Source organism: Silene latifolia, chromosome 9 (genome assembly GCF_048544455.1).
Source record: "Silene latifolia isolate original U9 population chromosome 9, ASM4854445v1, whole genome shotgun sequence".
Taxonomy (NCBI): domain Eukaryota; kingdom Viridiplantae; phylum Streptophyta; class Magnoliopsida; order Caryophyllales; family Caryophyllaceae; genus Silene; species Silene latifolia.
In genome coordinates, this window is record NC_133534.1 from 152,901,470 (window position 1) to 152,973,558 (window position 72,089).

The following is a 72,089-nucleotide window of genomic DNA, read 5'->3' on the forward strand; positions in this document are numbered from 1 at the left end:
GCTCCTATTTATACTAATCACGTGAAGGAATATGGTTTTCGGAGAGACTTTGGAAGTGAATCTCGGAAAGATATGAAAAAGATACGAGAAATACGCGAGAAAGGACTGGGAAGAGGCGCGGCGATCATCTGCGTCTCTTGGAAGAGGCGCAGCACCTGCTGCGTCTGTTCCCAAGTGGTTTCCTCCTGCGGAAGAAAGATTTCCGTGTTTAAGTTATGGAATGACGGAATAATTTGGTTTTCCTTAATATTTTGTATGAATATTACGGGAAATTGTTTACCAAAGATTAAAAGATTGTGAAATATTTATAAAATATGGAATAGAAATATCCGGAACATTCCAGAACATTCTGACTCGGGATTTAACGGTTATCAGAAAATGAAGACGGTTTTAGGTCCGGACTCCAAATGCACTCTAATTACTGCCAAAACGACCGTATCGGCGCGTAGATGACAACTAAGAGGTAGACAATAGTGTTTGAGCAATCACTTGACGATAAACTTACGAACTGTCACAAATCGTTCCGCGTACCAAACATGCGGCCCAATCATCACCGGGTGGTTTGCGAGAGGTGCAGAAATGAAGTACTATGGCGACGCGAGGCGGCTCAAGAGGTCTGAGCCAAGGACCTGTCGTCGGGAACATTTTAGAGTCTGTCGACTATCGGGGAGGGTCGTTTAAAGTCCATTAGACTACGTAAGGAGGCACGCCAGCCATAAGAAAAGACCATACCTGAGACTTCTGGACGAAACGGGACTGAAGACGCTTCGGCGAAACTCTTTGGTCTGAAGATAACTTGGTGTCTGAAGGTATGAAGGAAACAATGATTTTGAGGAAAGACAGCAGGACACAGTCTGGAACTGCTGGGAGAAATCTGTTTGTGTTCAGCTTCAAACAAACTTCGGAAGAATTCGGGGTCGATGTTGATCTCCACGTCTCGAGAGGAAGTGACTGTCGGTCGTGAACTCTCGTTGGGGAACATAATCGGGATCTTATCTCCATCTCTCGAGTGGGATAGTCCATCCGCTTACTCTCGCTGGGGAATATAATAAAGGTGTGTCGAAACACCTGTGAAGAAATACCTGCTTGTTGTGACAAGCAAAGTCTTGGAAGCGATGTATAATGTATAACAGTCTGCTGTTGGCTTAAAAATACGGGTCTGAACGGAAGATAATCGTCAAACGGACCAAAAAGATAAAAAAAAATGGCATCGAGGAAGAGGCGCTGTAACACCCCCATATTCAGAGGAGCCTCAACTAGGCCTTCCTTAGCATATAAGGGGGTTACCATCTCGGTTGCCCGAGGATAGTAATTATCAAATGTCGATAAGAGAACTATTACGTTATATTACAAGTGATTTAAACCAACAAACGATATAAAAGATACAACTCAAAGACTACTCGCTATGACTATCGTATCTCGTGAAGACTCATCCCTGCCCGGACTCCAGCTATCAACAACATCAACACCTGCTAAGACCGACTGCTCACCATAAGGGATCACGACAGACACATAACAAACAAACAACCACACAAGGTCAGCACTGAGATAAGATACGACAACAGCAACTTCAATTAACAACACAATATACGTTGTCATTCTCATACACAATCACAACAATCCAACCAACCTCCGTCACTGACTGTCCACCGGACCAGCCCAGCCAGTGGGGGACCGCAGCCGTTCCCACCTAAGCCCCGCTCATCATATCGAGCGATAACCCTGTCCATTAATGTGTACATCCCCTCCCGTGGCGGGTTCCACGGAGGGCGAAACTAGGGCGTGAAGCCACTCCCGCAAGTGACCCCACTCAGCCGAGAACGCATCTCGAGAACCAGAGACAACAACTACAATCACAATCACAACCGTCACAATACAATTACGATACTAAGCAATCACAATACAACCACAACGACCGACACACTAAACCATCTACAGAAACTGAGTAGGCGAACCTACCTTTAAGCAAATGCAACCAATCCATGCCGACAAACAACCTATCCAGCGACCAAGCAAAGCCTATAACCACAATACAATTATCTATTACTAACAAGCAAACCCTAACTATAAAAAACAAGGACACGGACGATGATTATGACATACCTATGAGGAGAAACTCGGCAAAAGACCGCTACCCGACTCAAGTGACGCTCTCCTAAGGCACAAGGAACTTAAAAAGGCTTCCATGGAGGTTTTGTGGTGAAGGGAAGGGAAAGAGGCGACTGAAGGATAGGAGGAAAGTGGCGAAAATGAATTGCGGATTTAACAAAACGCGATATAAAACCCTCGCTGAAAACTCGGTACTCGATCGAGTACCCAACATACTCGATCGAGTGGCCCCCTACTCGATCGAGTAACCTAGCTACTCGATCGAGTAGCCTCTACTCTATCGAGTACCACTCTTAACACGGAACCCAAGATGGTTTTGGCACTCACTTCTAAGACTATTCCCGCTCCCAAGGTCAGTCAACGCTGGTCAAAGGGTCTCTAAAAGGGCGGGTATTACAGTCTTCCCCCCTTAAAAGAACTTCGTCCCCGAAGTTCAACTCACCTATCTCACGCACACGACACGAAAAACACGACATCACCAAACTTCCTACTCAAACCATTACTCCCTGAAATACCATCCCCCATGTCATCATCATCACCGTCTAACGCTCTATTCATATATATATATATATATATATATATATATATATATATATATATATATATATATATATATATATCGACTCTTGCAACTATCATACAAACATTATCATCATCAACTGTCACTCTATATGTATGCATCAACTCTTACAAACTATTATATATCAAGCATCGACCTCGCAATACGAACCAACACAAACGACCATCACTCATCATATGATAACAACTATCAACCCGAAACGTATCTCGTATCAACTTCATGCTGCACAACTAACACCACGTGTTACTCACTAATTCGTTCTATTACGACACATCGCACCACAACTAGCTCTTTATGACGGTCCTTTAAAACATACTATCACATTCATTTCAACGAACTAAAGTAACCACCTAGACTTCATATAAGCAATGTGACCAACGTACTAGAAACATTAGTAATTAAACAACAAAACCTTGTAAACGAATAACAACATAACTTCAAAATCAGCCTTTTTATTTTGCGACATTACTCTTCCCCTCTAAAGAGGAACTTCGTCCCCGAAGTTCACCACCGAAATTACAACGCATATTACTTATTACTTGATTCATAACATGAATATAACATGAATTAGAAACATATAATTTATTGTGGACATTACTCGCTAAGCATAAACTCGTTAAATTATAAATCATACACAACCCACCGGGATAGCTAGCCGCCATCGATAAAGCACGTTAATATCGTACGCACAAACGTATGAAGAGATGTAACTTTAATGGATGAATCGTAATATGGCATATGTAATATTAAAACAATCAAGAAACCGTCACCACTTCACTAACTGTTACAAATATGCATATAAAACCAAAACTTGACTTCCAACATATGAAATTAACGATTCAAAGGTGTTACTACGCACTAATAACCACATTAAACATCAAACTGGCAATAATAAAACAACTGAACATTTTTAATTTTCGAAAACCTCCTGTAACAGTGCTACTCGATCGAGTATGTAGCGGTACTCGATCGAGTGCCATGCTACTCGATCGAGTGTCTTGGCTACTCGATCGAGTAGCCCAAAGATCAGAATGCTTTTTATCCCACTTTCCTGCAGCTACTCGATAGAGTACAGGGTACTCTGTCGAGTACCTACAGGCCACAGTGCCGTATAAAACTTGTCGTAACCCAACATACATAAACATAGTTATCATATATTTCGAGTCGGGATGACTCCCCGACCCCCAACATCCTGCAATAAGCTCAAAATATCAAATTCGGCCTTATGGCCAACAATACAAGTTCATAAACCAAGTCTCAACGAAAACAACTACTAACGTCTAACAACACTACCAACATCAACTACTATAAACAAAGATAAAAACAAGGAGTATCACTCCTCCTGCTACTGCTGCTGCTCAACCATCACCTCATCATCACCACCACCGCCAGAAGTAACCGCTCCTGATGACCCAATCCCCGCATCCACTCCTGCTCCGACTCCCGGGCTCACGTACCATGGGGTCAAGCCACCGTAGGCAAAGGACTGAGGTGTCCCCCACGTCGACTGATCCACCCCGTAGGAGTGGAAAACCCCTGTGTAGTCCCCCACTCCACTCCACCAAATCGGATGCGGTCCCTCGGTCCCTATCCCCTAAGCGTACGCCATCTCGTGCATGTTCCTGAGTGTCAAAGTAGATGACACTCTCTCCGCCAAGTAGCTGGATCGCGTCTCCGGGGTGTCGAGGTAAGGGCAGCACGGAAAAGGATGTTGTTCTTTGTTGTCTTGTCTTTGCTACCGGCCGTGGCCTAGTCTCCGAGGTCCTCTCCTTCACTCGACGGGGTCCTCTCCCCAACCTAGGTCTCTCCACTACCACAACCGACGCATTCTCACCCTTCTTCGGCTCTGGCATCACCTCGCGAATCGTGTCGTCGATGAGGTAGGTCTGCAGATGGCAGGGTCTATCAACATCCTCCTCCTCATCATCGGAGTCCACCGTCACCACCGCCGGCTCTAAGGACTGCGTCGGTGGAAGGTGCTCAAGAGCTAGAATTTTCATCCAACTCATGCCCCACACCCTCCAAGCTAGGCTACCGTCAGCCAAGGTCCTCAACCATTTCAGGTCGAGATAGTAGTCACGATCCATAGTGGGCACTGGGTAGCTAGAGGCACGTACTCCGAAGAAGCCTCAAAGGAGGTTAGCTTTTCAGCTAACCGAGTGGCGATAGCGCCACAACTCGGAGTGCCGGGAAGAGGCGGTAGCCATCAAGGCAAGGACAAAGACAAACCATGGAAGGAGCATTAAAGACCACTTTCCTGTCCGCTCCGGTTCAAGTAAGACATCGAAGTAACACCTCATGGTTGTTCGACTTCGATATCCGGTCGATCATAAAGGAGGTTCGAGAGGGAACGAAGAAAGATCCTCAATGTGACATGCTTTGAACATCGTTAATCGGCATGTTACTTGAGGTGGGAGCTGGTTTCCCGGTCGACAAGGCATTAGGCGGCGGACACCGCACTCAGCGGGGATATCGGTGATGGAGTCCTTGGGAGGCTTGGCCAACCCAAGGTGAGAAGCAAATTGGTCCATAGAAAGCAAGAAACTAGTGTTCATCAACCGAAACTCAACGGTCCGGCAAGCGGGGTCATAGATAAAGGAGCTCGAAACTCCAAGGTAAGAAAAGGATAAGAGTGTTTCTCGGCCTATACAAACCCATAAGGCCCAAAGTCTCAAATATGTGACGGACATCCGTCTCTATCTCCAATTCCTCCAACAAAGTAGTATCTATACACCTCGTTGGTCTCATCTTACGTTTTTGTAAAACTACAAAACACTCTCACTTTGTTTGAAATCAACAAAAACAACGAAGGGTACTCCGGAGCTGCGGGTACCACAGTCCACTCCTTCCCCAATCTCGGGCGGTTTACCCCTCCCCGTTTACTTTGACGAGTTCCTATGTTCGGTCTCGGCATCTGTTTGAAAGATATGACTTAAACAACTTGCCTAAACACGTAAAGCATATACTTCATGTAATTTGGACTTTACATACTCGATTAGGCACTCAAATTCACCAACAAATTCGACATGTGATGCACATAATTCATGCCATTAACTTTGAATACTCACTAGGTACACACATTCACCAAAATATCTCCCAAACTTGATATATAAACTCGGTTCTGACTACTCATAAGCCACGATTGTGAAAAATTTATCATGGTGATTGCACATGCTCGATAAATTCGAATATCCTAGCATGATTCTAAGGTTGTTCCATACACACTCTTAATCACATGTGAGGCATTCTTACTAGTTCATGAAAAAGAATAACTTAGAACATATCATCATCACCTTCCATATTAGAAACAAATAACTCAATTAAACTTTTCAGACGGTCTCTACAGCTGTAACAATTTTGGCATATTTTTCATCAATTATCATCACTACTATCATATTGAAGTTCAATCTTCACTTAAACAGTTATATGCCACACCAAATTCCAATTATAGGTCACGAATTTCCACTTGAGGCACTTTTAAGACGGAGTTTTAAGGCAACTTTCTAAGGTGAAAATCATCAAAATCCATCCTTCAACATGATATAAACAATGTAGAATACTCAACTCCATCATCTAATCAAAGTAAAACAATCAAAAATCAATTTCAATTTTGTAAACCCTAGAAATTTCGGTTTCAATTTTGCAATTTCTAGTCTAATTTACAGCAATTAATCACCAACAAACATGGAATGAAGGCATGTGAATCATATTGCAACTATTAAAAGCAACAATCTATCCATATGAATCGAAAATTTCGGATTGCATCATTATTTTAACACATTCAAATCAATAAATCATGTAAATTAGGAAGAAAAGCATACCTTGATTGAGTAGCAAAGTAAAGAAACGAAATTAAACAAAGAAATCAACCCCAAGAATCACCACTAACCCAAGAGTATGAGAGATTTTGAGAGGAAACAAGGCTTAGGGTTCGAAATTATAGAAGAAGAATGAGAAGGATAGAAAGAATAGGGGTTTTATGAAACCCGTAAGATTCTCTGTACAGTAACCTACTCGATCGAGTACCACCCTACTCGATCGAGTAGGAGCTATTTCGTCGAGTATCCGTAGGAAATCTTTCCACATCCCGACGTCATAGCTTCCTAACTAGATCGAGTGAGGTCTACTCGGTCTAGTAAGCACTCGGACTCGGTCAAGTATAGTTAAGTACTCGGTCAGAAGTACAAAGTAAATCGAAGATACCTGCAAAACAACACCGCGTGTCGATTCCAAACTAAGTTCGAAATTCGGCACTAATTATCACATTCGATCACGTATTACTATCATTACTCACGCATAACGCATCGCCTCACTAATAAGGTGTATGCCACATTACGCTACACAACTACCCAACTCGGTTTACCTGCTACCGAGTTACTCAGAAGCTTAGTCACGTCATCCTATCATACTCAAAACTTGTCTTAACATATCGCTACCAAACTCGCTTTCACAATAACATGAAACATAAAATTAACACTAATCCATTCTTTCTTATAACATATAATTGTATATCCTCATAACCAATTACTCTATCATGTTCTACATTCAATCATAAGCAAATCATTTTATACAAATCAATTATTACGCAGCGGAAAATTTTTACTTATAAACAAGGCATAAACGCATTACTATATGCTATGTTTCAAATTATAACTCAACAATTCTATAACTATCATCATCTTACTCACGGTAGGGTTTATAAACTCGTACATGACTACCGTCACCATCAACTTACAGCAAACACCAACATGTTAATCCTTCCATTATAGCACACCTATTCACCTTCTACGCATTTCTATCGAATAGACTTTTGTCACGTATCTTAAAATCATCATACAAGCTCACTAATCATGCCAAAACTTCACTAAACACGGCCCAAATACAACTATCATATCCTTATTAACTCTAACCAAGGCTCAACTACAAGTAACTCCGACACAATTAGCATACACGTCACACATATACACACGGACTCCACATTCCCGTACCATGTGACTGGCTTAAGTATCATGGGGCCAAGATTTTAAAATGAGGGCGCTTTTATGAGCTCCTATTTCTACTACATTTTGGCATCATTTTGAGCTCATTTGGTAGCATTTCGTAGCGGTTTGTGATGTTTTTGGCGTTATTTAGCCAATTCCATATGTTTCACCATTTAGCCTAAGTTCAAGTGAAGATTAGGAAGCCGAAAGATCAAGAGAAATGTCCAAGGAAGAGCCAAGAACAAGCTTGAAGAAATGCACCAAGAAAGCCTTCCAAAGGATCAAAGGAAGAACGAAAGGAAGACGCATTCCAGCAGAGAAACCGCACGGTGCGAGTTTCCAGACACCAGAACTCGCACCGTGCGAGTTTTCTGGGTTTGATGGCGTTTGTTAGCGTTTTTGTTACGGGCCTTCCCTTTTATTAAGCCCACTAATTACTAGGTTACGGGGGATTATAAATACAATGTTTGCAGTTAGGTTAAGGATCTTTTTGTTCACTTTAATTAATCAAGGTTGTAATTTGGGAATATTTTCATCTTTTGAATTGGGTTTTAGATCTAATTATGGAGAACTAATCTCCTCTCTTAATCCGACTCAAGGCTTAAACTTTGGTTGTAAGATCCTTTAATCCTTCTTTAATTTTAATTATCATTGTTAATCCTTTAGTGTTTATTGTTTGAATTTTGGAATCCTTGTTTATATTGAGTAATTAAGTGTGATTTCCATGTTGCTTAATTAATCAAGTTCCTTAATTTATTGTTGTTGAGATTATTAAGTGTGATTTCCTTGTAATCTCATCTTTGCAACACCTTGTTATTATGCTAATGAATGTGATTTCTTCTTGGCTTAATTAGCAAGTAAAGGATTAACTTGTAATTGGGCATTAATTGTGATTTCATTGTGTCTAATTACCCCTATTGAATCTCTTGTGCTCATATCTTCTTATTAATTTGTCCAATGTATGTGATTTCTACTTGGTAGAATTGATAAGTTGGGTTATTTGATTAAGTGTGATTTCCTTGTCATTTGGCCATTATTAAGGAGATTTAGAAGATTTATCTTCACAATAGGGTGATAATATATAATTGAAGGATTGATTGAAGGGTTTTGTCAACTAATGTGCCAAACTTTGAGTCGGGTTAAGTCTCTCTTAATATTGATTAATTTCCATCTTAAACTCTTGATTGTTTACTTGCTTTACACTCTTGTTTGAATTTGTCTTGCTTTTGTTACAACTAAAACCAAACCAAAACCCCCCCTTTTTACTTAATTGTTGTTACTTCTTTGCAATTGTTCTAATTACCCTTTTAATTTCACTTTCGCAAAACCCATCTTCTCTTGGGTTCGATCCCTTGCTTGCTATTTTACTAGTTTATAATTAGTGCTAATTACTGTGTTTAGTGGTATATAAATTGTTAATTTGGCCGTCTTTTAGTGCGACATTTTAGGCGTGTAAAATTTTGGCGCCGTTGCCGGGGAAGGTAACGGTTTTGCTAGTGTTTGTTATTTGTGTTTTTAGGATAGTTGTGTTAGTTAGTCTTTGTTTCTTGTTGTTAGTGTCTTTTTCATCACTTGTGTGAACTTTTTGATTGTGTGCTCTTGTGTAGTATTGTTTATGGTCAATACTAGGAATTCAAGAGAACCACTTTTTCCTTTCGATCCGGAGATTCAAAGATCACTTGCTTGGATAGGAGGAGGTATTAGAAGAAACAACCCGGTTATTGAAGAAATTGATCCCGGTTTTCAACAAGACCAAAGAGAAGATAACAACATCCCTTTTGAACAACCCATACCCATTCAAATCATCATGGGTGATCGTGAGGACGAACAACCACTTGGGCATGGTGAAAGAGAGAACCCACGACGTGGTAGAACTATTAAGGAACTTACCGCCCCGGATCTCACACAAGTACCCTTGTGTATCTCCTTTTCGGCCTTGGCGGAAAATGCCACCTTTGAGTTGAAGTTCGGGCTCATTCACCAATTGCCCCAATTTCATGGACTTAGCACGGAAGATCCTAACAAGCATCTCAACAAATTTCATGTTGTTTGCTCAAGCATGAAGCCAAATGGGGTTACCGATGAGAAACTTCAACTAAGGGCCTTTCCTTTCTCACTCAAGGACGCGGCCAATGATTGGCTTTATTATCTCCCTACCGGGAGCATCACCACTTGGAATCAAATGAAGAGGGCTTTCTTAGAAAAGTATTTTCCCGCTAGTCTCTTATCTCAATTGAAGAAAGAAATAAGTAATGTTGAATAATTGGATGGGGAGAACTTGTATGAGTATTGGGAGAGGTTTAAACAACTTCTTGCTAGTTGCCCATACCATGGGTATACCGACCACGACCTTCTCTTGAACTTTTGTGGTGGTTTACTTGAGGATGATCCTAGGACGATTAAAGCCGCCACCCAAGGTGGAATTGAATACATGTCGGTCCAAGAAGCAAATGAGTTGATTGAAAGGTTGGTAGGAAGCTCTAGGAATTTTGGGAGGAAAATTAAGAAATCAAGTGGAACATTCTCTTCAAGGCAAGGTTCCAACCATATGGAGGAGAAAGTTGACTTTCTCACTAATTTGGTGAAAGAACTCACAAAAGGTGGTGGGAGTACTTCTCATGTGAAATTTTGTGGTCTTTGTAATGACCCAACTCATCCCACCGATGGATGTCCATCTTTGCAAACGGAGGAAGCAATTGAAGCGGTGAAGGCTATTGGTTTTAGGAAGTTTGACCCCTATTCTAACACTTACAATGAAGGTTGGAAATCTCATCCATATATGGGGTGGGGTGGAAACCAAAATCAAAACCAAAATCTAAATAAAAAAGGGGCTTCAAACTCTTCATTTCAAAAGCCAAATCAAAGCCAAAACCAATCACAAAATTCCTTGGAATAAATGATGAAAACACTTGCTATGAGTCAAATGACAATGCAAAAATAAAGCCAAGCCTTGTTACAAAACACCAAGGAATTTCAAAATGCCGTGCTTCAACAAAACCGACTCACCGACTCTAGGTTTGTTAACCTTGAGACCCAAGTTGGTCAAATCCTCACTACACTCAATTCTCAACCCAATCAAGGAGGGAGTCTCCCTTCTCACACCATTCCTCCACCCAACAAGGAATAAGCAAAAGCGGTCTCTTTGAGGATTGGTAGAGAGTTGGAAGAGGCACCCAAAGCTCCTAAGAAGACAAGACCACTTCCTATTGTTCATGAAGTGGAGGATGTGATTGAAGATGAAATTGAGGTAGTAGTGGAACAAGGGGAAGCATCTACACCTCAACACGTGAGGGTGAATGAACCGCTTCCGGAATATGAGCCACAAGCTCCATTTCCAAGTGCTTTGAATGATACAAGGATAGTTGACAAGAAGACTTCAAGCCTTTATGATATCTTTCGTAAAGTGGAGGTAAACATTCCTCTCCTTGATCTTCTTAGTAGTGTACCCAAGCATGCAAAATTTTTGAAAGAGTTGTGCACTACTAAGAGGACCAACAAGGCTAAGAGCATGAAAAAGGTAAGGGCTAGTGAACATGTGTCGGCAATGTTTCAAAAACGGTTGCCACAAAAATGTAGTGACCCGGGCATGTTCACCATCCCTTGTAAAATTGGTGATTTGGATTGTCAACATGCTATGCTTGATTTAGGTGCATCCATTAATGTCTTGCCCAATTACCTTTATGAGTCACTTAAGTTAGGACCTTTGAAACCGACTCGTACGGTCATTTCTTTGGCCGATAGGTCCAATATCTATCCTAAAGGGGTTGTGGAGGATGTCTTGGTGAAGGTGGGGGGGAATGCTTTTCCCCGCCGACTTCTATGTGATTGAAATGGAACCCGAGAAAGGCTCCACTCCCATTTTGTTGGGAAGGCCTTTCATGAGAACTTCTAACACCAAGATTGATGTATCTAGTGGATGCCTCACAATGGAATTTGAGGGGGAAAAGATTGAGTATAGCATACATGAGGCTATGAAATACCCATCCGAGACTTCATCTTTGTGTTTTCTTGAAATTTTTGAGCCAATTGTGCAAACCGTGTATGAATTGTGCAAAGTTGATCCATTAAATGTTGTTTTGACTAATGGATTGGTAGGAGAGGATACGGGGTATGCTTTGTCTTGTGATTTGCAGGAAACAATCAAGGACCTAGAGGAAAATCCCCCAATGGAAGAATGGGAAGAAAAGGAAGAAATCTGGAAGGCAGCAGAGAACTCGCACCGTGCGAGTTTCTCAGTCCCAAAACTCGCACCGTGCGAGTTTCCCTCTGTCCAGGAACTTTTCTTCCTTTCTTCCAAATTGTTAGAAGAGCTACCAAAGGAGAAACCTGTTCCCTCTATTGTCAAGCCTCCTACTGTTGAATTGAAGCCCTTACCAAGCCACTTGAAGTATGCATTTCTAGGAAGTGAAGAAACTCTACCGGTAATTATTTCAAGCAAGCTTACTAGGGAGCAAGAAGAAGCTCTCATCCGGGTTATTAAGCAACACAAGGAAGCAATTGGGTGGACAATGACCGACATCAAAGGCATTAGTCCCACCTTATGCATGCACCGAAATCTTCTTGAAGATGAAGCAAAGCCCGTCCGACAACCACAAAGGCGTTTGAATCCTCCAATGATGGATGTTGTGAAGAAAGAGGTACTCAAACTCCTTCATGTAGGTATGATCTATCCTATCTCCGATAGTCAATGGGTTAGTCTAACCCAAGTTGTCCCAAAGAAATCCGGGCTAACGGAAGTCGAGAATCATGAAGGTGTTTTGACCCCCACTCGAGTTCAAAATGGGTGGAGGGTATGTATCGACTACCGTAGGCTCAATGCCGTGACCCGAAAAGATCATTTCCCGCTTCCCTTCATGGATCAAATGTTGGAGAGGTTAGCGGGAAAGGCTTTTTATTGCTTTTTGGATGGCTACTCGGGGTATTTTCAAATCCCAATCGCACCCGAGGACCAAACAAAAACAACCTTCACATGTCCCTTTGGAACGTTTGCCTATAGAAAGATGCCTTTTGGTCTTTGTAATGCTCCGGGAACGTTCCAAAGGTGCATGATGAGTATCTTTTCGGATCATGTTGAGGACTTTATTGAGGTATTCATGGACGATTTTACCGTTCATGGCCAATCTTTTGAGGATTGTTTGAGTCATCTCACTTGGGTCTTGCAAAGATGTATTGAAACCAACCTTGTACTCAACCATGAAAAGTGTCATTTTATGGTTGAGGAAGGAATAGTGTTGGGACATGTTGTTTCCTCTAGGGGAATTGAGGTTGATAAGGCAAAGGTCGATACCATTCGCACCTTGCCTTATCCTACTAATGTGCGTGAAGTGAGGTCTTTCCTAGGTCATGCCGGGTTCTACCGGCGTTTCATTAAGGATTTCTCCAAGATCGCCGCTCCTCTATGCAAGCTACTTCAAAAGGATTGTGAATTTGTCATGAGTGAAGATTGCAAGGGAGCTTTTGATATGCTCAAGGAGAAGCTCATTTCGGCACCTATAATTCAACCTCCCAATTGGAATGAGCCGTTTGAGATCATGTCGGATGCAAGCAATTACGCCCTTGGTGCGGTACTTGGCCAAAGGGTAGGAAGAGCACCTCATGTTATTCAATATGCATCGACAATGATGAATGAAGCTCAAAGGAATTATACAACTACCGAGAAAGAATTTCTTGCGGTGGTGTTTGCCTTAGAGAAATTCTGATCTTATATTCTTGGAGCCAAGGTCATCATCTTCACGGTTCCAAGCCCCGTTTGATGAGATGGGTACTACTTTTGAGTGAGTTTGACGTGGAACTCAAAGACAAGAAAGGCTCTACCAACACGGTGGCGGACCATATTAGTAGAATCATCTAAGAAGACTCCTTAGTACCACAAAGTTCAATAAAGGAGACCTTCCCGGATGAAGCCCTTCTTGCCTTGAAGACTACCGAACCTTGGTATGCACATATCGTGAATTACTTGGTCTTGGACAAATTTCCACCCGGTTTGACTCGACATCAAAGAGACAAAATCAAGAGTGATTCCAAGTACTATGTGTGGGATGATCCTTATTTGTGGAAATTTTGTGCCGATCAAGTGATAAGGAGGTGTGTGTTAGACACCGAAATCATGTCAATTCTTCGGTTTAGTCACTAGTATGCTTGTGGCGGGCATTTTGGAGCCAAGAAAACGGCTAGAAAGGTGTTGGAAAGCGGTTTCTTTTGGCCCACGTTATTCCGAGATGCTCATGCCATGGTGAAGACATGCGATAGATGCCAAAGAGTTGGTAATATTTCAAAAAGAGGATAAATGCCCCAAACACCCATGATCTATTGTGAAATATTTGATGTGTGGGGTATTGACTTCATGGGACCATTTCCCACCTCTTGTGGCAATGTTTATATACTTTTGGCGGTGGACTATGTCTCCAAGTGGGTGGAGGCTAAGGCCACCAAGACCGATGATGCAAAGGTGGTTGGAGAATTCATCAAAACCAACATCTTTTCTCGATTTGGTTTCCCAAAAGCTTTGATAAGCGACCGGGGCACTCACTTTTGCAACAAAGCCATTGGAGCTCTTCTCAAAAAGTATGGGGTACTTCATAAAGTCTCAACCGCCTATCACCCTCAAACCAACGGTCAAGCCGAGGTTTCTAATAGGGAGATTAAGGCTATCCTTGAGAAGACGGTGAATCCCGACCGCAAGGATTGGAGCTTGAGGTTAGATGATGCCTTGTGGGCCTATCGCACGGCTTACAAAACGCCAATTGGGATGTCACCTTACCGCTTACTTTTTGGGAAATCATGTCATCTACCCGTGGAGGTTGAGCATCGAGCTTATTGGGCGGTCAAGTCATTTAATTTGCAATTGGATGAAGCGGGTCTTCATAGGAAACTTCAACTACAAGAGTTGGAAGAAATCCGGAATGATGCTTATGAGAATGCTTCCATTTACAAGGCAAGAACAAGAGCATGGCATGACAATATGATTTCAAGAAGAGTGTTCCAAGTGGGAGAGAAAGTCTTACTTTTTCAAAATCGACTTAGACTTTTCTCCGGGAAATTGAGGTCTAGGTGGATGGGACCATATGAAGTGGTTCGTGTCTTCCCATATGGAGCGATTGAAATCAAATGCTTGAAATCCGGGAAAGTTTTGAAAGTGAATGGGCAAAGGCTAAAGCATTATCATGAAGGAATTGAAGTGGGTGAAGTGGAAACACTCCATCTTGTTGATCCAATCTACTCAAATTGATGAAAGTGCAACTTTGTCGAGCCATCGACGTTAAATAAACGGCAAAAGTTTGTAAATATTTCTTTCCCTTGCATATTTAAATTCCGCATTGCATTGTTTATATTGCATTTTGCATGTTTAAATTCCTTACATCCTTTACTTCTTGCATAATAAATTAAATCATTTGCATTTTCACTAATGTTTTTGGCATATTAGAATGGTTTAATGTGTGTTTTAGTGTTAGTATATCAACTCAAGGGCATATGTGAAGAAAGGAAGGAAGAATGATGGGTAAAAGAATTAGCTAAAGTGAAGAATTAAGCAACAAAAAATCAACATCCAGCAGCAAAGTCGCACGGTGCGACTTTTCTGAGGCCATAACTCGCACCGTGTGAGTTTCTGAGAATATGCGAATTTCAGCTCAAATTTCGCACGATACTCTTCACTTATTCTTCCCCAATTCTCCTAATTCTACCTCTCTCTTCCTCACTAACCCTAAACCCCTAAATTCCACCATCAAAATCCATCTCAAATCACCCAAATCAAGCATTCATCTTCAAGTTTAATCAACTTTTATCTCCCAACATCAATTTGGGTAAGGTGAATTGCAGAAAACCCAAATAAACCATCACCAACTCGACCTAGGGTTTGAACGAATTGATGAAATTGAAGATTTTGGGTTGCAAGTTGGATTAAAGGGACGAATTTGAGCAGTTTTGGGTAACATTCTTCACCAAACGACACAAACAAGGATCAAAGGGAGGTATAACACCTTATTCTTCTCCTTGTCATTCATTTCTTGCTAGATTTCGAATTTGAGTGCCTCAAATTCGACATTTAGTTGTTTTATTGTGTTGAAATCGCTCTTAAACAACCCTTTAACTAGTGAGGTGTTTCTACTCTAGCAAATAGCTAATTAGCACAACAAATTTTGTAGTGCATATTAGGTGTTTGATCATTTGCCTCACCCAAAGCTTTCTTCAAAATTTGTGTTTTTCTGAAATTCTAAGTGTTCTACAATGGGAAAGGGCAAAGAAACTGTGGCTTCCTCCTCAAAAGGATCCAAGGGAGCCGCGGAGCATGTTGAAAAGGAGTATTCGGGTAAGGAGGGCCTCCGAGACACGGCCCTCTCAAATTGGAGAAAATTTGCTTCGGTGTCAACCATTGAGCAAACCAAATTCTTGGACCAAAACATTCTCTCTAAATTGGGAATGCTTGACTTGACCCGAATGTTATTAGAAAAGATTGGCCTTGAGGCCTACACTCACATGGCCGCATACACCCGGAGGGGTGTTACTCTTGAATTTCTTTCGTCGTTGGAAAAAGTGAAAGTGGGTAGGGACAAGGTCCCGGGGATCAAATTCCGGGCTTGTCGCCTTGTCCATACCATGACTTATGATGAGGTTCGAGAAGCGCTCCATATCACCAAAGCCCCCGTCAAAGAAAAACTTGATAAACCTTTGATGAGTGCTTTTTGGAACGATATTACGGGTGATGTACGTCACGGGAACTCAAAGAATACCACCATCCCCGACCCGGTCTTACGCCTCCTAAGCCGTCATATAAATACAAATTTCTTGGTCATGACCGAACCCACCAAAATGCAATACCAACAAATTCAATGTCTTTGGTCAATGACCCCGGAAGGGAGGGGAGTGCCGGATTGGGTGGACTTATTTGTGAGTGGGTGCCTTGAATTACAAAAGAACCCCAAAGGAACCATTTTTATTGGGGGCATGATCGAATTAATTGTGCAAAAGACGGGTGTACCATTTCCACCCAATGCTTTCGAACTTGAAGGTAACGGTCGCATAGACCTCCATTACTTGAAGAACTCAAAAATGCTTGAGGTGGTTGACAAGACCGCCCCCTTGGTCATTTGGTGCATGTGTGGGCTAAACTCCAAGAATTATATGTATTTACCCCGTCCCTCCGACTCACCCTTGGGTTGGGGGAGTGCAAAGGATTTCTACATGCCCCCCGATGATGATTTTGTGTACCTTTGGGTTGATAGAGCCCAAGTAGTTGAGCCGGAAGAGGATGAGGGAGGAGAGCAACCGCAAGTGGGGGGGGGGGGGGCTTTGACTTTTGGTGACATTCCTCATGATGCACCATTTGATGAACCCATGCCTAATGCCCCCTTTGATGAGCCACATTTCACTCTTCCCCAAATGCCACAACAACAACCACAATATCCTTTTTCGGACCCTCAATTCAACTACCCGGCCTTCCAATCATGGCAAACCAACATTACCAACCGTGTCTCAAACATTGAATCTACCCTCTCCCAAATGCAACTAACAGAGAATGCTCAGTGGGGAATCACCGAAAACCGCTACCACCATTATCAAGAAGACTTGGAAGAGATGCATTATACTTCAAACGCAATTTTTGATATGGTGGCCGCGATGAATGCTCAATTCATGCAACAATTCCCCACCCAATACGAAGGGTACAATGAGGCTAAGGTTGAGGAAACAAGAGCCGAAAGGGCTAGGATGAGAAGAAGAAGAGAAGCAAGAAGAAGAGGAGGACCTCCGGACTTTGGAGGTGCCTCAAGCTCACACTCTTAAGTGAGTTTAGGGTGTTCACCTCACACTTTGGGGACAAAGTGAAGATTTAAGTGTGGGGTGGGCATGAGTTGTTATCATGTATATATTGTTATATATTCATTTCCATGCTTTGTACTTCATTTCAAAAAAAAAAAAAAAAAAAAAAAAAAAAAAGTGGCCGAAAGAAGAAAAAGAAAAGAAAAAGAAAAACCCGGCTAGGATGAAAACCCGAATGGGCATCCTAGGCAAAAATGGGAAAGTGGCCGAGGACGGAGTGAAAACCCGAAAGGGCACTCCGGGCAAAATGAAAAAATGAGTGCGAGCCACGAGAGTAGAAGTGAGGAAAATGCTAAACCGAAAACCCGCAAGGGCGGGCGGTTTAGGCAAAATGAGAGATTTAGGCAAAATGAAAAATGATTGAAACTCTCAAGTTTTGTCACATATTTTTACTACTTCCTACATGGTGTTGGTGACATAAGTGGAGGTGTCAAAGAAGGCCGGAAGGGTAGGATAGTGACATGCCAAGACTAGGAGGGGGATTTGGAAGCTTACTTTGTTACTAGTGCTTGGCATACTTGAAGCATGGGATTGTGTTGACTTGTATTATCTTTGTTGGAAAGTTGTGTTTTGATTGATGAGTTGTTGAGTTGTTGTGAATTGTTGAAGAATGGAGGTGTTTGAGGTTGCCAAATTGGTTGAAAGGAGAGGCTTTAGTGACCATGGTAGCCTTGTATTACCAAGTGGAGTGATAAGGGGAAGTAATAAAGAGGAAGTGTTGAGTTTTGGGAAGGATGTATGGATGAATTGGTGGACTTAGGACCATCTTAGTTGAGGGATGACATAAGGAAGGGGCGTGAGAGAAGAGAGGTTCATATTGGTGGTTTTTGGGTCACTTACTCACTTGTTGAAGCTATGAAAGAAGAGTGATCATGTGCTTAGAAGAAGGATGATATAAGAAGGAAGAAGTGAGATGAAGAGTGGTAAATTAGGAGTGCCCATACTTCTTGGCCTAGGTGGTGATTAGTTTTATTCTAGTTTGCTCGGGACGAGCAAAGGGCTAAGTGTGGGGTGTTTGATGAGCTCCTATTTCTACTACATTTTGGCATCATTTTGAGCTCATTTGGTAGCATTTGGTAGCGGTTTGTGACGTTTTTGGCGTTATTTAGCCAATTCCATATGTTTCACCATTTAGCCTAAGTTCAAGTGAAGATTAGGAAGCCGAAAGATCAAGAGAAATGTCCAAGGAAGAGCCAAGAACAAGCTTGAAGAAATGCACCAAGAAAGCCTTCCAAAGGATCAAAGGAAAAACGAAAGGAAGACGCATTCCAGCAGAGAAACCGCACGGTGCGAGTTTCCAGACACCAGAACTCGCACCGTGCGAGTTTTCTGGGTTTGATGGCGTTTGTTAGCGTTTTTGTTACGGGCCTTCCCTTTTATTAAGCCCACTAATTACTAGGTTACGGGGGATTATAAATACAATGTTTGCAGTTAGGTTAAGGATCTTTTTGTTCACTTTAATTAATCAAGGTTGTAATTTGGGAATATTTTCATCTTTTGAATTGGGTTTTAGATCTAATTATGGAGAACTAATCTCCTCTCTTAATCCGACTCAAGGCTTAAACTTTGGTTGTAAGATCCTTTAATCCTTCTTTAATTTTAATTATCATTGTTAATCCTTTAGTGTTTATTGTTTGAATTTTGGAATCCTTGTTTATATTGAGTAATTAAGTGTGATTTCCATGTTGCTTAATTAATCAAGTTCCTTAATTTATTGTTGTTGAGATTATTAAGTGTGATTTCCTTGTAATCTCATCTTTGCAACACCTTGTTATTATGCTAATGAATGTGATTTCTTCTTGGCTTAATTAGCAAGTAAAGGATTAACTTGTAATTGGGCATTAATTGTGATTTCATTGTGTCTAATTACCCCTATTGAATCTCTTGTGCTCATATCTTCTTATTAATTTGTCCAATGTATGTGATTTCTACTTGGTAGAATTGATAAGTTGGGTTATTTGATTAAGTGTGATTTCCTTGTCATTTGGCCATTATTAAGGAGATTTAGAAGATTTATCTTCACAATAGGGTGATAATATATAATTGAAGGATTGATTGAAGAGTTTTGTCAACTAAAGTGCCAAACTTTGAGTCGGGTTAAGTCTCTCTTAATATTGATTAATTTCCATCTTAAACTCTTGATTGTTTACTTGCTTTACACTCTTGTTTGAATTTGTCTTGCTTTTGTTACAACTAAAACCAAACCCCCCCCCCCCCCCCTTTTACTTAATTGTTGTTACTTCTTTGCAATTGTTCTAATTACCCTTTTAATTTCACTTTCGCAAAACCCATCTTCTCTTGGGTTTGATCCCTTGCTTGCTATTTTACTAGTTTATAATTAGTGCTAATTAGTGTGTTTAGTGGTATATAAATTGTTAATTTGTCCGTCTTTTAGTGCGACATTTTAGGCGTGTCACGCCTACTCACCCAAAATCTAGCATCAGCTGGGGCTCCCATTACACATACACCAGGTTCATTTTATTAGACTCACTACGTTCATTATTTTCATTTGTTACAGGTTCCAAAATCGTCTCTCTGATACCACTTTGTAACACCCCCATATTCAGAGGAGCCTCAACTAGGCCTTCCTTAGCATATAAGGGCGTTACCATCTCGGTTGCCCGAGGATAGTAATTATCAAATGTCGATAAGAGAACTATTACGTTATATTACAAGTGATTTAAACTAATAAACGATATAAAAGATACAACTCAAAGACTACTCGCTATGACTATCGTATCTCGTGAAGACTCATCCCTGCACGGACTCCAGCTATCAACAACATCAACACCTGCTAAGGCCGACTGCTCACCATAAGGGATCACGGCAGACACATAACAAACAAACAACCACACAAGGTCAGTACTGAGATAAGATACGACAACAGCAACTTCAATTAACAACACAATATACGTTGCCATTCTCATACACAATCACAACAATCCAACCAACCTCCGTCACTGACTGTCCACCGGACCAGCCCTGCCAGTGGGGGACCGCAGCCGTTCCCACCTAAGCCCAGCTCATCATATCGAGCGATAACCCTGTCCATTAATGTGCACATCCCCTCCCGTGGCGGGTTCCACGGAGGGCGAAACTAGGGCGTGAAGCCACTCCCGCAAGTGACCCCACTCAGCCGAGAACGCATCTCGAGAACCAGAGACAACAACCACAATCACAATCACAACCGTCACAATACAATTACGATACTAAGCAATCACAATACAACCACAACGACCGACACACTAAACCATCTACAGAAACTGAGTAGGCGAACCTACCTTTAAGCAACTACAACCAATCCATGCCGACAAACAACCTATCCAGCGACCAAGCAAAGCCTATAACCATAATACAATTATCTATTACTAACAAGCAAACCCTAACTATAAAGAACAAGGACACGGACGATGATTATGACATACCTATGAGGAGAAACTCGGCAAAAGACCGCTACCCGACTCAAGTGACGCTCTCCTAAGGCACAAGAAACTTCAAAAGGCTTCCATGGAGGTTTTGTGGTGAAGGGAAGGGAAAGAGGCGACTGAAGGATAGGAGAAAAGTGGCGAAAATGAATTGCGGATTTAACAAAACGCGATATAAAACCCTCGCTGAAAACTCGGTACTCGATCGAGTACCCAACATACTTGATCGAGTGGCCCCCTACTCGATCGAGTAACCTAGCTACTCGATCGAGTAGCCTCTACTCTATCGAGTACCACTCTTAACACGAAACCCAAGATGGTTTTGGCACTCACTTATAAGACTATTCCCGCTCCCAAGGTCAGTCAACGCTGGTCAAAGGGTCTCTAAAAGGGCGGGTATTACAGGCGCACCAAAGATGGGCCCACAAATAACGAACTCATAACAAATTTTTGAAAACTCGTATGGAGGGAACATCAGGAAGAGGCGCAGCAAGAGCTGCGGCTCTTGGAATAGGCGTAGCGCCTGCTGCGTCTGTTTCTGAGGGTGTCTCTTCTGCATAAAAACGCGATAAACAGAGGGATTTACTTCATTTGTTCGAAACACAAATTCCTCAATTTCTCTCTCAAATCTTAACCAATTCCGCCAAAATTTGATTCAAAAGCTTGCATTCATCATGAATAATCGAGGTATGTATATCATCCTTGCATCAATTCTCTATATCTTTCTTAATTTGGATCGAAAAAATTAAGGTTTTCAACCCAATTGATTCGAAAATTTGGGGCTTTACCCCCAAATGGATTTGCCTTGTAAAATTGATACTAGAAACGGATAATTGGTAATATAAGGATCATAACCATGTATTTGTTTCGAATTTTCGTTAAGTTTTGAGCATTTGAGTGAAATTGAGACAGTTTCACAGCTAAACCGTAAATTGCTTTGAAAATAGCCTTAGGATTGCCCATTTGCGATGAAACTTGATATTTGGGATCCTTGGATGATGGATAAAATTCCTACCATCTCGGAATTTTGGTTTATGACGGCTTTTTCAGGACACTTTTCTAGGGCATAATCGCCGTTATAACGAAATGTTGCCGGAATTTCGACTTGAACCCATGACTGGGCTTCAACTTAGGCTTGACCTGACCCTAACTACCACATGAGTGATCGGATTTGTGAGAATACGGCCAAAGATGGCGAGAAAAGAGCGATTTCAGGGCTTCCGAAGGCTCGAAAATCCCTTAACTAAGGCTCGTAGTCACGTGACGCGGCCTAAAATTACTTTAATGTTGCAAGTGATGAGGCTTCTACTTCTGGGAGAGCTCCCATGGAGATAGACGCTATTGTAAACCCTTCTCGTGCCATCGAGGAGGCTTTGGAGGAGGCTTTTACCGCCGCGGCGATGGCTGCTGGGGACGAGGTCCGCGAGGAGGAGGCTGTTAAGGAGGAGGAGGCCCCGAGGCGGGGCAACATTGGGCGAGGAGGTCGTTAGCTAAGGGGAGCACCCGCGTGGGCTGAGACCTGGGACAGCCGGCACTTGCTTTGGGTTGTAGAGGGTCACCTGTCCTACAGGATGGTGAAGAGCTTGGTAATCTTGAATTCATTACTCATCACTCATCTTCTTTCATTTCACTCACTCATATCTTTTCCAACTTTCATTCAAAACTAAAGATAGCTTTTGTTTCAAATCAGAGTAGGAGGTCGGGATCATCAGGTCGTTCTCGGGTTACACGACGGTGATGGAGTGCTACGAGCGGCTGTCGGCGGAGGAGCGCGCCATGATCAAGCGTGGAGCGTTTGGTGCCTTGGTGCAGGCTTGGAGACATATCGCGAAGAGGAAGTTGCGGGCTAACCTTAGCCTGGTTCGCGCTTTCTTAGACCGATTCTGGGACACGACTTCCACTTTTCACATGCCTTTCGGTGAGGTGGGAGTCACTCTGGAGGACTACGGTATGATTTCTGGTCCCCGTGTGGGGATCGAGGCGTGGAGTGGCCGGAGACCGCCATGAGGGTGGACTCGGCCGAGGCTAGGAGGTTGATCGGCTGGAACTTGTCGCCGAAGGTCATTCTGATGCCTGTTTCTTCATCCGGTTCCTATGTCCGAGACTACTTTGCGGGGAAGACCCGGCGACGTGACGATTGACGGGAGAGAGAGACGGCTCCTCCTTCTGTCTGGTGAGCGAGAGGGCCCGTTTGTGGCTTTGGTGGTTTCTGTCTTCAATCTACCTCAAAGACAAGGGAGAGAGGTCATCGACGAAGCTTCTTCCCTTCCTTTCGACCCGAGCTCCCTAGGGCGTTGGGGCCGGGTCACTTCTGGTTTTGCGGTCCTCATCCGCTTCATGAGGGCCATGGTTCGTCCGGAGTTGATGGAGAAGGGGACTTCTCCTGGTGCTGTCGGCCCTGGACTACTGTTGGAGGTATGAACCTTCATCTAGACTAAAATCAATTCTTTTCCTTATCAAATTACAGAAGATCGTTATTGACTACCTTGCTTCACAGGCGTGGGTGTACTCCTACTTTCCGAGCCTCTCACCCAAGAGGACGGAGCCGCTGGAGAAGGCCTATCCCGTCGTGAGGGATTGGGTGACGTGCAGGACGAGGAGCAAGCGTTCCTCTCACGGTGTTTACCGGCGGGACGTGAACGCTCTTCAGCTGGACAGCGTGAGCATCTCACTTATATTCATTTTGCTTCTATATTGCCTTTAATCGATCATAAGAATGATTCCTTGTTTGTCTTTGTCCCAGTGGGTGCCCAGGCCTTGGGCGGAGTACGCGGGAGCGCCTCCTTTTGTGGTTGAGGTCCTTCGTCCTAGGAGCTCGAGCCGGCTGTTGTTGATGACGTCGATGGGCCCTGTGTGGTACTTGGGCGAGCGCTTGGCTCGTCAGTGCTCCCGGGATGTATTGACGGTTCCCATCGATCCTCCTAGGACGATCTTCAGGGAGCCTTCTGAGGCTGAGAGGGAGGCTGACTTGGCTGGCGTTGGTGGTGACGCCCTCCTTCTTCCTGGTGAGGACTACTCGGCGTTCCTCTACGGGAGGTTGGCATACTGGCCGGTTGTGGTAAGTGCTTTTATTCTTCTTTATTTTGATTTTGAGAATACGATGAAAGATCATCGATTAATGAGAAACATCTGACTTTACAGGAGGTTGAGTGATGCGATCCCGCTAAGTGTTCACAAATTAAGATGTGGTCGTTGGGTCACGGTCGAATCAAAACACAATTTATAGCTCCACAAACAACTCTGCAATTAGTAAAGAGGCAAGTAAAGGTCGGATTGCAAGGGACGGGTATTGAAATGAGATTTCTATTGCAACTAGTGGTGTCTAAGGGGTGTCACAAATTGGGTTGATGTAGAAGGTCACTAAACTAAAATAGCAATGAAAATAAACAAGTAAGATGAATTAAAGGGATGTAAACAATTGATTAAAGGCACTAGGGTGTCATGGGATCATAGGGGAATCATGGGATATGATCATACAAACATGTTCTCAAATTATAAGCAAGCAATTATTGTTGTGATGGATTGAGTTGGGTTATATCTTACAATCCTAGGAAAGTTTGGGTCCCGGAGCCGAATCGATTAGATTGTACAACACCTACAAGTCGACTTAATCTTCCCTACTCAACAACATGCATGGTCTAATGAGACTCGAGTTGGGTTATGTCTTACAAGTCTCATTGAAAAGATAGGAGATGATAGTAAATGCAAGGATTCATAGGCTTAGCATTTCATCAAATATAACATGTGCATGAGTTGAGATCAAAACAAGCAAGCAAATAAAACATGAAAGCATATTAATTTAAGCATGAATCACTCCCCATGTTGGTTTCCCCTAATCACCCATTAACCCTAGCTAAGAGACTACTCACTCATTATCATGTTGATCATGCTAGCAAGGTTGTCAATCATACCAACAATATGAAACATGATGAATAAATGAAAGTAATTAAAAATAATTAAAAAGGGATTAAGAGATTATACCTACTAATGATTCCAATAATAAAGCAAAGATAAAAGAAGTACTTGAATGCTTGATTGAGAGGTTGTCAATCTCCCAACAATAACCCAAATAATCTTCAATTACCCAAAATAAAGGATGAACAAAAGAGAGATTAAAGAACTAAAACTTGGATTAAAACTTGATTAATACTTGATTACAATATTAAAGAGAGATTTGATTGATATTAACTACACTAATTATTGATAAGAAGAACATGCTCTCCTAATTAGACTAATGGGGTATTTATAGTGGAAATTAGGGAGGATGCATTAGGGTTAACTAAAGGCTAAACTAGTAATTACACTTTTTAGATTGAGCAAGGAGGAGCCGGTATTTTTCGAGAGAAGGGCTTCTTTCTTCGTAGCTTGGAGAAGACAATCCGTCTTTGTCTTTGGAATCCGGGCGGAATAGGGTCGGGACGGGCGGATTCGGCGTTGGAATCGAACGGATTCGGGGAATCCGGTCGGATTGTGGAGGTGGAATCCGAGCGGATTAAGGCAAAGCCGCTCGGATTGTCTTTGCCGCGACGGACGGATTGGTGACAATCCGCTCGAATTGTCAGTCAGCAACAAATCTTCTTCTTTTCTTCCCTTTTCTTCATAAATTCCTTGGGGATTTCCTTGGGGACTCAAGGATCCTTTCTCAACTTTGCTCTTCTACTATAATATGTAGAAAGACCTTCTAATCTTGTCTCTCCTTGATGCTTGGTCATTGAATTCGATCAATTTAGTCTCGTTTTGCCATGAAAATGCAAGATTCTTACTCCTTTCCTACCAAGGAATCAAAATCTCAAAGAATATGCAAAACAAAGAACTAAAGATAAGAAATGACCCAAATAAGCACTAAAAAGCATGGGAACAAGGCTAATTCCGGGGCTAAATATGCGCCAATTATGGTCACATCAAATATCCCCAAACCGAACCTTTGCTCGTCCCGAGTAAAGAGGTGACAAAGACTAGGACCAATACTAACCTATCCTAATAATATAGCCGATATGAGACAATTAGCGGGTCTCACTCCGCCCCTTCAACTCACAACAAGACAACCATGAGGTAGGATGCCTTCTTGCAAGGCAAGGTGGGTCTTGCCAAAATGGCGACACATCCAAACATTAAGCACACAAAAATCACATAATGGATGCATCTACAAAAAGAATAGCCACTCCCTCATCAAGTGGCGGAGGCACTAAAGAGGAACAAATTTAAGAGCATGTAATCCTTCACAAATACTAGTTCAACAAATTACTAAGTCTAAGAGGATGGCACTAAATCACCTCCAAATGGTGTTAAACTAGACTACTTTCGTCCTTAATTTCCAAATGCTTTCGTCAAGAGCGATCGGATGGTGGTGGAATGATGATCCCTATGATGCTAGTAGCATATGACATGACAAGTCTCGAGTTCTCTACAAAAGTAAAGGTCATGGATCGTCCCAAACTCGACCAAGTGGCTTGACAAAAGGCTTTTTGGGAATGAAATGCTCAAATCTTTATTCACAACGGGTGGATATGACTAGTATTCAAAATTGTCCTCATTTCACTTTCACATTTCAAAAATTTAAGATGGGGTTTGTCCCTTCCGGGCTAGTGTCCTTTGCTTTCGCCAATCGCTTATTAGGCAACCGGTTAACCTCTAGACAATAGCTTTTCGGGGTGATAGTCACTCTGTCTCTGGGCGGCCGAATTCACAACCGTATGGGGGCCCAATTCAATGGATCCCGCACCAAAGCACATCGAAGTGGTACGCCTCCATCAAAACAACTTAAATTTCTCAACAATTCATAACATTTGAGGTTTCCGTGGCATTACATTACTTCCACATGACAAAATTTCTTAGAAATGAGCACTTCAAGCTTATTGATAGAAAATATTTTTGGGTTGCCTTACCACAAGGTCAAACAAGGTCACCTAGACAAGTTAACAAAGTCCACATCGCATCACGGGGTTGGATAGGTGACTCACATGCAAACCCTTGACTAGGCCTTGGGTCATGGGTCAAAAGACACTAGTATGACACTATCTAGGGTGTTTTACAACCATTCTAGTAGGCAAAGTCTTAAGTTGAACAAGTATTTATAATGGCTTAGTTGCTCTTGTCAAAGTTCCTAAATAGGCATTTTTCAAAACATTTCTAACATGCAACTACATGCCATGATGCACCTAATATAAACATCCTAATGCAAGTGATTCTATCAACTAATATGACATATAAACTAAATGCAAGTCCTAAATTCACATTGTTATACCGCATCAATCAAAATACAGCCACATAGTCATTAACATAAAGAGGAAAAAGGAGATTGGAAAGATCATACCATGCGGTCTTCAATATCCTCATGTCTCGGATGTGGCGTAGTCAATCAATGTGAACAAGGATAGAACAAACACAATATATACAAGACAATATATACAAGACTACAAAAGGAAATAAACATGTTTTTGGGTTTTCAATTTTCAAATTTTTATGATTTTTGAGATTTTTCTATTTTTTGGTTTTTTGAATAAGAGTTAAATGTTAGAATTCCCATCCCCACACTAATATGGGCATTGTCCTCAATGGCCAAAATGATGGAAATTATGCAAAGATGATGCATGATTTCTATACTAAATGCAATCTACACTAAGCTATACTACATGATGCATGGTTTTTGTTATGACGGAGAGGATAATTTAGATTACCTCCCGTTGTGTATGCATTAAATTCCCCAAACCGAGTGAGACACTATTGCTAATGTCCAAGGATGGGTGTAGTTCATGCACACACTATGCTATGCATGAAACTAATTTGTCATTTTGGATTTTTAAAAATGGGAACAATAAAATGAGAACACCTCAATGGTACCGAGGTGTGAGTCCTCTAATGGGGCTAGGACTACTCCAACAATGATCAAAATTTTATAGAATACAAAGAGAGAAATAGACAAACCATGAGAGGGTAGGAGTCTCCAAGGCTTGCTAATCTTCCATCATGCTATCACCATCACTTCCCTCATTAGAAGTGGTCACATTGCCACTTTCCTTGTCATTTGCTTCTTCACTTTCTTCCTCATCTTCCTCATCATCATCTTCACCATCCTTTTCTTCTTCACTTGCTTCTTCTTCAATATTATCATCAACTTCTTCATCATTTCCAACAACCTCATTGTCACCCAAAACGACCCTAGATGCACCCGGAAATAGGACTTCTCTATCCGCCCAACTAGGCAAAGGACAAGATGGATCAAGTAGTCCTTGCCTAGCTAAATGTAGGAGGGGTGGATATTGATCCAAGTAGGCATTTTTCCGATCTTCATAGGCTTGCTTGTGCATTGCTTGCATGAGAAGAGTCACATAGTCTTTCCCAACTTCAACTCCTTCCGGCTTGAACTCTTCATACTTAAAGGGGTAAGGTGGTATGACAATGGAAGAGGAGGGCATTTCAAGATCACCCTTTTGTTGTTGAATGATATACTCGGCCTCTTTGGAAAGGGGAAGTAGATAATTGGTCCGGTGGACGCTTAGGCGACAAATCTTCGAAGGCAACGTGAACGATCTAGCTTCACTAGTGAGCCATCCATACTTAGTGTCAAGGGGGTTATGGGCAACCCACTTGAACTTGTGAATCATAGTATGCATATCAACAAGATGTCCACCCTCCTTTGCTTTGTACTTGTTATCCTTATTGAAGTTAGGATCAAAGTGCTTGGCTAGGATAGTGACTAGGCCGCCATTGACAATAACGGTCGTGCCCTTCTTCCCACAATCAATGTTGAGCCATCTATCTACCAAGAGCCTCAAAGAATTGTAAGTCTTGGTGTGTACTCTTCCGATATTCAAAGCCGATTCAAGGAGAATAAAATCAAGTCTTGTGAAATGGTTGGTATCTTTCCTAGCAATTATGGTGTTACCCACGACCTTGTGCCATACTCTTATGCCCGGATGGTGGACCAAAAGAGCACGACTAGCATGAAAATCCTCAAATTTCTTCCCGGAGATTGCCTCCCAAAGAGGTTCGGGGTCATACTTTCCATAACTCTTAAAATAACTCGGTTCATCACTAAGACCCAAAATTTCACCCAATTCCCTAAAGGTAATGCGTCTACTAACATTAGCTAGACGAAACTCGAGATTCTCCCTATTCTCAAATTTGGTGACTTTCAAGGAACTTAAAAATTCCAAGGTAAGGGAGGGGTATGTCAATTCCCTTGTTTCAAACAATTTCTTCAACCCCATGGCATTGAAAAAGGCTTTTGTTTGCTCAAGAACACCCAATTTTTCTAAGGTATCTTCACATATGAATTTGGTGGATTGTAATGACTTCATAGCAAACTTGACAAAGGTATTTCTATGGGTATCGGAAATAAAAGTTACCTCCGGATAATGCAAAAGTTGATCAATTACCGGAGTAGAAGGTGTTGTTGCTCCCATAGAAGGTTGTTGTTGTTGTTGCACTTCCAAATTTGGTGTTGCTACCACCATAGCCAATGCTTTCTTTGTTTGAAGAGCCTTTTGCCTTTGTGAAAGTGCCTTGGCCTTTGGTGCCTTTGTTGCCTTTGTTGCCCCCTTAGTCCTTGACATTGATGAACTAACCAAGAAAAGAATGAAAAATCTTCAATTTGTAGTATGCCCAAATCGATTTGAAGGTGAAAGGCTTTGCCTTTATGAAATCAAAAATCGACTCAAAGGTTGAAGATTTTGTGCTTGGTTTTGATTTTTGTTGAAGAAGGAGTGATTGATTTGTTGTTGGAAGGATGGTTTGATTTGTATTTGGTGAATGTTGTTGAGGGTTTTTGTTTTTGTGATGGAGAGGATGAGGGTTTTGATGTTGTGGGTAGTGTTTATGAATGAATGAATGAATGAATGAAGGTGGGAGGGGTTTTAAAGAAACCGAAATTTTCGAATCTGCAGGGGCAATCCGTGCGGATTCTGCCCAATCCGTGCGGATTCTGCTCTTTCTGGACTTTGCAAAACTCGCCTAAAGACGGGCGGATTCAGTAGAAGACGCTCGGATTTGCTGAACACGGGACGGGCGGATTTGCTTAAAGACGGACGGATTTCAGTCCAGAAAATTTTGCTTGTTTTCCTCAGCTGCAAAGACGGACGTCTTTCTTTCAAGACGGACGGATTCTTCAAGACGGGCGGATTCTTCACAGGACGCCTGGATTCAGTCACAGTCAAGAAATTTTCAAAATTCAGCTCAGTTCAGGACGGGCGTCTTTTCTGCAATAGGATCGGATTACTGATGACGGGCGGACTCAGAATCCGCTCGGATTCTTTCCCTGTGTACACGGATTCAGTTCCATCCGTGCACAATGCATTTCCCATACCATTCTTCCATTGTTTCTTCAAGTCTTGTGTTTGTCATTGTGGGGGCACTACTAAGGCATGGATAGCCTAGGCAATTGCCATCCCCACACTAATATAAAAGCACTACACATCAATTGAAATTGTTAGTCCCTCCCTTACTTCTCTCAAACATGACAATTATTTTGATCAAAGTAAATAAAGATCCAAAGATGACAAAAAAGCAATACAAGAATTGAAATGTAAGTTAGGGAGTTAGAAATATTTACAAGTGGTGGTTTAGGGAGGACTCCACCAAACTCTCATTCTTGATGAGATGTCAAGGGGGCCTGTCCAAGGTGTTGTTGATGTTGCTCAACACCTTGAAAAAGTAATCGAAGGCTTGTTCATTATCATGGTAGAGGTTCTCAATAGACCGTGGTCCTTGTTGTTGGTCTTGATCGATGGCATTACCAATGTAGGGATTAAAAATCCCTTCAAATTCGTCGTCCCAAAGACCACAAACTTCATTAAGTTGATCATTGAAAATCTCTTGCTTAGATGGAGACAACTCTCCCAATTTCTTCTCTTGGCCAATGAGGCCATCCTCTTCTTCCTTGGTTGATTTTGATGAGCTTTGCAAGCTCTCCTTGTCACAATTCACTTGCTCTTTGAATGGAGCATCTTCAATTTTCTTCTTCCATTGGAGTTCCGATTTCTTCCTCTCATCCTTTCGGCTATAATGATCAATCATGAAACATGGTTCATGCAAACGAGGAGCTCTCATAGTCTTGTCAAGATTAAAATTTATGCTTTCATCTCCCACTTCTAGAGTGAGCTCACCATGTTTCACATCAATCACCGCACCGGCGGTGTGTAGGAAAGGTCTTCCTAGGATGATTGGAATGTTGGAATCATCCTCCATATCAACAATGACAAAGTCCACCGGGATGAAAAACATCCCAATGCGCACGGGGACATCTTCCCATATCCCTAATGGTGTCTTCGTCGATCTATCGGCCATTTGGAGTGTGATGTTGGTGCATTTAAGCTCTCCCATCCCCAACCTTTTACTCACCGAGTACGGCATGACACTCACACTAGCCCCTAGATAACATAAGGCTTTGTTGATCGTCGTGTCGCCAATGGTACACGGTATTGAGAAGCTTCCCGGATCCTTTAACTTTGGAGGTGAACTCCCTTGAAGTATTGCACTACTCACCTTAGTGAAGGCGATAGTCTCAAGCTTCCGGATCGACTTCTTCTTTGTGAGGATATCTTTCATGTATTTCGCATAGGCCGGCACGTGATTGATTAATTCCGTGAAAGGAATTGAGACTTCCAAATTCTTCACAATTTCCATGAATTTTCCAAGTTGATCATCAAATTTGGGCTTGGCTTGACGACTTGGAAAAGGGAGTCTAATCATAATGGGCTCCTTCTCCTTGGCCTTGTCTTCATTTTTCTTTGAACTTTCTTCTTTTGATGATTCTCCATCTTTGGAGTTTTGCACAATTTCTTCCTTTTCACTAGCTTCCACAACTTCATCCTCAACTTGCTTCTTTGGTGCTTCATACCTTGTACCACTTCTCAAGTGAATGGCACTAACCGTTTCATGTCTAGGGGGATTACTTTGAGGTGGTAATTGCCCCTTTTGTCTTTGTGAGCATGAAGATGCTAGTTGAGTCAATTGTGTTTCCAACATCTTGGGGTGAGCTAGAATGTTGTTGATGGTGGTTTCCTTTGCTTGGCTATCTTTTTGCATTTGAGTGAAAAATTCTTGTTGATTCTTTTGCATTTGGAGGACCGCTTTTTGGACATCAAAGCCTTGGTCATTTTGGTGATTGTATGGATTTTGATTTTGGTAACCTTGGTTTTGATTGTAAAAGGGTCTTTGATTTTGGTTTCTCATGGGTGGTGGAGTGTATGTTGTTTGAGGGTTTTGAACATTTTGGCTTTTGTATGAGAGATTTGGATGGAATTTGGTGTTTTCATTGTAAAAGTTTGAATAAGGGGTACCACTCTTGTATGCTTGGAAAGCATTCACTTGTTCATTTGTTCCCCTACTTTCACCTTGGTCATGTCCCAAAGTTCCACAATTCTCACATATCCCACTTGGGATTGATGAGGATGCCGTCATGGCATTAACATGATGCTTTGATGATTTTGAGTTTTCCTCAAGTCTAGCCATAGCTTGTTCAAACTTCAAGTTGATTGTGTCAATGTGAGCACTAAGTTGAGCACCCAATTGAGTAACGGAGTCCACTTCATGCTTTCCTCCTCTAGTAGCCTTGCGAGGTCTACTATATTGTGAGTTATGGACCGCCATTTCCTCAATCTTGTTCCATGTTTGATTGTCATCAACTTCGGTGAACATTCCATTTGATCCCATATTGAGAATGTTCCTAGAATCTTCATATAAACCATTCCAAAATTGTTGCACCAAAAACCATTCGCTAAGTCCATGGTGAGGACATGAGCGACAAATTCCCTTGAACCGCTCCCAAGCTTCATACAAAGACTCTTCATGCCTTTGCTTGAAACCCGTAATTTGAGCTCTTAGCATGTTAGTCTTTTCCGGTGGGTAGAATTTTTTGTAGAAAGCTAGAGCCAACTTCTTCCAAGAATCTATTCCAAGGGTGGCCTTATCAAGGCCCTTCAACCATTGCTTTGCGGTGCCGATTAAGGAAAAAGGAAATAAGACCCATCTAATTTGGTCTTGAGTCACGCCCGTTTGAGAGATAGCATCACAATAGTCGCAAAAGGTTTCCATATGAGAATGAGGGTCCTCACTAGGCATCCCCCCAAATTGGCTCCTCTCAACTAATTGGATGAAGGCGGACTTGGCAATAAAATTTCCGGTTAGATGTTGCGGTGTAGGAGTACCTGTAACACCCCCATACTCCAAGTGCCTTACCAGGACCACTCAGGTATGAAGATATCACCATCTCGGTCGCCCGAGGTATGATAATCAAATAGACAAAACAGAAACAACGTTTATTATAAATAGTTTAATGAATAAATACAATCCTCAAAACCAAACCAAAGTACGATACAATGTTCTCAAATGACTGTTCTAACTGAAACGTAAATAAACTAAGGCTACAGCGGAAGACTCCTATCATCTGTCGTGGCATCCCAGCTATCCCAGTACTCATCTCAATACCTGCTCAATATCTACTCACCATCCCCGAATGGATCACCGCAGGTTTACAAAACAACACCGGGGTCAGTACTAATCACACAATCAATATAGATAACAATAATAAGATAAACAGACAGCTGAACTGTCACACACACACACACACACACCACCAACTCCCATCATCTCAATCTTGACCGTCCACCGGACCCGCCACGCCGATGGGGGACCGCAGCCGTTCCCACCTAAGCCCCGCTCATCGTACGAGCGATAACCCTGTCCCATTAATGTGCACATCCCCTTCCGTGGCGGGTTCCACGAAGGGCGAAACTAGGGCGTGAAGTCACTCCCGCAAGTGACCCCACTCAGCCGAGAACGCATCTCGAGGACCATAGACAACCAATCACAATCACAATCACAATCACAATCATCATATCAAACAACTAACTACAGCACATCACCAATATCCCATCATGGGACTAATACTGAGTAGGAGATCCTACCTGGAAAGCACAACAAGCAGACGGTATCTACAGCTGTATCAAAACGCCTCTTCTACGAATCCTCCTCCTAACACATCACACATAAAGACTACACATCACATACTACTCATAAAAACCCCAAAACCCTAAATTAGGATTTAACCAAACTTAGCAAAACATTATAAAAATTACGTTAAAAGCTTACCCTCGACGCAAGGAACTCAACGATACGAACTATGACACGAACTGACCGTCTGAACTCCGGAAATTGCTAAGAATGCGATTAGGAAGATGAAGTGGCTGCTTTCTCTCTTAAACAGGGTTTTAGGTTTTGTAAAAGTGATTTAAAACAATGACGATTATGTTTAAATACCTTAATCGCATAATTAACAAAACCGAGAAAAACTCCCCGTAAACCTGGACACTCGATCGAGTACCCAAGGTACTCTATCGAGTACCCCTTACTCGATCGAGTACCCCACTACTCGATCGAGTACCCAACAGTCGAAACTATTTTATTTCGCAACTTACCCTTACTCGACAGAGTAAGGGCTACTCGATAGAGTACCCCAAGACTTATAAATACGGAGTATTACAGTCTTCCCTCCTTAAAAGGAACTTCGTCCCCGAAGTTCAAACCACTACCAAACAAAGGTACTCCCACAACATTCCCGACTCACAAGCCAAACAAAATTTTAACATAACATAAAACATGACACTAACCCAACTCATCCCGACAAACATACCGACACTACATATGAAAGGTGTACAAAACTCTTAAAAACTGCTCGCGATCATCTCCTACCCCCCTAAAAGAAACAATGTTACGTCCCCGTAACCATACATACCTGATCAAAAAGGAAAGGGTAACGCTCTTTCATGATATCCTCTGCCTCCCATGTAGCTTCCTCGGTCTCGTGGTTAGACCAAAGGATCTTAAGCAAAACTGTCTCACCACTCCTGGTCTTTCTAACGTTTCGGTCTAGAATCTGTTTAGGCACCTCCAGATATGATAAAGACTCATCTAGCTCTAAGCTCTCTGCCTCCAACACATGTGACGGGTCACTCACATACTTCCGCAGCAGCGATACATGAAACACATTATGCACTCTCTCCAACGCAGCTGGCAAAGCCAAACGATAAGCAACTTCCCCAACTCGCTCTAAGATCTCATAAGGCCCTATAAACTTCTGACTTAGCTTGCCTTTCTTCCCAAATCTCATAACTCCACGCATCGGAGACACTTTCAAAAGAACCTTGTCCCCAACTTGAAACTCTATGTCCCGACGATATAGATCTGCATAACTCTTTTGTCGGTCCTGGGCTGCTCTCATCCGTTCCCTGATCATCTTAATCTGTTCCACCATCTCATGCACCATCTCATGCACCATCTCTGGTCCTAAAACCACTGCCTCAGCACTATCGTCCCAACAGATTGGACTCCTACACCTCCTCCCATACAAAGCCTCAAACGGTGCCATACCTATACTGGTGTGATAGCTGTTGTTGTAAGAAAATTCTATCAGGTCCAACCTCTGCTCCCAGCTACCACCAAAATCCATTACACAAGCTCGCAACATATCCTCAAGAGTCTTGATTGTTCTCTCAGTCTGCCCATCTCGCGAGGATGAAATGTCATACTCATCTTCAAAGTCGTTCCCAACGATTCCTGCAACTCCTTCCAAAACCTCGATATAAACCTCGCATCTCTGTCAGACACTATGTCCTTAGGGACTCCATGTAACTTAAGCACGTTCTTTCGATAGGCCATAGCCAGTTGTGCCTTAGTCCATGTATCTTTCATTGGAACAAAGTGAGCTGACTTGGTCAGACGATCCACTGTCACCCAAATCATGTTGTTACCTTGTTGACTCTTAGGCAAACCCACAATGAAATCCATGGAAATGGATTCCCACTTCCACTCAGGCACCTCTAAAGACTGAATCTTACCTTGTGGTCTTCTCTGTTCCCCTTTAACTCTTTGGCATGTCAAACAACGGGACACAAACTCAGCTGTCTCTTTCTTCATCCCAGGCCACCAAAACGTTTTCTTCAAGTCCTTGTATAGCTTGTCTCCACCTGGATGAACTGAATATGGTGTGCAATGCGCTTCTGTCATGATCGTCTTTTTCAACTCCTCATCATTAGGAACACACCACCGACCATCAAACCACAAACTACCATCTGTATGAATAGAAAACCGGGACACTGTCCCTTTCTCTACTCCAGCTCTCCACTCAACTATCTTAGGATCCAAAGCCTGCTTATCCCGAATGTCATCATAAAACTCCAGATGTACTGTCATATCACCCATGGCATCTCCTTTCTGCATCATATGTATTCCAAAGCTCGTTACCTCATCCCTCAGCCTCATCAAAGATAGAGTTGTACACAAGGAATGTACACTCTTTCTACTCAAAGCATCAGCAACAACATTGGCCTTCCCTTCATGGTAGATAATTTCCATGTCGTAGTCGCCAATCAACTCCATCCACCTCCTCTGTCTCATGTTCAACTCCTTCTGCGTGAAGATGTACTTAAGACTCTTGTGATCAGAAATACCTTAAAGATTGCTCCATAAAGGTAATGTCTCCAAATCTTGAGAGCAAACACCACTGCACCCAACTCCAGATCATGAGTAGGGTAGTTCTCCTCATAAGGCTTCAACTGCCTAGAAGCATAGGCAATCACTTTACCATTCTGCATCAACACACATCCCAGCCCATTCTTCGAGGCATCTGTATAAACCTCGAAATTCTCGCTCCCTTTAGGCAATGCGAGGACAGGAGCTGTGGTCAAACGCTCCTTTAATGTTTGGAACGCCGTCTCACAACTCTCATCCCAACGAAACCTGTTCTCTTTCCTCATCAACGCTGTCATCGGTCTAGCTATCTTGGAGAAATCCTTCACGAACCGTCCGTAGTATCCAGGCTAAACCCAAGAAACTACTAACCTCAAAGAACATTCTTCTGTGCTTCCCACTTTGTCACTGCCTCAATCTTCGCCGGATCCACAGCTACCCCATCTTTAGAGATTACATGCCCCAGAAAAGCAACTTTCTCTAACCAGAACTCACACTTGGACAGCTTAGCATACAACTCATGATCCCTCAAAGTCTGCAACACGATCCTCAGATGCTCCTCATGCTCCTCCTTAGTCTTAGAGTAGACTAAGATGTCATCGATAAACACCACCACAAACTGGTCCAAGAACTGTCTGAAGATTCTATTCATCAAATCCATAAACACCGCCGGCGCATTAGACAACCCAAACGGCATCACCACATACTCATAATGGCCATACCTTGACGTGAAAGCTGTCTTTGGTATGTCCACCTCTCTAATCTTCACCTGATGGTACCCCGACCTCAAATCAATCTTAGAAAAGACTGTTGCACCGCTCAGCTGATCAAACAGGTCATCTATCCTTGGCAAGGGATAGTTGTTCTTTATCGTCACACGGTTCAGCTCCCTGTAATCTATGCATAGCCTCAAACTCCCATCTTTCTTCTTCACGAAAAGAACTGGTGCTCCCCAAGGCGATACACTTGGTCTAATGTATCCCTTCTCTATCAAATCATCCAACTGCTTCCTAAGTTCCTCCATCTCCTTAGGACCCATACGGTACGGTGCCTTAGAGATTGGCCCCGTCCCTGGCTCCAACTCTACGGTGAAATCTATCTCCCTCTTCGGTGGCAACCCCGGAATCTCCTCTGGAAAAACATCTGCAAACTCTCCCACCACTGGTATCTCCTCAACTGTCGGACTCTCTATCCGGTCATCTCTCACATGACACAAGATCAATGGACATCCCTTCCTCAGATAAGACTTCAAGGTCACAGCTGCAATCAACTTAACTTTGGGTTTGACTAGAAACCCACGATAAGACACACTAACACCCTTTGGACCTCTTAAGGACACTTTCTTTTGATGACAGTCTATCTTAGCTTTATACTTTCCTAACCAATCCATCCCAACTATCATCTCAAAACCATTAAAAGGAAACTCTAGCAAGTCTACAGGGAAATCAACTTGCCCAACTATCAAAGATACATCTCTAAACAACCTCCCACACGATACAGACTCACCCGAAGGTATGAAAACTTGCTCACTAACAGACTCATATACTCTCAAACCCAACTGTTTTACATGACTCGAAGACACAAACGACTGAGAAGCCCCCGAATCAAACAAAACAAACGTAGGAATACCATTAACAAGGAATGTACCGGTGATAATGTGCGCATCTTCCTCAGCTGCCTTCTTCTCCATCATGAACAACTTGCCATCGGTCTTCGCCCACCTCCCTGGACAAGATCTTGGTGCGACGCGGTCGGCTTAGCACCCGACCCTTGATTGTTGTTGTTGTTCGTCGGTGTCTTCGATAAGAATTACCGCCGTTGCGGTTGCCTCCACTCACTGTAGCTCGACTTCCCGGTTTGGCCATGTTCCAGCCGGTCTGTTGCTCGCGAAGCTCTGTGCAGGTCTCTGAAAAGATCCCGGTGCGCTCGTGCACTCATGTCTCTTGTGGCCCACACCACCACAACCAAAGCAGGTCACTCCCCAACTATTACTCACACTCCCACGGCCACGCCCAAAGGAAGCCCCAGCACTAAACCCAGACCCAGCAGAAAATCCCTTAGACTGATTGTGGTTGCCTTTCTTGTGATTCGATTGGCCACCACCCTCGCTCTCAGACTTCCTCTTCTCACCACCTGACCTCTCCTGAGCCATCTCCACCAACCTCTCAGCTCTCCCAGCCCTCTCATAAGCTTCCTTAACATCGGTAAGGATCCCCACGGGTAACTTATCCATAATCGTGGTAGTCAACCCTCTCTCAAACCTCAATGCCAGGTTCTCCTCACTCAAACCCATATCCTCAGCATACCTGGACTTCTCATTGAACTGTCTGTAGTACTCGGCTCACGGACATCTCAAATGATCATCTTAAACTTATCAAACTCTTCCCTCAACTTACTCCTCACATGCTCCGGTACGAACTCCTTCCTCACAGCCCTACGAAACTCCTCCCAAGGTATAGCAGGTAAGCCTTGGTTGGTGTATATCTCCTTAGCACTCACCTTCACTGAATCCCACCACTTGCCTGCTGCCTCCCTCAGATAGAACGCAGCCTGTTCCACTCTCATCTCATCAGGGCAATGAACCAAGTCTAAGATGTTCTCCATCTCTCTCAGCCAACTATCAAGCAGATTGGGTTCCCAACCCCCTTGTATTCTTTCGGGTTAAACCTCGCAATGTAGAGGCTGATTTTAGAATGATCAACCTCCTTCTCCTTACTCTTATCCTTGTCCTCATTCACTCTCTTCAGGGTCTCAGTAAGAGCATCCTGGTGCTCTAACATCTTAACGATGTCATCCGTGGTCATAAGCTCAGCTCTTGCGTACAAAGAAGTTCTCTTGGGCGGCATCTTGAAGCTATATAAGAAAGGGGTAAACGTAAACACACGTACTAAACCTCAAAACACGAACACACGATGCCCAGAACCCACTCGATCGAGTTCCCAAACACACTCGATCGAGTAACGGGCTACTCGATCGAGTGCCCCCCGTACTCGATCGAGTACCCAAACTCCAGAACCAAACAGACCTTCTGATCTCTTACCTACTCGATCGAGTATCTAGGCTACTCGATCGAGTGACCCCCTACTCGATCGAGTACCCCTAGTTACTCGATCGAGTGCCCCAAAACTGGATTCTGGACTCAAAATCGCCAAAAACCCACCCGATCGAGTCAGTCTCACTCGATCGAGTACCACTAATACGTAAGAGCTACCCGCATATTACGTCATATACTAACATGCTAAACTTTATAAAACCACATGATATCATAATAAATATGTTACGCATCTATTCTACTATCAACAAGATCAATTCATCATGCTATTAAAGCCACATTGTAAACATCCAACATGTTATTCCAACATCAAGTCTACACATATATTACTTTTCTTTCACATTCTCAACTTCTCCTTCAACATCCAACAATCACACACTTCATCACATTGTTAACAAGTTAACCAAGCACACATATGACTCGACAAACACTTTCCCATGTGACCGGTTCAAAGTTGTAGGGCGACCCCCGCGACTTTAGGACGTCTCCCAAGCCTTTTCACTAGCTCCTACAACTTTTACCCTGGGTTCATTTTAATTGACTCCCTATGTTCATTAAGTTCATTGGTTACAGGTTTCAGGATCGTCGCTCTGATACCATTTGTAACACCCCCATACTCCAAGTGCCTTACCAGGACCACTCAGGTATGAAGATATCACCATCTCGGTCGCCCGAGGTATGATAATCAAATAGACAAAACAGAAACAACGTTTATTATAAATAGTTTAATGAATAAATACAATCCTCAAAACCAAACCAAAGTACGATACAATGTTCTCAAATGACTTTCTAATCAAACGTAAATAAACTAAGGCTACAATGAAGACTCCTATCATCCGTCGTGGCATCCCGGCTATCCCAAGTACTCATCTCAATACCTGCTCAATATCTGCTCACCATCCCCGAATGGATCACCGCAGTTTACAAAACAACACCGGGTCGATACTAATCACACAATCAATATAGATAACAATAATAAGATAAACAGACAGCTGAAATGTCACACACACACACACACACCACCAACTCCCATCATCTCAATACTGACTGTCCACTGGACCAGCCCTGCCAGTGGGGGACCGCAGCCGTTCCCACCTAAGCCCCGCTCATCGTACGAGCGATAACCCTTTCCCATTAATGTGCACATCCCCTTCCGTGGCGGGTTCCACGAAGGGCGAAACTAGGGCGTGAAGTCACTCCCGCAAGTGACCCCACTCAGCCGAGAACGCATCTCGAGGACCATAGACAACCAATCACAATCACAATCACAATCACAATCATCATATCAAACAACTAACTACAGCACATCACCAATATCCCATCATGGGACTAATACTGAGTAGGAGATCCTACCTGGAAAGCATAACAAGCAGACGGTATCTACAGCTGTATCAAAACGCCTCTTCTACGAATCCTCCTCCTAACACATCACACATAAAGACTACACATCACATACTACTCATAAAAACCCCCAAACCCTAAATTAGGGTTTAACCAAACTTAGCAAAACATTATAAAAATTACGTTAAAAGCTTACCCTCGACGCAAGGAACTCAACGATACGAACTATGACACGAACTGACCGTCTGAACTCCGGGAATTGCTAAGAATGCGATTAGGAAGATGAAGTGGCTGCTTTCTCTCTTAAACAGGGTTTTAGGTTTTGTAAAAGTGATTTAAAATAATGACGATTATGTTTAAATACCTTAATCGCATAATTAACAAAACCCGAGAAAAACTCCCCGTAAACCGGACACTCGATCGAGTACCCAAGGTACTCGATCGAGTACCCCCTTACTCGATCGAGTACCCCAGCTACTCGATCGAGTACCCAACAGGTCAGAAACTATTTTATTTCGCAACTTACCCTTACTCGACAGAGTAAGGGCTACTCGATAGAGTACCCCAAGACTTATAAATACGGAGTATTACAGTACCATTTGGTAGATTCTCCTCGGTGCGTACGGAGTGTGACGAGAATTTTGGCATTGTAGGTGGATTTTGTGGGGTATTGTGTAATGGGTTCTCTTCTCCTTCTATTGCGAAAGGATTGACAAACTCACTAGTGGGTTGAACAACTTCACTAATACCTCTTAAATTCCTCCTAACAAGTCTCCTATTGTTCGTCAAGGTTCTTTCGATTTCACGGTCAAAAGGTAACAAATCACCTTGTAACCTTCTAGACATGCAAAATATCAAACAACTCGAAAACAATTAGAACAAACCTTGAGGAGTTTTACTTCCTCAAGGCGAAGAAAGACACAACTAATAACAATAAAAAGAAATCTAAATCAAACAAACACCGTCCCCGGCAACGGCGCCATTTTTGATGCGATCCCGCTAAGTGTTCACAAATTAAGATGTGGTCGTTGGGTCACGGTCGAATCAAAACACAATTTATAGCTCCACAAACAACTCTACAATTAGTAAAGAGGCAAGTAAAGGTCGGATCCCAAGGGAGGGTATTGAAATGAGATTTCTATTGCAACTAGTGGTGTCTAAGGGGTGTCACAAATTGGGTTGATGTAGAAGGTCACTAAACTAAAATAGCAATGAAAATAAACAAGCTAAGTAAGATGAATTAAAGGGGTGTAAACAATTGATTAAAGGCACTAGGGTGTCATGGGATAATAGGGGAATCATGGGATATGATCATACAAACATGTTCTCAAATTATAAGCAAGCAATTATTGTTGTGATGGATTGAGTTGGGTTATATCTTACAATCCTAGGAAAGTTTGGGTCCCGGAGCCGAATCGATTAGATTGTACAACACCTACAAGTCGACTTAATCTTCCCTACTCAACAACATGCATGGTCTAATGAGACTCGAGTTGGGTTATGTCTTACAAGTCTCATTGAAAAGATAGGAGATGATAGTAAATGCAAGGATTCATAGGCATAGCATTTCATCAAATATAACATGTGCATGAGTTGAGATCAAAACAAGCAAGCAAATAAAACATGAAAGCATATTAATTTAAGCATGAATCACTCCCCATGTTGGTTTCCCCTAATCACCCATTAACCCTAGCTAAGAGACTACTCACTCATTATCATGTTGATCATGCTAGCAAGGTTGTCAATCATACCAACAATATGAAACATGATGAATAAAGGAAAGTAATTAACAATAATTAAAAAGGGATTAAGAGATTATACCTACTAATGATTCCAATAATAAAGCAAAGATAAAAGAAGTACTTGAATGCTTGATTGAGAGGTTGTCAATCTCCCAACAATAACCCAAATAATCTTCAATTACCCAAAATAAAGGATGAACAAAAGAGAGATTAAAGAACTAAAACTTGGATTAAAACTTGATTAATACTTGATTACAATATTAAAGAGAGTTTTGATTGATATTAACTACACTAATTATTGATAAGAAGAACATGCTCTCCTAATTAGACTAATGGGGTATTTATAGTGGAAATTAGGGAGGATGCATTAGGGTTAACTAAGGGCTAAACTAGTAATTACACTTTTTATATTGAGCAAGGAGGAGCCGGTATTTTTCGAGAGAAGGGCTTCTTTCTTCGTAGCTTGGAGAAGACAATCCGTCTTTGTCTTTGGAATCCGGGGGAATAGGGTCGGGACGGGCGGATTCTGGCGTTGGAATCCGAGCGGATTCAGGGGAATCCGGTCGGATTGTGGAGGTGGAATCCGAGCGGATTAAGGCAAAGCCGCTCGGATTGTGCTGCTGCGGGACGGACGGATTGGTGACAATCCGCTCGGATTGTCAGTCAGCAACAAATCTTCTTCTTTTCTTCCCTTTTCTTCATAAATTCCTTGGGGATTTCCTTGGGGACTCAAGGATCCTTTCTCAACTTTTCTCTTCTACTATAATATGTACAAAGGCCTTCTAATCTTGTCTCTCCTTGATGCTTGGTCATTGAATTCGATCGATTTAGTCTCGTTTTGCCATGAAAATGCAAGATTCTTACTCCTTTCCTACCAAGGGATCAAAATCTCAAAGAATATGCAAAACAAAGAACTAAAGATAAGAAATGACCCAAATAAGCACTAAAAAGCATGGGAACAAGGCTAATTCGGGGGCTAAATATGCGCCAATTATGGTCACATCATTGAGGCGGCGGGCATCGAGTCCCCAGAGTACCCCGAGACCCTCGATTACACTGACACGACCGGGAGGACGACGATCTCCGAGCTGCGTGACTTTGACGTGGCGGTGACGGTGACGGATGCTGGCCTGGACGATTGGCAGCATCTGATTCGGAGGGTGAGCCTCTAATTTGCATAATTTTTGTGTAAAAACACATTTGACTGAGCTTATTCAATTATTGAGAATTTCTTTTTGAAAATGCAGGTAGCGCCGTCTCTGTTCGTGGCGTTATGGAGGGTGGCCAACCGGCTGCGAGCTACTGCCGTCGAGGCACTTGTCAGCGGTCGAGGTCGTCAGGTATGAACCTTGTGTCTATTTCATTTTTAAATTTTGATTTTCCAACTTCTCTAGTAATTGCTTGAAATGATTGACATGAGCCAATTTTGTTGTTTGTTGGGGAACCGTGAGCTGGAGCGAGAGTTTGCTCAGTCTCAGGAGGAGACAGCTCGCTTGTTGAGGGAGCTCGAGGTTCGAGACGCCGAGGTTGCTGCTCTCGCGGCAAGAGTTGTGGAGCTAGAGGGCGACCGACAGTAGTTTTGCTTTAGTGTGTCGTTTTGTATTTTGCACGTTTGTACATTTTGGACCTTCATTTTGGACATTTTGGACTTTGCTTGGGGCTCGAGCCCCCAGTTTGCTGTACATTTCCCCTTTTTGTTGTATATATGACGACCTGAGTGCCTTTGCTGTTGGGTTGTGTTGCTTGTATCTGCAGGTTAGCTTTGAACAGGTTTGGTAGATGACGGTTTATGCCGTCATGCTGTCGAAATTTACATAGAAATCACGTAGAACATACATTTGTATATACACACGGCTTAAATTAGCGCAAAACGAATGACTCAAAAGAATTCAAAAAAGTTGCCGGAAATGACTGGACGGTAGGGAGGGTTACCCAAAAAAAAAAAAATGAAACCTATAAGTTAGAAATGAAATGATTAAAAAGAAAAAAAAAATATATAAGTGAAATAAATATATGAATTTTGAAATGAATTAAATTACAAATGAAAATTATTTCCTAAAATGAATTACATTAAAAAGAAAATTATTTCTTAAAATGAAAATATACAAGTGTGGTAAAATGACGAAAATGTTGATATCGCCTCGAAACGCGTGCCCGCGGAATTGGGAAACATGGAATATGGTAATTTTCACGTATTTACCAAAATAATAACCCGTAGGAATAGGAAATTATTCGTCAAGGAATTTAGGAAAGATCCAACGCAGAAAATCACAGAAACCTAGCTGAGGAAGAGGCGCAATATGAGTTGCATCCCTTTGAAGAGGCGCATCAGGTGCTGCGCCTGTTCCCAGGTGTGTCTGTTCTGGCATATTTTAGGAAACAGAATTTAGTATAAATAGAGACGTCGATAGAGCTTTTATTCACACAATTCTTCCGTCTCTTCTTCGTTTTATTACATAAAATTCTTAATATAATTACTCATCATGAATACTTTGGAGATTCGCCTAAAAGAGTGGACCAACGAGTTTTCCAACATGGAGAAACACGACATGGGCGCCTATAATCTTGGATCATTGTTGAGTTTGAAGCTTATCAAGGTTTTCAAACCGTTCTTAGATGCTTGTCTTGATTATTGGGACCCGAACTACCATGTTTTTGCTTTCCCCGGAGGCGACATTTGCCCATTTCCTGAAGAAATTGCTGCGATCGGTGGATGGGACCCGGAACACTTGCCCGCCATTCCTTCTACTTTGCAAGGGTATAAGAGCAAATTTAGAGACTTGCTTGGACTGACTAGAATTGAGGTGGACCGTTTAGTGACCTCGAAAGGAGTGTGAATGTTGGACTTCATTGATCGTTTCATTAACAGGGCCGACCCCACCGTTTTTTATGTTGCTAGGCGAAGGGCATTTGGATTTTGTTTGTTGCATGTGTATGTCCTCCAAGGGCATGTTGATGAAGAATTGAGAAGTGATCCCCGTCTTTTGGGCCTAGTTCAGCAAATGGAGCTGCGCAGGAGCCCAGCTTGTTTATGCTTAGGAGAGATCCTGTTGGGTTTGGATAATAGAAAAGCCAACCGTGACCTACCGTACCTGGGAAGTCCCGTTATTCTGCAGGTAAGAGAACTTTTTCTCTTTCTTTCCCTTCTTTTTTTTTCTTTTTTTTTCTTTTTTTTCGTTTTTTTTTTACTCTAATACCCGCTTTTCGTAGGTTTGGCTTATGGAGCGCCTTCGATTGATCGAGCCCCCCAGTTCATGTTCCTTCTTATCATGCTCGTTCAATTGCAATGAGGACTGGGCTGTACATGGTGGACTTCACTCGAGTCTGCAATTATTGGGAGAACAAACTGAAGAGTGATGATGGCCCCTTGATTAGGTGGATCGTACCATGGTGGCACCTCAAATCTGTTACTGGAGTATCTTACCTGGATCCTACTCGATCTGTGCGCATTCCTGGCTTGGAATTCATGGTGTGCATCTTCCCGGAGAGGTTGATGAGACAGGTTGGACTAAAGCAGACGATCCCGAAGCTTGATACCGTCCCGAGACTGCCGTGGCGCTACTCGAGAGTCGAAGGGAGTGGGCCATTAAATGGGCCCAAAGAAACGTGTGGTTCTTGAACTCCTCTGCTATTGCCTTATGGGTGTCAGATTCTTATCTGCGATGGAGGAAAGCTACTACTCCGGAAGAGCGCGAGAGATTGAGGAAGCGCGAGCCTGTTGATTACAAGGTGCGCGAGGTGGAAAAAGAGAAAGAGAAGCATTTGACTGAGGGAGAGGAAGAAGCCGGGTTTCGAGTTGTTCATCCTTCGAAGAAACCGAAGACCTCTTCTGCCGTGGATAAAGTGATTGACAAGAATGGGAAGTCTAGGCCTCGAGAAAGACCGTTGATGATTAGGTCCGGAGTGGCGCAAGAGCGTCCGGCTCGAGGTCGTGACAAGAAATATGACAATAATGACAAGGGCAAAGGGAAAATGGAGGAATAGCCCAAGTCTTTATTATTATTTATTATTATTATTATTATTATTATTATAATTATTGTAATAAAAAGGTGGGGTTTTTAGAATTCTAGCCTATTTTATTTTTATTATGTAGCGTATTATTATTAGAAAATGAATGAAATAAAAAAGGTTAATTGGTTATGAAACCGTTGTGATTTTCTATTTATTATTCTTGTCGAATTCCAAATGCAATGCAAATGTCCTTCTATTTACATTTTAAAATAATGGGTTGTATCCTGTGAAGGATTGCCTACGTATTCATTAAGAAAATGAAATCAAACCCTTGCGCGTAGTTCGAGTAAATGTAAAAGAATAATTGTTCTAAGCAAGAGCTTGTAATGAACTTAGAAAATAAGCATGAGCTTTTTACTTACTATTAAGGTGCGAATTTAGTTTATTTGATGGTATGAGGATGACAAATTTGTCAAAATGCAAGAGCAGAGTGACATTTAGCTTATTTCAGCTTGGCCAGAGGCCGTTTATTTAGTGCCACAAGAGCGACACGTGGGGTTACGCGAGGCGCGTTTTTGTTCCTATTCTAGGCATAATACCGTTTTAGTTGGTCGAGGTTTGTTGGGTTGGAAAACTCATTCCCATCTAGGTCTGTGATTCTAACCGCACCCCTTGGAAGTATGGACTTGACTAGGAATGGCCCGGCCGAATTAGGTTTGAATTTCCCCGTGGATCAACAGGTAAAAGAGCTCTAACCGACATGAGTACTAAGTCTCCTTCTCTGATGTTCCTTGGCCTAACCCTTTTGTTGAAAGCTTGTTTGATACGTGCTTGATATGTTTGGACATTATGCAAGGCGCGTAGCCTACGTTCATCCAGGAGGATGAGTTCTTCATATCTATCCCTCTTCCAGTCGGCTTCTGGGATTTGACTTTCGAGTAAGATATAAAAGGATGGTATTTCTAACTCGACTGGTTATACAGCTTCCATGTCGTAAGTCAAATAGAAAGGGGTGGCCCCAGTGGGCGTCCTAACAGATGTGCGATATCCCCACAAAGCAAAGGGTATCTTGCTTGGCCAATCTCGATAGTTGTCAATCAATTTCTTGAGAATTGTGACAACGTTTTTGTTTGCTGCCTCTACCGCGCCATTAGTCTGTGGTCTATATGGCGAAGAGTGGTGATGCCTAATTTTGTACTTGGCTAGAAATTGCTCAGTCTCAGGTTGGAAATGTGATCCATTATCACTAATGATCTCATGTGGGCAACCGTATCGACAGATGATGTTATTTTGTATGAATTTTGCCACGTTTTTAGCCGTGAGACTAGTGTAGGAAGCCGCTTCTATCCATTTGGTGAAATAGTCAATTGCCACTAGGATGAAATAGTGACCTTCTGTTTCGGCTGGGGTTATCTTCCCGATTATGTCAATTCCCCAGGCAGAAAATGGCCAAGGAGATGTCATCGTATAGAGCAATGAAGGAGGGACATGTTGTACATTCCCGAAGATTTGGAAATTGTGGCAATGTCTTACATATTTGATGCAATCGGATTCCATTGTGGTCCAATAATACCCCAAACGTGTGATTTTCTTTGCCATAATGGGCCCACTCATGTGAGGACCGCATTCTCCATCGTGGACTTCTTCCATCACTTTCCGTGCCTGTGAATGATCGAGGCAACGTAGGATTACACCAAGAGGTGTTCTTTTGTACAACTCTCCTTGCATGAGAACGTATTGGGAAGCTAGCGGGCGTATAGCACGTTGTCCCCTCTTGTCCATATCCGGTGGATAGGTGCCGTTGAGCTTGAAATTTAGGATTGCTTGGAACCAGGGTTCCTGTGCGATTTCCTCTTCATCGGTGATTTGATGGACATAAGCTGGCTCTGACCGTCGTTCGATACATAAAGGCATTTCTACCATGTCATCTGGCATATTAATCAAAGATGCAAGTTTTGCAAGAGCATCTGCAAGTTGATTTTCTTCCCGAGGTAGGTGTAGATATGTCACGTGATCAAAGAACTGGGAAACTTGGTCTATTCTGGCTTGATAAGGTCCTAGGCTTTCGCTTCGGATTTTCCAAGATCCCGCAACTTGATTGATGATCAGGGATGAATCCCAATGTACTCGGAGGTTTTTAATGCCTGAGCTTACTGCCGCTTGTAGTCCAATGAGACAAGCTTCGTATTCTGCAGCATTATTTGTCACCTCGAAGTCGAGTTTGACAGAGATTGGTGTATGCTCGCCTTCAGGAGAAATGATCAACACTCCTATTCCAAATCCTCTTAAGTTTGATGCTCCATCAAAGTAGAGGTCCCAGGAGTCTACATCAGTTTGGAGTATATCCTCGTCTGGAAATGACCAAGTGCCTATTGTTTGTGCATCATTGATGGGATTTTCTGCAAAGAATTCGGCAACGGCGCGCCCTTTTATAACTTTCAGGGGCACGTACTTGAGATCGAACTCTGAGAGCATCATAGTCCATCTTGCTAGACGTCCGTTGAGAACGGGTTTCTCGAAGAGGTACTTGACTGGATCCATTTTGGAGTATATTTTGACGGAGTAGCTAAGCATGTAATGGCGTAGCTTCTTCGTCGCCCACACAAGAGCGAGGCATGTCTTTTCGAGTTGTGAGTATTTGCACTCGTACTCCAAGAACTTCTTACTAAGGTAGTAGATAGCCCTTACCTCTTTCCCTATGGTTTGAGCTAGCATGGCACTCATGGCTGTTTCAGTCACTGTGAGATACAGACCAAGAGGTTGATCTCGTTGAGGTGGCATGAGCACTGGTAGTTTAGCCAATATCTCCTTGATTCGGTCAAATTCCTTTTGACAATCCTCATCCCACATGGTGTGGTCCGTTTTCTTGAGCTTCTTAAAGATAGGCTCACAAATCGTGGTGAGTTTCGATATGAATCGACTTATATATTGCACTTTTCCCAGGAATCCTCTGACTTCTTTTTCTGTTTGAGGTTGTGGCATTTCGATCAGAGCCTTGATTTTGGAAGGGTCTATTTATATACCTCGTTGGCTAACGACATATCCCAGGAGTTTACCAGATGTTACTCCGAATGCGCACTTTTGTGGATTGAGCCTCATGTTGTATTTTCGTAGCCTTGCGAAAAATTTGCGAAGGTTCACAATATGCCCCTCTCTATCCTTGGACTTGACAATCATGTCGTCTACGTATACCTCAACTTCTTTGTGCATCATGTCATGTAAGAGTGTAGTTGCGGTGCGTTGATATGTAGCTCCGGCATTGATTAACCCAAACGGCATTACCGTATAGCAATAGGTTCCCCATTTAGTGACAAAGGCGGTCTTATGCATGTCTTTTATGGCCATCTTGATTTGGTTATAACCCGCATATCCATCCATGAAGGATAGTAATGCGTGGTCTGCAGTATTGTCCACCAATATGTCAATATATGGTAGAGGGAAGTCATCTTTAGGACTTGCTTTGTTTAAGTCTCTAAAGTCAACACAAACACGGATTCTCCCATCCTTTTTGGGTACAGGTACTATGTTGGCTACCCAGTCAGAATACTCGGAAACTTTGATGAACCCTGCTTTGAATTGCTTATCGACTTCTTCCTTAATCTTGAGAGCTCATTCTGTTCTCATTCGACGAAGCTTCTGTTTTACAGGCTTGAAACCTGGCTTAATCGGAATTCTATGTTCGGCGATATCCCTGTCGATCCCTGGCATGTGTTTGTAGGACCACGCGAAAACGTCTTTGAACTCGTGTAGGAGGTGTATGAAGTCGGCCCTTTCGGTAGAGCTCAAGGTAGTCCCTATCCTAAGTTCTTGGGGTTCTAGTTCGGTTCCTACATTGATGGGTTCGTTATTCTCTATTACTGGTCCCCCTTCCCCTTCCTGTAGTATTTCTTTGGCTACGTAGGGAGGTATCTCAATTGAGTCTGGGTCTTGGTCATCCTCAGTATCATCGTAAACAGAATTGCACTCAAGATAACACAAAGAGTAAGCAGAACCTGATTTATTCATATTAAAGTTTGAGAAAAGTTGAAACAAAGAAGCCATTTGATCTGTGGTCAGTGGCGGTAAAGGGACAGTAGTGGGGAAATTTCCCGAACTACTGTTACTACTTGAGGCTAAGCTAGGAGAAACAAAGGGAATGAGGATGACGACAGGAGGAGACTCCTTAGTGACTTTTCTAGACTCCGACTCTGACTCCAACTTTGACTCGAATTCATCGTCTTCTGGTTCTCCTTTGAACATCTCTCTTTCTCCAGTGGTGAGCTTGAAGAGTCTTCCTTGATTGTGGGTCCACTTGATTGATTTTCTCCATCCTTTCTGCTGATTCGCGTTTGTTTCTGTGATTAACGCGGTAGGGTTGAAGTGATCGTCTTGAAGTATCATGGTAATGATCTCATCCTGCGCGGCTCTAACAAATCGATCTTCTCCAAACAATAGACTAATAGCTTGTTCGTCTAAGCAAGGTGCTTGACGAGCATTGATGGTAGGAACCGTTTCTGGAGGAATGAAGTAGCAATCGTGAAAGATCTTGAGTCCGGCAAGCTTCCTTTCGAGATAGTGCCAGGGTTCGGGAAATTCTAGACTTCCTTCCTTAACAAAGTATCCATTTAGGGTAGGGAGATAGGGTCGCATTTGGACTCCCACGTACTTACGGTTTTGAACTTGAGCGAGCATTTCGAGAACTTCCTCTTTGGTGGGTTTGTACCCTAGTCCAAGTGGTATCCTTTTTGAGTTGCCTTCCTTGTATGGTGCGAAGGTGTTTCTTCGGATAGGGTTTAAAGGCATTCCAGGGAAGTATCCCTGGGATTTGAGTATTGATGCGATCCCGCTAAGTGTTCACAAATTAAGATGTGGTCGTTGGTCACGGTCGAATCAAAACACAATTTATAGCTTAACAAGCAACTCTCCAATTAGTAAAGAGGCAAGTAAAGGTCGGATCCCAAGGGACGGGAGTTGAAATGAGATTTCTATTGTAACTAGTGGTGTCTAAGGGGTGTCACAAATTGGGTTGATGTAGAAGGTTACTAAACTAGAATAACAATGAAAATAAACAAGCAAGATGAATGAAAGGGGTGTAAACAATTGATTAAAAGCACTAGGGTGTCATGGGGTCATAGGGGAATCATGGGATATGATCATACAAACATGTTCTCAAATTATAAGCAAGCAATTATTGTTGTGATGGATTGAGTTGGGTTATATCTTACAATCCTAGGAAAGTTTGGGTCCCGGAGCCGAATCGATTAGATTGTACAACACCTACAAGTCGACTTAATCTTCCCTACTCAACAACATGCATGGTCTAATGAGACTCGAGTTGGGTTATGTCTTACAAGTCTCATTGAAAAGATAGGAGATGATAGTAAATGCAAGGATTCATAGGCTTAGCATTTCATCAAATATAACATGTGCATGAGTTGAGATCAAAACAAGCAAGCAAATAAAACATGAAAGCATATTAATTTAAGCATGAATCATTCCCCATGTTGGTTTCCCTAATCACCCATTAACCCTAGCTAAGAGACTACTCACTCATTATCATGTTGATCATGCTAGCAAGGTTGTCAATCATACCAACAATAAGAAACATGATGAATAAATGAAAGTAATTAACAATAATTAAAAAGGGATTAAGAGATTATACCTACTAATGATTCCAATAATAAAGCAAGAATAATAGAAGTACTTGAATGCTAGATTGAGAGGTTGTCAATCTCCCAATAATAACCCAAATAATCTTCAATTACCCAAAATAAAGGATGAACAAAAGAGAGATTAAAGAACTAAAACTTGGATTAAAACTTGATTAATACTTGATTACAATATTGAAGAGAGATTTGATTGATATTAACTACACTAATTATTGATAAGAAGAACATGCTCCTCTAATTAGCCTAATGGGGTATTTATAGTGAAAATTAGGGAGGATGCATTAGGATTAACTAAGGGCTAAACTAGTAATTACACTTTTTAAGTTGAGCAAGGAGGACCCGCATTTTCGAGAGAAGGGCTTCTCTTTTCGTAGCTTGAAGAAGACGACCCGTCTTTGTGAAGAAATCCGGGCGGAATAAGGTCGGGACGGCCGGATTTGGGCGATGGAATCCGAGCGGATTCGGGGAATCCGGGGATTGTTGAGGGGAATCCGAGCGGATTCAGCCGGGACGCTCGGATTGTGCGAGGCCGGACGGGCGGATTGCCGGCAATCCGCTCGGATTGTCGAAGATAGTAACTTCTTCTTTTCTTCCCTTTTCTTCATAAATTCCTTGGGGATTTCCTTGGGGACTCAAGGATCTTTCCTCAACATTGCTCTTCTACTATGATATGTACAAAGGCCTTCTAATCTTGTCTCTCCTTGATGCTTGGTCATTGAATTCGATCAATTTAGTCTCGTTTTGCCATGAAAATGCAAGATTCTTACTCCTTTCCTACCAAGGGATCAAAATCTCAAAGAATATGCAAAACAAAGAACTAAAGATAAGAAATGACCCAAATAAGCACTAAAAAGCATGGAAACAAGGCTAATTCGGGGGCTAAATATGCGCCAATTATGGTCACATCAAATATCCCCAAACCGAACCTTTGCTCGTCCCGAGTAAAGAGGTGACAAAGACTAGGACCAATACTAACCTATCCTAATAATATAGCCGATATGAGACAATTAGCGGGTCTCACTCCGCCCCTTCAACTCACAACAAGACAACCATGAGGTAGGATGCCTTCTTGCAAGGCAAGGTGGATCTTGCCAAAATGGCGACACATCCAAACATTAAGCACACAAAAACACATAATGGATGCATCTACAAAAAGAATAGCCACTCCCTCATCAAGTGGCGGAAATTATCTACAAGGGAAGCAATTCAAGGGTACACAATCCTTCATAGATGCAATTTGTTCAAACTACTAAGCCTAGAAGGATACCAATAAATCACCTCCAAAATGTGTCAAGCTAGGGTACCTTTGTCCTCAATCGTTAAATGCTTTTGTCAAGAGTAGACTCCCTATGGCGTTAGAAACACTGGAGGATCGCGGAATTCCTCCTCTTGCCTAGACAAGAAGAAGGGTCGTCCCCTCTCTACCATGCACAAAAATGGATACGATGGATAAAGGGATCAATAGATATTTGAGTTTCACTTTTGGGAGTTTGCTTTTGTTTTTGTTTTTCCCCCCAATTTCTTGTGGCATTTGACATTTGAGAACACTTTATTTGCCATTTCTTTTTGATTTTTGGCATTTCAATACTTGACAACTTTTTGCATTTCTTTTTGAACATTTTCAAAGTCACCCCATATGTAGTGAGGGTGCCTTATATTTGAAGCTTTAGGAGTCTATTTTTGCTCCTCTTTTCTTTTGATGCATTTTTGCAAACTTTCTTTCACTTTTCATTTCATTGAACTCAAATTGATTTCTTTTTGTGCCCATTCCCTTTTGTTGACAAAATGTATGGTAGAACATGGATGATGGATGTATGGGTGCATGGTTTCAAGGGTCACCTTGGAATAAACGGTAGCCAAGGAGTTATCACACCACAAGGTACTCTTGACTAGGCCTTAATCCATGGGTCAAAGGATACTAGCATGACACATCCTACGGTGTTTTACAAGTATTCTAACAAGCAAAGTCTTAAGAAGAAAAAGCATCTACTAGGGCCTATATACACTTGTCAAGCTTTCCAAATAGACGGTTTCGCAAAATTTTCTAACATGCAAACTACATGTCATGATGCAACTAGCATATAAACATCCTAATGCATATGATTCTATCAACTAATATGACATATAATCTAAATGCAAGTCCTAGATTCACATTGTTATATCGCATCAATCAAAATAAAGCCACATAGTCATTAACATAAAGAGGAAAAAGGAGATTGGAAAGATCATACCATGCGGTCTTCAATATCCTCATGTCTCGGATGTGGCGTAGTCAATCAATGTGAACAAGGATAAAACAAACACAATATATACAAGACAATATGTACAAAGGAAATGAACTTGTTTTTGGGTTTTTCAATTTTTTCAATTTTTATGATTTTTGAAATTTTTCAATTTTTATGGGTTTTTGAATAAGAGTTAAATGTTAGAATTCCCATCCCCACACTAATATGGGCATTGTCCTCAATGGCCAAAATGATGGAAATTATGCAAAGATGATGCATGATTTCTATACTAAATGCAATCTATACTAAGCTACACTACATGATGCATGGTTTTTGTTATGACGGAGAGGATAATTTAGATTACCTCCCGTTGCGTATGCATTAACTTCCCCAAACCGAGTGAGACACTATTGCTAATGTCCAAGGATGGGTATAGTTCATGCACACACTATGCTATGCATGAAACTAATTTGTCATTTTGGATTTTACAAATGGGAACAATAAAATAAGAACACCTCAATGGTACCGAGGTGTGAGTCCTTTGATGGGGCTAGGACTAAACCAACAATGATCAAAATGAAATAAAATACAAAGAGACAAGACACAAACTTCTTTTCATGAAAAATAAAGATAAAGAGGAGAGATGAGAGAACTTCACTTGAACATAGGTGGCCGCTCATGCTTGCTCCACCTAGTGATGAAGTAGTCTCCTAGGCATCCGCATTATCTCCCTCTATATCGCTATCCCAAATATCCTTTGAAGCATCACTTAAACTTGGATCCATGAATTCATCTTCACTCTCAAGCTTCACCGTATCACCTCCACAAGAATCGCCACTCTCCTCCCCTTTGCGACCGTTCGCCCCTTCATTGGCCTTCTCCGAGTTGGGAAAGAGCAATTCCATTTGAGCCCATGAGGGGAAAGCTCCTTCCTCACTAATCCGTCCTTTTTGAGCCATCTCATGGTATTGGGGGTAAAGAGCATAATAAGTGTCCACGGAGGTCTCATATTGACGGTAGTGTAAGTCTTGTAAAATTCCCGTGACAAAGTCGTCACGGGGGAGGATGAAGGGATTTGGATGGTTATATGGTTGGTAGGGAAAGGGGTAAGGAGGCACTTTTATCTTCTCATTTTGAGTTTGTTGTTCTTGTTGTTGTGGTGGTGGATTTTGTGGTGGTGGAGTTTGCCTTGTTTGACTTGGGATGAGGTAGGAGGGCATTGGGGACAAGCTTCCTCTTCTTAGGGAGACCCGTGGTAGATCGGTTATTGGGAGATAGAGTGGATCGCTCCCTTTAGTCAACCACTTTATCCTCTTATCAACCCCCTCAAGGGTTATCCAATGGTGTTGGACGACAAGGAGGTCTTCATTAATTCTTGTTCCCCCCGTAAGTGGAGTGTACTCATTGTTTTCATTGAACCTTGGGTTAAAGTGCTTTGCAAGTCTAGTTATGAGTCCACCATTCACTATGTGCTTTTTTCCATCATCATCCCCATTTCTAAACCTTGCCCACTTTTCTAGCAAAACTAGAGGTGCATTGAAGTGATACCTATCTCTCCCTTGAATGTTAAGGTATGATTCCATAAATACAAGGTCCAATTGGTTGACGATGGCCGGATCTCGGCGGGCGAAGAGAGTACCCGAAAGAAATCGATATGTAAGCCTCAAGATCGGGTTTTGGATGTGAAAAGCAAGGCATTCCTTGGTAAGAATGAAATCCCGGCCCGTCATGGCCCTCCACAATGATGCAACATTATACTTTTTGGGCTTTGATGTTCGGGTAGGCGAAACATCAAGTCTGAACACATTGGCAAACTCAACAAGGGTCATCATCCTAGAAACATTTTCCAACCTAAACTCTATGCATATCACTTTGTTTACGGTTGTAATCTTCAAAAAGCTTAAGAATTCTAGCACAAGGGACCGATAGGTTGGTTCATACATGCGAAAGAGAGTTGAAAGACCAAAAACCTCAAAGAGTGCTTCTACTTGATGAAAAATCCCAAGCTTTCTTGAGGTAGCATGACAAAGAAATTTAGTGGGAAGAATATTCTTACTTAAGAGTCGGTGGAAGACCAATCGCTGCACATCATCAAGGAATTCCACATTCGAGAAATCATCGAGCCTTGTGAGATCTACAATCTCCACATGTTCCCTTCTAATGGTGTTGAGATGTGAGGTAGAGGAACTTCCCACCATCCTTGGTCTTCTTGCACTTCTAAAGGAGGATCTCCTTGGTGCCATTCTTGCTTCTTTTGTTGGGTTCTTTTGATTTGAAGATTGCTAAGGATGTTCTTTGTTGATTGAGAATTGGAAACCCTAGAAAATTGGGGATTTTTAATTTTGAGGGTAAAGAGAGTGATTTGGATATGTATGGGGGTCATAAGGAGGTGGGTTTTATAGGGTAAGTGGAAGGAATAGTGATGTGTCAAAGTATGTGTGGTGGGGGGGGGGGGGGGGTATTTTAATTAGGAAGAAGTCGGGTCAAGACGCACTGAGAAGACGAGCGGATTCAAGGTGAAGACGCTCGGATTCTTGCTTCACGGACGACGCGGATTCTTCACAATCCGCTCGGATTTTGCCACGAGAGGAAAAACCAAAATTTTGACGCCACAAGACGGGCGTCCCGAGCATAAGACGCTCGGATTCTTTCAAGGTCGGACGGGCGTCTTCTTGAGAAGACGGGCGGATTCCAAAAGATCTGAGAGATGTTTCCTTGAAATGCATAGGTGAAAAGACGGGCGTCTTTCTTCCGATCCGGCCGGATTCCTCAAGACGTACGGATTCTTCACAGACGCTCGTATTCGACCTCGACCCGAAAATCTTCAATTTCTCAGCGTAGCTGGACGTACGGTTTCTCCCCTATACGCCCGGATTCTGACAAGACGGCCGGATTCTCTGGAATCCGCACGGATTCTGGCTGCGAGTTTTGACTTCTTCTCCTTTTTTAGATGCATCCCCATACTTGGGCATTTGTCCCTTCCTTCATTCAAAAACTCATTAGTGACCCTCCCTCACTTATGCTCATGAAAAGAGTCTATGCTACTTATTAAAACGAATGCAATAAATAAATACAAGTTAGAGGATTAGTATATTTACAAGTGGTGGTTTAGGGAGGACTCCACCAAACTCTCCCTTAGATGGTCCTTTCAAGGGGAAGGAGGCCCGAGGTAGGTAGCCTCGATCTCTCCAACAAACGCTCCTTCATAGTAGGGCTTCAACCTTTGACCATTTACCTTGAATTTGCTTCCATCTTCCGCCTTGAGTTCGAAATCTCCATATTTTCCAACTTCGGTTATCACATAGAGACCCATCCATCTAGAGTTCAACTTTCCCGGAAAGAGTCGGTAGCGGGAATTGAATAGAAGGACTTTGTCTCCCTTGTGCAAGGCCTTTTGTCGAATTCTTTTGTCATGAAGCAATTTTGTTCTTTCTTTGTAAATCTTCGCATTCTCATAGGATTGTAGTCGGAATTCTTCCAACTCTTGGATTTGAATCATCCTCCTTTGACCGCTCAATTTGAGGTCAAGATTGAGTGCTCGGATTGCCCAATAAGCTTTGTACTCCAATTCAATTGGCAAATGACATGCTTTTCCATATACAAGCTTGTAGGGGGAGGCTCCTATGGGAGTTTTGTAGGCCGTCCTATAAGCCCAAAGAGCATCATCAAGCTTTGTGCTCCAATCTTTCCGAGTCTTGTTCTTAACTTTTTCAAGGATTTGCTTGATCTCTCTATTTGAAATTTCCACTTAACCGCTTGTTTGAGGATGGTATCCCAAGCCAGTTCGATGTTGAACACCATATTTGGTCAAAAGGGATGCAAGCTTTTTCTCATGGAAATGTGTTCCTCCATCACTAATGATTGCTCTAGGAACTCCAAATCTTGGGAAAATTATCTTCTTGAAAAGCTTGGTGACCGTTTTCGCATCATCATTTGGGGTGGCAATTACCTCCACCCACTTTGAAACATAATCGACGGCCACAAGGATGTACTTATTCCCATTGGATGTCACAAAGGGCCCTTGGTAGTCAATTCCCCAAACATCGAAGATTTCTACCTCTAGGATGCCCCTTTGTGGCATTTCGTTCCTCCAAGATATATTCCCCGTTCTTTGACAAGCATCGCAATGAATGATGAATTCTCTTGTATCTTGAAACATTGTAGGCCAATAGAAGCCCGATTGGAGAATTTTTGCAACGGTTCTCCTTGCTCCATGGTGCCCACCGTAGGGTGATGAATGACATCCTTCCAAGATTCCTTGGATTTCCCATTGAGGGATGCATCTCCGGTAGAGCCCATCGCTACACTTCTTGTAGAGGTTTGGGTCATCCCAAAAGTACCTCTTCACTTCGAATAGGAATCTCTTCCTTTGGTTGTGGTTCAAGTTTGGAGGGAGTACTTTTCCAACAATATAGTTAGCATAATCGGCAAACCATGGGGTGATGTGCCTTTCAAGTTGTGTTTGAATAGCCATCAAAATATCGTCGGGAAATGAGTCATTGATCGGTGTTTCTCCATTTTCATCATGAAATCGGATCCTTGACAAGTGATCCGCCACTACATTCTCGGCTCCTTTCTTGTCTCTTATTTCCAAGTCAAATTCTTGAAGAAGCAAAATCCATCTCAACAATCTTGGTTTTGCCTCCTTCTTTATCAAGAGATGTCGAAGAGCACGGTGATCCGAAAATACAATCACCTTGGATCCAAGCAAGTAGGAACGGAATTTATCCAAAGCACATACAATGGCAAGAAGCTCCTTTTCGGTTGTATCATAATTCACTTGAGAAGGGTCGAGGGTTTTGCTTATGTAATAGATGGCATGAAGAGCTCTCCCTACCCGTTGGCCAAGAACCGCTCCAACGGCGTAGTTGCTAGCATCACACATAATCTCGAAGGGTAACTCCCAATTCGGGGGTTGAATGATTGGTGCCGAGATTAATGCTTCTTTGATTCTATTAAAAGCTTCAACACACTCGTCAGTAAATTGGAATTGGGCATCTTTAAGCAAAAGTTGAGTGAGGGGTTTTGCTATTTTCGAAAAGTCTTTTATGAAACGACGATAAAAACCCGCGTGACCGATAAAACTTCTCACCCCTCTAACATTTACGGGAGGTGGGAGTTTCTCTATCACCTCAACTTTAGCTTTATCGACCTCGATGCCCTTTTCCGAAATCAAGTGACCCAAAACAATTCCTTCATTGACCATGAAATGACACTTTTCCCAATTTAAAACAAGGCTAACATCTTCACATTTTTGCAATACAAGAGAAAGATTATGCAAGCATGAGTCAAAGTCCTTTCCATAAACACTAAAATCATCCATAAAAACTTCCATTATGGTCTCTAAGTAATCGGAGAAGACACTCATCATGCATCTTTGGAAAGTGGCGGGGGCATTACATAATCCAAAAGGCATCCTCCTATATGCAAAAGTGCCATAAGGGCATGTGAAGGTGGTCTTATGTTGGTCATCCGGGTGTATAGGGATTTGGAAGAATCCCGAATACCCGTCAAGGTAACAAAAGAATTTGTTAGAGGCTAACCTCTCAAGCATTTGGTCAATGAATGGTAAGGGGAAGTGATCTTTCCTTGTTGCGGAGTTTAATTTCCGGTAGTCAATGCACATACGCCAACCGGTGATCATTCTTGTGGGTATTAATTCATTCTTTTCATTTGTCACTACCGTGGTACCTCCTTTCTTAGGTACCACTTGAACGGGGCTAACCCACAAAGAATCCGATATGGGATATATGATTCCCGCATCAAGTAATTTCATGACCTCTCCTTTGACAACTTCTTGAATGTGGGGGTTCAATCTTCTTTGGGGTTGAATGGTAGGTATATGGTCGTCCTCTAGATGAATTCTATGCATGCAAAAGTCCGGACTTATCCCCTTAAGGTCATCTAGACTATAACTTATAGCCTTCTCATGTTGTTTCAACACATCAAGCAATTTTCCCAATTGGTCATCATCAAGTCTATCATTAACAATCACGGGTTTGGTCTTTGATTCATCAAGGTAAGCATATTTCAAATTTGGGGGAAGGGGTTTCAAAGTAGGAGTTTGTACCTTACTTTCTTCTTTTGGAGTTTCATTGAGGATTTGCTCCATCTCCATTAGACATTTCATTCTCATAGCATACTCAACTTCGCTTTCATCAACCTCATCATATTCAAATCCCATGATGGGTTCCTCTTGCTCTTGAGTTTGCAAAATATCCTCTAGGATGGATTGCTCATCCTCTATGGGTTGACATGCTTCTACTAGAATATTATGCACCAACTCGGATTGTGCATGAGTAAGTTCCTTGTTAGCTAGAGCGGCCTGAAAGAGATCCACCTCGAACTCCCAATACATGCTCTTAGCCTTACTTGCTTCTAAGGCTTCTAGTGCTTGCATGGGATCCTTGAAGTAAGGGATACTCAAGTGGTCCTCTACAAAACAGTCTATGAAATCCATCTCGCAAAATATCAAACAACTCGAAAAATGGTTAGAACAAACCTTGAGGAGTTTTACTTCCTCAAGGTGAAGAAAGACACAACTAATAACAAAAAGGAAATCTAAGTCAAACAAACACCGTCCCCGGCAACGGCGCCATTTTTGATGCGATCCCGCTAAGTGTTCACAAATTAAGATGTGGTCGTTGGTCACGGTCGAATCAAAACACAATTTATAGCTTAACAAGCAACTCTCCAATTAGTAAAGAGGCAAGTAAAGGTCGGATCCCAAGGGACGGGAGTTGAAATGAGATTTCTATTGTAGCTAGTGGTGTCTAAGGGGTGTCACAAATTGGGTTGATGTAGAAGGTTACTAAACTAGAATAACAATGAAAATAAACAAGCAAGATGAATGAAAGGGGTGTAAACAATTGATTAAAAGCACTAGGGTGTCATGGGGTCATATGGGAATCATGGGATATGATCATACAAACATGTTCTCAAATTATAAGCAAGCAATTATTGTTGTGATGGATTGAGTTGGGTTATATCTTACAATCCTAGGAAAGTTTGGGTCCCGGAGCCGAATCGATTAGATTATACAACACCTACAAGTCGACTTAATCTTCCCTACTCAACAACATGCATGGTCTAATGAGACTCGAGTTGGGTTATGTCTTATAAGTCTCATTGAAAAGATAGGAGATGATAGTAAATGCAAGGATTCATAGGCTTAGCATTTCATCAAATATAACATGTGCATGAGTTGAGATCAAAACAAGCAAGCAAATAAAACATGAAAGCATATTAATTTAAGCATGAATCATTCCCCATGTTGGTTTCCCCTAATCACCCATTAACCCTAGCTAAGAGACTACTCACTCATTATCATGTTGATCATGCTAGCAAGGTTGTCAATCATACCAACAATAAGAAACATGATGAATAAATGAAAGTAATTAACAATAATTAAAAAGGGATTAAGAGATTATACCTACTAATGATTCCAATAATAAAGCAAGAATAATAGAAGTACTTGAATGCTAGATTGAGAGTTTGTCAATCTCCCAATAATAACCCAAATAATCTTCAATTACCCAAAATAAAGGATGAACAAAAGAGAGATTAAAGAACTAAAACTTGGATTAAAACTTGATTAATACTTGATTACAATATTGAAGAGAGATTTGATTGATATTAACTACACTAATTATTGATAAGAAGAACATGCTCCTCTAATTAGCCTAATGGGGTATTTATAGTGAAAATTAGGGAGGATGAATTAGGGTTAACTAAGGGCTAAACTAGTAATTACACTTTTTAAGTTGAGCAAGGAGGACCCGGTATTTTCTGAGAGAAGGGCTTCTCTTTTCGTAGCTTGAAGAAGATGACCCGTGCTGTGAAGAAATCCGGGCGGAATAAGGTCGGGACGGCCGGATTTGGGCGATGGAATCCGAGCGGATTCTGGGGAATCCGGACGGATTGTTGAGGGGGAATCCGAGCGGATTCAGGCTGGGGACGCTCGGATTGTGCGAGGTGAGGCTGGACGGGCGGATTGCTTTGCAATCCGCTCGGATTGTCGATCAACATAGTAACTTCTTCTTTTCTTCCCTTTTCTTCATAAATTCCTTGGGGATTTCCTTGGGGACTCAAGGATCTTTCCTCAACATTGCTCTTCTACTATGATATGTACAAAGGCCTTCTAATCTTGTCTCTCCTTGATGCTTGGTCATTGAATTCGATCAATTTAGTCTCGTTTTGCCATGAAAATGCAAGATTCTTACTCCTTTCCTACCAAGGGATCAAAATCTCAAAGAATATGCAAAACAAAGAACTAAAGATAAGAAATGACCCAAATAAGCACTAAAAAGCATGGAAACAAGGCTAATTCGGGGGCTAAATATGCGCCAATTATGGTCACATCAAGTATGTGGTTGACCACCAAGTTGGAGTAGGGATCGTAGTATAAGGGTGTCAATTCACTTTCTATGACGCTTATGCTTTGGAATCCCCCAAGCTCATATACTGGATCTGCAAGGACTTGATTGTTTGACTTCTTTTCGATTATTGCCTTGATGGGTGACGAAGTGATTGTCACCACTTTGCCATTTAGTGGGATCTTGATCTTTTGATGAAGGGTGGATGTCACCGCTTTGGAAGCGTGAATCCAAGGCCTTCCTAGAAGTATGTTGAAGGAAGCTTCAATGTCAACTATTTGGAAGTTAACCTTTCGCTCAAATGGCCCTGTGGCTATGGTTAGGTTAACGAGTCCTACTACCTTTCGTCGTGTACCATCATATGCGCGAACACCTTGATTGGTAGGGGTCCAATCCGACTCTTTCATGCCTAATTTGTATGCCGTTTTGAGGGGTGTGACGTTGACCGCGGAGCCATCATCTACCAAGGTCATTGGCACATTCTTCTTTAGACAAATGACGGTGATGTAAAGAGCCAAGTTGTGACTAGTGCCAAAGGGTGGCAAATCTTCGTCTGAGAAAGTAATAGGATTACTTAGCTTCGGTGATTCTTGGAAGACCAAGTTGACTACATCTTCGGGTGTGGAGTTATGTGCTACACTTAGCTTGGCCAAAGCTTGCAGTAAAGCTTGGCAATGTGGGAAAGAGCTTGCTATTAGTTGCCAGACTGAAAGATCAGCCTTTGTCTTCTGTAATTGCTTGAGCAAATGATTAGTGGAGTCATCTTCGTTATCATTTGGTGTGACAACGTTGGTTGGACCATTTTGAGTAGTATTTTGATATGGACGGCCCGAACGAGTTAGGTGGTCCACATCTTGGTCTTCACCATTTTGGACTATTTCTTTGACTAGGGAGTTTTCAATGAGATACTCGTCTTCGTCATCATCGGCCCATACTCCATTGATGATCTCGTCTTCTAGTCGTGTGATTTGGTCGACTAGTTTATCAACCACGGCGACTATTTCTTGCATAGTAGCATTTTGAGAGAAGATTAGTGGCACATGTTCTTTGGGTGTCGCGTTGGGGTCATGTAAAGTTGTCACCACATTTTCCAATTCCCAAACTTGCCTATCCACACTCCTTGCCCATGTGATGAAGTCGGAAATGGTAGGGGAGATGGTAGAGTAGAACCCTTCATTCTCAATCGCGTGGATCTCATCTTTAATTGGAGAAATGAGGTGTGAACAATCTAAGGTAGATTCGTCACTTGTGATCACTAGAATCCCAAGAGGGTTATGAGTGTTGTTGGGTTTACCTCCCGGCGGTATTGGTAGTCGACCATCCTCAATCATGTCTTGAAGCACATTTTTCAATTTGTAGCATTTTTCTGTGTCATGCGCCTTGCCCATATGGTATTCACAATACGAGTTCTCGTCCCAGAATTTGGATTTCTTTTCGGGTTTGGGAGTAGGTCCTATGGATTGGAGTTTGCCTTGCTTCATTAACCTCTTTAGAGCGTTGGAGTAAGTGTCTCCAAGATTTGTGAATTTCCTTGGTGGGGTACTTTTCTTGGATGGCTCGAGAAGGTTAACTTCATCAGTCTTGCTAGTGGAGCCGTAAGAACGACTACTTGAGCCTTGATATCCTCGACCTACCGTTTTGGACAAGAGCCCTTTGCGGATGTCATCTTCAATCCTTGTTCCTAGTACGGTTAAGTCCTTGAAAGTTTTGATGTTTTGGTATCTCAAATGATTGGCATAGATGGGTTTGAGATTGTCCACGAACTTCTCCACAAGGGTAGCCTCATCCGGGCGTTCAACTAGTTGGGTACTAGTCTTCCTCAACCTACTTAGGAAGTCGGTGAATCCTTCTTTGTCATTTTGGGTAAGAACCTCTAAGGTGCGCATGTTAACTTGGATCTCGGCATTATCCGCATATTGCTTAGAAAACTCGATTGCGGCATCTTCCCAAGTGGCGATCTTCTTGTGTTCTAAAGAGTAGAACCATTGCTTTGGGATGGTGTCAAGAGACGAAGGAAAGATCCTTAAGAACATCTCGGGTTTGATGCCTTTGATAGATATGTAATCCTTGAAGGCACGAATGTGGTTCAAAGGGTTTTCGTGCCCCTTGAATTTAGGGATATCCCTCATATTGAAGTTGGTTGGCAATTTGGAATTGACGGCCTCATATTTGCGATTATTCTCCCTATAAATGTCATCCCCTTTAAGATACATCAATTGCTCCTCTAAGTATTGGAGTCTTTTCTCAGCTGCAGTCATTCCCATGAGAGGGTTTTCATCCCTGAAGTCATTCGCGAAGTCATCCACTACTTCACTTTCTTGAGGAGGCAACCTCCCCTCTACGGCGTAGATCCGGCCCTCGATGGTATCAAGGCGATCATACACTTGGTCTTGGGTAACTTGGATTTGAGCTAGTGCGGCTAGGATTCGATCATTACCATCTTGAAGTTGATTGAAGTTCGCGTCACTTGTTTCAAGCATCTTGAAAACTGGCTAAGAGATCGACGACAAATCAAAACACGATCGACCATTCTAACACACTTGCTAAGAAAAGAAATGATTTGACTCGTGAAGTGGGTGTGTGCCACTCGTGTTGAGTGAGCTTTGAAGAAAAGACAAAGTTTTGAAAATGTGTATCCTAGTCAACTATAGTGTAGTTGTAGGAGTGGACTCGAAGTGAGGTTTTGAAATGGGCTTGGGCCCGAATTTTGACTCGAAAAACGGACAGAGTTTTGACTGGGTTTTGCGCTAATTAATGGCCCTTTTTCGAAATTTTCATTTTAAAATGGGTTTTGATTTTTACAAAAATCGTCATGGTTTCGTTTAGAAATGGTGATCACGTAAGGTACAAACATTTATACAAGCATTATAACGGGATGCTGAGTGCATTTAAAAGGGTTTTGGTTTAAAGGGTGGGTTGCCATACCGAACAATCAAACCCGAAGCCTGTGGAGAGGCTCGTACCGAACAAGAGTAAGGCCGATTCCTAGTCCATTTCCTCAAGTAGTGAAGGTCCTTGATACAAACAAGAGTAACCATCATGGTATGGATGACATTAATTGCTATCCATCCTTAGGCCCAAATAAGAATTAGGTCCGTTTAGACGGGACGATTGGTCGAATGGGTTGGCTTGGGCCTAGGAAGGCCGAATGAAACGATCTAGGAAGACCGAGTTATGAAAACCGACAATTGTCTCGTACAAACTATTCCCTAACCTTGTTCAAGTTTCACCCTTGGCTACACGTAAGTGTATTATCCCCAGCGGAGTCGTCAAACCGTGGACAATGGGCCCATGGGGGCGCTTGGGAGAGAGAACAAGCGTTTGCATTTTGTGGAGTCGCCACCAATTTTTATGGAAAATTGGAACCGTTCGAATACCTCGTGTCATGTCAAGACACAAAGTAGTGACATGAACATTAAGCAATCATTACCCTTAGCATTCTATGTCTAGAATGACTCTCGTGGATGCCAATGAACACGGATGTTCACAGAGATCTGGAGTAAGGGGTGAGGGTACGTATTAGGAAGCTCTTTTGATCGAACACCTAATCCCGCCCACCTCGATAGCGGCCTCTACTAATGATTAGGGACATCATCTATACTCGATATATCGTTGATTATATGCATGCAATGCAACATCCAAGTTTTAATCCTAGCATGTGAAGATTAATACTAAGTCGGTTAACACGCAATTTAGCATACAATTAATGTCAAAGTAGGATTTAGTGCTCAATTACATGTAAAAGCATACAAATGATACAAGAAATATGATAAATACAATAAATAAAATTACCATAATGAGAATTACAATAATTACATCGGGTTCATTGATTTATGTCGAAAATACCTTTATAACGGATAGTTTGAGAAAAAAGAATAAAAGAAAGAATTAATGAACAGATCAGTAGGCGATAATACGGTTAATAGTCAATTATACGTAGACTAATTAAACTAGGTCAAGCAACAACGGAGTTCAGAGACAAAAATCAACCTGGAACAGGCGCAGCAGGACTGCCACCTTTGGAAGAGGCGCAGCAGTTGCTGTGTCTGTTCCAAGGGGGAGGTCTGGTTGTGAAGCCGGAACTGCAAATCGTTAATGTAGATTGGTGATTTTAATGGTTAATTAATATACTTACTCGGATGAAAGTGATTAGCACGTTATTTACATGTGAATGAGGGTCATAAAAGCAATAAAACATGGATGAGACGGATTAAGGACGGATTATTTACATGAATGAAAGATTGATTAGTGACATGGGTGAACTAAATAGATTAAATATGACAAATTAATGACGAAAACGACAAAAGACAGATGAAAATATATCAAAGATCGAATTCCAGAAACCCGATATGAACAAATCGAATCTCTACAACCCGGATTGAGTTTAATGACGAAAACCCGCAAATATGAGATTATAAGGGATTTAAGTCGGATTTAATGATGAATTATACGTGTTAATGATGATGAATAATATACATGTGAAACGATTATGATTGTATGTCAACGAATTAACGAAAACAAACAAAAACGAATAAAACGAACGAATTACAGAGGACGAAGGAAGAAGAAAGGAAGCAGGAACTGCGGCAGCCTCACGAAGAGGCGCAGCAGGCACTGCGTTCCTTCGAAGAGGCGCAGCAGTTGTTGTGTCCTTTTTCGACGGTCTGTCTTCTGGAAATCCGTAAAAAAGGGTTTTGAAGCACAGTTTTAGAGATCGGTTTTAACAAGGTGTTTTCGACATAAACCTTACATTAATGATTACAAAAAGGTAAAGAACAATAATAAAAGAGAGATTTACACCCTCAGACTTACATGTTTGACGAAACGAGATGAACTAAGTTATCGATTAGCGATGCTCGACTCGAATGTAGACGAAAGTGCCCTCGTAAGAGAAAAACGATTAGATTAATTAAGTTGATTAGGGTGGAATTGGTCAAATTGGTCGGTCATGCAAACGAGGCTGGTACTCAGAAGGATCCGAGCTTACGTGGTCGAATGTTCAAGCACGTAGACGCCAAAAAGTAAGAACAAAGGTCTAGAATGCAAAGGGAGAAGAGAAGGGCGGACACTCGCGTGAGAAATATGAGGAGCGAAGGCTCCTATTTATACTAATCACGTGAAGGAATAGGGTTTTCGGAGAGACTTTGGAAGTGAATCTCGGAAAGATATGAAAAAGATACGAGAAATACGCAGAAAAGGACCTGGGAAGAGGCGCAGCAGTCACTGCGTCTCGTAGAAGAGGCGCAGCACCTGCTGCGTCTGTTCCCAAGTGGTTTCCTCCTGCGGAAGAAAGATTTCCGTGTTTAAGTTATGGAATGAGGGAATAATTTTGTTTTCCTTAATATTTTGTATAAATATTACGGGAAATTTTTTACCAAAGATTAAAATATTGTGAAATATTTATAAAATATGGAATAGAAATATCCGGAACATTCAAACCATTCTGACTCGAGATTTAACGGTTATCAGAAAATGAAGACGGTTTTAGGCCCGGACTCCAAATGTACTCTAATTACTGCCAAAACGACCGTATCGGCGCGTAGATGACAACTAAGAGGTAGACAATAGTGTTTGAGCAATCACTTGACGATAAACTTACGAACTGTCACAAATCGTTCCGCGTACCAAACATGCGGCCCAATCAATTCATGCATTGCTATGGTTTTTTTAAAATGGTTATAAACAAATAAAATAAAAAGGAATTTATTTAATTATGAGATAAAATTTTGTTTTGATCAAAATAAATATTTTGTAGATTCGCTTTTATAGTAGAGTTTGACAATTAGCCTAAGTCATTAGTCAACATTATGACTCCAACTATTTAGGAACACTTAAAATTAAAATACTTCAACGAAATTAATTAAGTTCGGCTAAGAATATAATATTTCCTATAACAATCATAATATAATTTTTTTTTTACCCTAAATTCGGTCCTAAATAAAGTCGGTGGGAATGTTAGGATACAACCAATTTTAAAAATCGTAAATTTTATAACTATTTGATAGATATAATTTGTAAAATTTCTTACCTATTTTCATACACAATTTAAATGTCAATGAGAGTTCTTATCATGTCTACCGAAGTTCTATCCAATATTATTAGTAATAGTAATTGTATTAAAAGTCTAACCTCATATTCTCATCTAATATGCCTCCCTTGTGACGGATATACCCGTCATAAGTTTGTAACAGGTCAAATATCTCTCACTTGGATAGATAAGACAATAATAAGCTTAGGGAATCATAAATAGTTTGTCTTTACCTACCCATATGGATATTATTTGGCCCGTCTTAAGCTTGTAACGGGTATGTTCACAAATGAGAACGTGTTTATTCTCATATTCGTAAAAGAATTTAAATGTATACACGTTATATTACAATTAAAAGTCTAAAATATAAAGTAGTGGAACACATTATTGTTACAAATTGTTTTAGTATCCGTGCAACGCACGGGCATGAAATCTAGTTATCTAACAATTATATCTCTTAAAATCTTATCCTAACTATAATTAGTTTTCAACTGAATTATTTGAAGTAAGTTAATTATTTAAAAATAAAAAGTATTTTGAAAAAGTTAGACTCTCTCTCGTTGCCTGAAAAAAGTCTCTTATATATATATATATATATATATTGATTTTCTTCCTTATTTTCTAAAACGGATTATTCAGGTTTTCTTCCCCTTTCTTATTTTGGAAACTTTTATTCTTATTTTATCCATCTCTCTCTACTGTCACCAAACCCCACACAACTCTTTTACTCATATTTTATTCATTCGATTAATGTTTGGACCCACAATACCTTATTTAACTCCTAATTATTCATCTCTCTCTCTCTCTCTCCTATCCCCAAACCTTACCCAATCTTTTACTCTTATTTTATCCCACTCCTAAAATCTTGTGCCCACAACAAATGGGAACAATATGGAGAATAGGAGGGGGTATTAAATTAGTTAAAAAATATAATAAAACAATTTAAGTAGTTTACAAACCAAATCAATACTATATATTAATTTCAGAAACCAAGGGACTTTTATGTAATTAAATAAATCTATACAAATTAATTATACTATATAATTTGTAATTGCTAGCGTTGTGTGATGGACCTGAACAAGGGACTTCAATGTAAATATTATATAGTTTTGGTTAAAAGTATAAATTTAGAGAAGATTAGAATATGGCGAGTTTCCTTAAAATAAACGAGTCCCACTTATGATATTAATTAGTATAAAGATGTTAATTATTTAACATAAACAATATAAAAGAAGTATATGTTATATTTAGGAAACTATTAAAAGGTAAGTAAATCAATTCAGATTATAAAAAAAATATAATATTGCATGATTCATTAGATTTATAATTTAATTAGTAAATAATAATGATTGCTCTTAAATAATATTGTAATCTAATATTTCATATTTATTTAAATTTAAATATACAACTAGATAATCAACTACTATGATAGTAACACCCATGTGAGTAGTAAAAGCAACAATAATAGCAACGGGAGTAAAGAAAGTCATATCAGCGGCAACGAGAGTAGTGAAATTAACAATAATAAATGAGGGAGTAGTGAAAGAAAAAATATGACAAAACTAGTCACAAGACATGTAATGAAAGTAACAGTAGGAACAACGGAGAGAGTATGAAAAATTAACTAACAATTCGATTTTAAGAAAATATTAATTTATTTAAATATATGAGTTTGACAAAACTAACGGATTAACCGTGAAAATCTATCTATCTATCTATCTATCTATCTATATATATATATATATATATATATATATATATATATATATATATATATATATATATTAGCTACAATATTTATCAGGTACTAACCACCCTCTACCTTCTTTAGTTGAATAACGCTTTCCCCCACAACCACTCTAGATACACATGTTAGTATCTCAGATACACATATCAATACTTTAGGATACACAATTTTGTGAATCTCGGGCCTGATCTTATGAGATTTGAACCCAATTTTGTGAATCTTGGACCTAATCTTGTGAATCTTGGAGCTAATGTTGTGAATCCTGAACCTAATTTTGTGAACCCTAGACCTAATCTTGTGAATCTTGGGACTTGATTTTGAGACTTGGGGATTATCTTGTGAATGCTGGACTTAATTTTGTGAATCTAGGACCCAATTTTGTGAAACTGGGCGAGGGGAGTTTGTTGTACAATCCACTGACAGTGACCCTTTGTAAATAATTACTCTGTCTGCCAGATATGTTGCCATGATAAAATCATGTTCAACAACAAAGGCAGTCTACTGACGATGGAGTATGTACCTCTTAATCATCTTTGCGGCTACAATACGCTGCTCTGAGTCGAGATATGCACTTGGTTCATCTATCAGATAGATATCTGCCGGCTAGATCAGCAAAAAAGGTAAATGTCAAAGACTGTACTACTCCCAAACAACAAAGTAAAAACAAGCATGCGGGAGGGAGGGTAAGAAAAGATTGACAAAATATTTAACTTTCCCAAACAAAAAGTTAATGCAACTCTCTCCAACTCTCCACCAGATAGATTAATAACTTCTCAGTCCATTAACTGCTCTATTTGCAAAGGCTTCATGACATCTGACACAAATTGCGGCTGCGTATAGAACTCGCTTATCTTCTGATGAAGCAGATATCTAACAGTGTGGAAACTTTGGGCTGATCTTTTGGGGCTTGTATGAAACATTGAAGCTCGACATTTCCACATCAGAGTCTCCCACATTGTCAGGCTTTAGCAGACTAGCCTGAATGTTGACAATTACGGCGACATTGACTCAGTTTTTCATTGTAAGCAAACTTCAGTATATTTATACTCACGTACTATCACCATACAGTAAGTTAGGAGAGACAGTTACCAGCATACGAATAAATGTGGTCTTCCGCGTCCCATTTTCACCCAGCATCACCTCACCACAATCTGAGAATCAGTAAAGACACATAGCCTAAAGCCACCCTGAGTTTGTGTCTCAATATAATGTAATGTAGAACTAATTATGACAAAAAAATTATACCTGGGATGTTCTTCTCTGAATTGCAGCTTGAAGGCATTGAACAACGCATTGTCTTTCAGCGTCTGAACTAATTCGGGTTCCGTCTGAGTGTTTAATGTAGAATTCCTGAAACAGAATCATAAGAATGCATATTAACATGCATGTCATATAAACCATTTCATGATAAAGTGTATTATGACACTGACTCATATGACACTAGCTCTTAAAGACTAATTGACAGCCAACGAAAAATACAATTAATCTTCCGTACAATATGAGCAAAAGATCGTGAAAGTATATCAGAGAAGCATGCCTTCCTTGAGTATCAATGGTTACATGAAATACGACATATTCCATATCCGTCAAGGTGCATACAACA

The 72,089-nt window shown here is 41.6% G+C and overlaps 1 non-coding gene and 1 pseudogene across 1 annotated transcript; both read left to right on the forward strand.

Annotated features, from left to right (window-relative positions):
* The first annotated feature begins 11,501 nt into the window (after positions 1 to 11,501).
* Positions 11,502 to 14,899, forward strand: LOC141601775 (uncharacterized; annotated as a pseudogene).
* Positions 14,900 to 32,631: 17,732 nt separating this feature from the next.
* On the forward strand, positions 32,632 to 32,738 carry LOC141603222 (small nucleolar RNA R71). Its single transcript, XR_012525114.1, has one exon. It is a non-coding gene; the product is annotated as a small nucleolar RNA R71 (small nucleolar RNA).
* The last annotated feature ends 39,351 nt before the right edge of the window (positions 32,739 to 72,089 follow it).